The following is a 60,948-nucleotide window of genomic DNA, read 5'->3' on the forward strand; positions in this document are numbered from 1 at the left end:
CTTACATCATTTACAGATTCTATTATACACATTCATAGCAATTACAGTCAGGTTCGCAAACAATAAATGTTTTTTATATACTTCATTGTTTTTGAGTTGTTACTTTGTTTTCAAAGTTATATGCTTGTATCTGAAGATAAATGTATATAGGAGAACTGGTGCTGCCAAGCGTAGGACAAATAACCTCAGATGCAACAAATGTTAACAACTTGACAAAGGAGTTTTTCCTTAAATAAAGTAAAGGGAATTTATTTAAAAGGTTTACTGAATTTATTTTTGGGGCGAACTTAAAGTAAAAGTGTTCCACATGAAAAAATATATTGAAATGTTGATATCGTATGGGTTAGACCTCTATACTACTATTTTTTAGCCAGTCTGGGAAATTGTCTTCAGATAGACAGACTGCCACATAGCCTCCTTTCACTTGGGTGACTGGATGGTGTAGGATCAGGTTATATGTGTCCTGTGGGGGCTTCCTTACACTTTGGGTAGTCTGGGGAGTCTATTTGTCTCCACCTGTGTTTGTTTACTGCAGTCCTGCAGTGTCTTGTTCTGGTATGATTTGCAGCTACCCACTGCTTCTTACTATTTGTAGCAAAACCTGGGAGGCGCAAAGTTGGGTCAATGCATCCCGTCCAGATACATGAGAGCAACCTTGTCACATCATAAACCTTCTCGCTACCAATCTCAGTTTCTTCAGCTATACAACCACATCTCCCTTGCTGGTAAATGGTTTCGCCATATCACTGCTGATTCATATCTTTGCTATAATAATGACTAAAATTACTTGAAAGATTCTCTATAGTCTTTTTTCCAGGAATTAATCCCTAGTTTAGTCATGTAAATTCTTGTGAGGTGAGAACAAACATCAAATTTGTGTTCATGTTTCTCTCGCGATGAAAGGTTCACTTATTCTCTTCCACCATTCGATCACTTCTTCCTCAGTCAGCCATGATATTTTTCTTTTTGTCCTCTTCCCAAGTGACAACAACCTCATGTGCGTGATATAATCTCACTATCATGAAACAAAATATATCTTTTTATACTGCTTGAACTACGATAGGGCCTTAATTTGCATTTATCATTTTATTTTTCGTATCAAACAGGTTTCATGCTTCTCTACTTATTGCTGTTTATGTATCAATGACAAGAAATGATATAGAATCCTGTTTTAATGTTGTATGTAATATAGCAAAGTTAAAGAGAAAAAAGTAGGGTTTTACTGGTTAGGGTATCCATATATATGAATGATGAAAACGTCTGACAAAAATCGTTTTATGTGTAAGTATGTTGCATGAATACTTATGTATCTACATTTTCGATGAGTAAGCTAAATGATTTATTTAAATTATGGTCTTATATTTTCAAAAACTTAAATTAAAAGTATGAAAAGTTATAATACGATGTGTAATAAGAATTTTTGTGTTGGTTAAATGTATTCAAAATCATCACTGGGAATGTTATTACTGTGCTCGAAATATACAAACGGTTATTCTAAAGATCGACTGGTACTAATGTTTATGTGTATGTCAAATTGTTGATTGCCGTCTATTCCATCATTCTGTTAAACTTGGCATTAATGGGGAGCGTTTGTTAAATAAAGTTTTTAGTGTAACATAATATGTACAAAATGAGTGCATTTAAGAATGCAAATAATTTCTTTTTGACTAGGAACCTCCCGTCTGCCACAACCCTTTCCTTTTTCTGAGCTTTAACTTGTCCGTTTTTCTTTCACAGATGCAATATGAATTTAGGGGTGTCAGTTTCAAAATATTATCCTCTGTATTTAAAATCTGTCAACCTTTGGTTTGGACTTTCATATATTTTGCCTTTTTTTTTTTTACATAGGCATCACCACTTATCAAGGCCAATAGACCACTCGAGGATAAGGGTTAAAGAGTGTACAGTAGAAATTGGACAATATAGTAATCGTTAGTAATGGAAATTCGGTATTCTTTGGAAATTCTGACTCAACTTTTGAAGATTTTGAATCTCACTAAACTTGAAACATGTGCTTATGCAGAATACAACCGTGCTGATATAATTATAACGTTATTATTTGGAAACCTATTCTTAAATGTGGATATGTATGGCTATGGAAAAAATATCCGATGATTTCAGGTTCTGTGGGAGGACTTTAATGAAAGTAAATTATTTGCTACTACCTATGTGGGATTAATTATTTGAGCAAGCGAGTTAAAAAGGGTAAATTGTAAGATTTATTAAATGGTGATGAAATGTGTGCATTCCTGCATGAAAGCATTCTGCAGTATTTTGCTGAAAATGGTAAGTGCAAAAGATTTATATAAGAATTGCTCAGTTGTTTTCCTAGAGTGTCAAAAGTGGCACAACAAAAATCTACTTCATTTTATTAATATGATTCCACCTCGACCTAGATTTGACTGTATTGCATGCAGCCAAAATCTATATATTTAAGGACTTTTTAATTTCCAGTGAGTGGCTCAATTGTTTTTACCTCTACAGATTTAGTTGGTAATAGCATGCATAGTTTCTTGATTCTCCATTCCCTTACACAAACAGTCACCTTCCTGCCTCTCAGAGCATAATGATCAGGCCTTACTCATCAACTCATTTCTGACAACAATGCCTGAGACTTGTGTCACAGATTCTCATAACCTAATTAAAAGTGCTGACGACCTATTAATAATGGTTGAGATCACAATAAACCCCCAACAAAAACTCTGTTACTCAAAACAACCAGATACTATCAAGGTGCTGATTGGGAATCCCTCAGAGATCTCATCAGGGATGCATCTTAAAATAAAATTTTCTCTTTTCTTGCTGGATATTGTGCAGAGGAGGCAACTAAATGGGCCAAAGCTGGTAGCAAAGTATTTATCTCCAAATTGTTGGAAATTCCATAGCAAGCTTCACTCCCTCAATGCAGCTGCTATTGTGCAGAGACACCAAACATTCTACGATTTCAATTGGCACAAGTCAGATAAACATAAGCAAAGATGTGTAGCCTTAAATTATTGTAAAAGTATAGCTGCAGCTAAGAGTAGATATACTTAGATAACTAAAAATCGCAGCACATCAAATATTAAGAACTTCCAATTTCTGGAAAACTTGCTCCATGACAATGGATAAGGCAGAACGGCTTTTTCAGTGGGTTCTCCTGATCTCCACTCTGGACTCTACAAACCACTTCCTCCCTAATTTTCCACTACAGATGGGAACAGCCTCTTCCACCTCTTCCCATATCCTAGCTATCATTAAAAATTTCGACATTTCCAAAACCTGTGGCAAGATCTTATCCCTATCATAGTATACCTATTTACAATGCCTCCCCATGGGACAGAGTTAGACACCAGGGTCGTTTTTTAACGTGGAGAAAAGGTACAAAAATAAAAAAATTGTCTCAGTCATAAAGAAATGTTCTGCTGAGTTGGCCATGAAAAATCTCAAAAACATTGATTTTACTTCCTCTCTCTCTCTCTCAATGTTCACATAGACAACATGTAATCCAGATGACGTCATCTTTTTGTTACTTTATGCATTGCATTACGTCATAAAGAATCTTCTACTTGTTTTAGTAAATAATGTCATATATTCATCTCTATTCGTGGCCTTCGGGACAAGATCAAAGTGTAGTATCTGTTCCGGCAGATACTGCAAGCTATGACTAGCTAGGACTAGCAAAGACCAGATGTGGGGGCAACCCCACATGTCTGACCTTTAACCAGCTCCCATTTCCCACCTCTTGGGAGCTGGTCCCCTTTTTCCCTTCCCCCTCCCTTCACTCCTCACATTAAAAATTGGCCTTGTGCCTAATTTGCTCGGTGGGGGAGCAAATAAATACAATCTGTTCCGGCAGATGCTGCACTTAAGATAATTTGTACCAGTCAATGGAGGGGAAACCCTCTATACTGGGACAATTATTATTTTTGGTAACCAGAGTGCCCCTTTTTGCCTACTTTTAGGGGAGCTGGTTTTTACCTCACATTAAAAACGGCCTTGTGCCTAATTTGCTCAGTGGGGGAGCAAATAAATACCATCTGTTCCGGCAGATACTACACTTAAGATAATTTGTACCAGTCAATGGAGGGGAAACCCTCTATACTGGGACAATTATTATTTTTGGTAACCAGAGTGCCCCCTTTTTGACTACTTTTAGGGGAGCTGGTTTTTACCTCACATTAAAAACGGCCTTGTGCCTAATTTGCTCTGTGGGGGAGCAAATAAACACCATCTGTTCCGGCAGATACTGCAAGCTATGACTAGCTATGACTAGCAAAGACCAGATGTGGGGGCAACCCCACATGTCTGACATTTAACCAGCTCCCATTTCCCACCTCTCGGGAGCTGGTCCCCTTTTCCCCTTCCCCCTCCCTTCACTCCTCACATTAAAAATCGGCCTTGTGCCTAATTTGCTCGGTGGGGGAGCAAATAAATACCATCTGTTCCGGCAGATACTGCAAGCAAAGACCATATGTGTGGGCAACCTCACATATAAGACCTTGGTCAATGTAGGGGCAACCCTTCATACCAATTGTCATTATCCAACTCCCCTACTCCCCGGGGAGTTGGTCCCCATTTCCCCTTCACTCCTCACATTAAAAATCGGCCTTGTGCCTAATTTGCTTGGTGGGGGAGCAAATAAATACCATCTGTTCTTCAGATGCTGCATTTCTATTTCTTGTTCTCTTTCGGTGGAGGAGAAATCCTTCACGACTGAGACAATTTTTATTTTTGTACCTTTTCTCCACGTTAAAAAACGACCCTGGTGTCTAACTCTGTCCCGTGGGGAGGCATAGTAAATAGGTATTCATCTAGATTAGTGGTTCTCAACCTTTTTTTACTCATCGACCCCTTTTCCCTTTTTATCTTGGTGGACCCCTTCATAACTATTGGTCATAAGACAATCTTCTATTTTTCACTCATATAAATTTTGAGGTTTTAATAATCAAAGTGATATAATGGACTGATCAACACCCCTCAAATGAATGGACTGTTACATCTATAAAAAGACAAGCAAACTCTCCTCACGTGGGAGACAGAATTTAGTACTAAGCTGTCAATGGACGCTTAGAAATGTGTGTACCTTTTTACCTAAATAAACCCTTTCTGTACAACCCCAGTAATGACTTGTTATTCATATAATCTACAATATAACAACTGGCGATGAAGAATTCGAACGAAACTCACTAAAAAACAAAGCGAAGGAAAAAGCACACAAGAAGATTAACGAGCAGAAAACAAAAGAAATCCAAAGAAGGAAGAAGAAAAAAAAAACTTCGACAGAGCCAACATTTAAAAAGTAAGTGTTTCAGTCTGTTACGGTCCTAAAAAAAAAAAAAAGAAGAGAAATTGACATTTTGAAGCGAACATTTTTTTGAAAAGAACATTTAAAAAAAAAAAAAGAAGTGTCCATTTCAAGTTTTATTCGGCTGGAAGTGTTTTTTTTTTTCTCTTCGGAAGGAAATTGTGCTTTTAATTCATTGAATTTATAGGACATTTGAGTGAATCTTTTGTTTAATTGTGTGGTTTTGTAAAAAAAAAAAAAAATTTTTTTTTAACATGGAGCAATTAGCGGAATTCACTAGAACTATGCAATCGGCATTGTTTGCACAACAAAAGCAAATGGAATTACTTCAGCAACAACAATTGAAGCAAAGCGAAATACTACAGAGTATTTTAATGCAGCAGAAAGACTGTCGTTTCACTCCTGAAGGAATAGCAAATTCTTTATCCGAATTTGTATACGAGCCAACAAATGGGTTAACTTTTCCGGCATATGTTCAGAGATACGAAAATATTTTTGCTAAGAGATGTCAGTCTTGGACAGACGAAGAGAAGATTATCCTTCTTCAAAAACTTGGATCTCAGGAAAATACAAAGTATACGAATTTTATCCTGCCAAAGAAACCTGAAGAGATTTCTTTTAGTGAAACAATAAAAATATTGTCAAACATTTTCAGTGAACGAGATAGTCTATTCTATACACGTTATAAATGTTTAAATATCACGAAGCAGGAGGACGAAGATTTTATTACTTATGCAGGGAAAGTGAATGCTCATTGTGAATCCTTTAAATTAAAAGACCTCAAAGAGGATATGTTTAAAAGTCTAATCTTTGTGCAAGGTTTAACAGCCTCTAAAGATAAGTATATTCGTTCAAGGATATTATCCATTATGAACCAAGACACAGAAATAACGTTACAAAAAGTTACGGAAGAGTGTCAGAAACTTAAATTTAAAGCAGGACAATACAAGCATCGAAGGAAAAAATTTTGAAGAAAAAAATATGGAAAAAAAAAATGGAAAGGATGATGAAATGTGCACACGAAAAATCCTGTAAGACATGTGGGGGAAAAAACCAGTTCACTAAAGATTGTTACTTTAAATACAAAATATGTAACAAATGTAATAAAAAAGGCCATGAATCAACGGTATGCAGGAAAGGAAAATACCGAAAAGCAGAAATAAAGACCATTGGTTCTAAAAATGAGTCTAGGTGTGATAAAAGAAAATATATTGAAATTAAAATTAATGGCCGTAATGTGAACTGTCTTCTAGATACGGGAAGCGACATAAGTATAATTGACGAAGTAACTTGGAAGAAAATTGGGTTTCCAAAGTTACAAAATACAAAAAAAATTGCCAGAAGTGTGTCTGGAAATAAACTAAAATTTAAGGGTGAATTTTTTACCAATGTGTCTCTAAAGGAGAATGCTGTGAAAACCAAGTTATATGTCGTACCGGGGAAAAATTCTAATTTGTCCGGTATAGACTTAATGATTCTTTTTAATTTATGGGGAAAACCCATAAGCTCATTTTGCAATAAAGTAAGTCTGGCGGGTTTAGAAAATTCTAAACTACCAGGAAAGTTTATTGACGAATTAAAAAAAGACTTTAAAGAGGTATTCTCTGAAGGTTTGGGTTGCTGTACGAAAACGGAGGTGAAATTTGAACTAAAGGACGAAGCTAAACCAGTTTTCAAACCCAAAAGAAAGGTTCCATATTCAGCATTAGAAACTATAGAGAAAGAATTAAAGAGACTTCAAGATATTGGAGTAATAGAAAAAGTGGACTACTCTGAATGGGCTTCACCCACGGTTTACGTTAAGAAGAAAAATAATAAAATCAGGGTATGCGCAGATTTTCGACAGGTCTAAATGATTGTCTCAAGGAGCATAACTACCCGTTTCCTACTCCAGAGGAAATTTTTTCGAAGTTAAGCGGAGGAAAAATTTTTACAAAAATTGATTTGTCTGAAGCGTATTGGCAAGTAAAAGTCCAGGAAGATTGTTCTAAGTACCTGACATTAAATACCCATAAGGGACTATTTTCACTAAAACGTTTGCCTTTTGGTTTAAAAGTAGCCCCAAATTTGTTCCAGCAAATTATGGATACAATGCTTGCAGGTTTGGATTTTGCTATGGCTTATCTAGATCTTATAAGAAGTAAAAATGTGGAAGAGCATAAGATCCACATTGGCAAAGTATTCGAGAGAATATCAAACTATGGATTGAAAGTGGCTCTCGAAAAATGTAATTTTGGGATGGACAAAATTGAATATTTGGGACAAGTGATTGATCGAAATGGTAGAAAACCTAATCCTAATAGGACTGAAGCAATCAAAAACATGCCTAGACCAGAAAATATAGTGCAGCTACAGTCATTTTTGGGACTAGCAAATTATTATAATTCTTATATCCCAAATATGCATGAACTAAGAGCACCTTTAAACGAATTATTGAAAAAGAATAAAAAATGGCTCTGGACAAAAGAATGTGATGAAGCATTCCTAAAGATTAAAAAATGTCTGTTATCGGATTTAGCACTAGCTTACTACGATCCGAAAAAAGAATTAATTGTAGCAGCAGATGCGAGCAAATACGGTTTAGGTGCTGTGCTACTACACAGACTCAAAGATGGATCGACTAAACCAATTATTCATGCCTCAAGGGTTTTGCTACCCGCAGAAAAAAATTATAGTCAGATAGAAAAAGAAGTTCTGGCAATTGTATACGCCATGAGGAAATTTCATAGGTTCATCCATGGAAGATTTTTTATCTTGGAAACGGACCACAAACCTTTGTTATCGATTTTTGGTTCCAAAAAAGGAGTTCCTACTCATATGGCTAATAGGTTACAAAGATGGAGCATGATTCTGTTAAACTACAATTTTAAAATGAAACACCTAGCATCCAGCAAAATTGCACACGCAGATGGTTTGTCCAGGTTGATCCCAAATAAAACTGAATTACTTGAAGAAACTGTTATAGCTGCACTAAAAGAAGAAAATGAACTAACAGATATATTAATAAATACTGTTAGGGAACTTCCGGTAACACTTGAGGAAATAAAGAAAGCAGCAAGAACAGATGAAAACAAGTGGGACAAAAAGAAAAGAAGAGGAAAGGATTAACAGTTTTTCCATTTTCAAAGTGCGATGAAATTCTAATGTACGCAGATAGAGTGGTAATACCTCAAGTATTACAGAAGAGAATTTTAAAAGAATTCCACATGGGACATCCTGGAATCTTCAGAATGAAAGCACTAATGAGAGAATATACGTACTGGCCTGGAATGGATCAGGACATAGAAAAAATGATAAAATTATGTAAGGGTTGCCAACTAGCAGCAAAAGCGCCGCCCACTAAGACGCAACCTTGGCCTAAAACAGATATACCATGGACGCGGATCCATATAGATTACGCAGGACCTCTAAAAGAATATTATTACCTGGTAATAGTAGATAGCATGTCGAAATGGCCAGAAATTTTAAAATGCAAACATCGTACAGCGGCAAACACAATAAAGGCGTTGGCGAGGTATTTGGGCGTTTTGGCGTACCAAAAACAATTGTTAGTGATAATAGCACCATGTTCAAAGGTCAAGAATTTAAGATCTACTGTGAGTCACCGGCCATAGAGCATATCACAACACCAACTTTTAGCCCTCGATCTAATGGACAAGCTGAAAGATTTGTCGATACTTTTAAACGAGCTTTAAAAAAGAACGATAACATCGACACTGAAGAAAAAAGTCTTCAGAAATTTTTAGCAGTGTACAGCATAACGCCTAATCCGAATGCAAATTTATCCCCAGCGGAAATAATGTTTGCCAGAAAAGTACGCTCTGTGTTCGACCGCTCTGTGTTCGACGAGTAAAAAAGTAACAAAAAAGTGTAAAAGATAATGTACGATACAAGATATATAAGGACGGGGATAAAGTTTTTTTCAACAATTATCGGGCAGGGAAGAGTTTTTGGGAAGAAGGCATAATCTCAAAAAGAATTGGAAGAATGGTCTACATTATAAAAGGTCAGACATCTTCCCACAAAAAACATATAAACCAACTCAGACCCCGATATATTGAAATAGTTAAAAACAATGAAGTACCGATGGAAGTACTGTATGACATTTTTCACATAGAGCCTCCAAAAAAGGAAGCACCAGTAACTGAAAATACAAGTCACTCTCCAAAATCAAAAAATTCGCAAACGCAAATTTTAAGAAGTGAAAGAAAAAGAAAAAGAACTGAATTATTTGGACAAAGTCAAAAAAGAAAAAAATGGTGAAGCGAAATTCTAGGGAAGAATTTAGCTTGGGAGGAAGGTGATATAATGGACTGATCCAACACCCCTCAAATGAATGGACTGTTACGTCTATAAAAAGACAAGCAAACTCTCCTCACATGGGAGACAGAATTTAGTACTAAGCTGTCAATGGACGCTTAGAAATGTGTGTACCTTTTTACCTAAATAAACCCTTTCTGTACAACCCCAGTAATGACTTGTTATTCATATAATCTACGATATAACACAAAGAAATATTATATAATTAAGCTTTATTTTTAAATGAAAACTAATTTAATGCAAATAAAATATTCTATAACAATTATAATAAGTTTTGTTATGTTTTGCCTGTAGACCCCCAGAAATATTCCATCGGCCCCTAGGGTCAATGTGGACCCTGGTTGAGAACCCCTGATCTAGATAAAGGATCTCTTCCCTTAACAAATCTCTTATTTAATGAAAAATGTCACTTTAAAGAAGTTCTGGTTTTCTTGGGTAAAATAAGTCAATTAAAAGAATCACAAAATATAATAAAACCAGAAGCGCCTTTTGCCAGACCACTTTTTCAAGGAAATATGTCTGAAAGAAAGAAAAAGAAAAAACTGTAGAAATACTACTAAGCTAAAAGGATAGGAATGAAAAAAAACCCAAAGAAACAAAAAAACTTAACCAGAATGAAGTACAGAATATTTGCAAAACACCCTCATCAAAAGTACCAGAACAATTCTGTTCGTATTGTCTAAAATTTTTTAAATTATCAAAAGTTCTAAAAATTGTTTCATCTTTTTATTTAAAAAAAAATATCTGTTTATATTGTTTTATTCATTTCCTGCGAGTTTTTTGCACAACGTCAACGGAATAAAAAAATATCACTAAAAATGAATTAAAATTAATATTAATGCCTTTTAGCGATACATTTTCAATAAAGAAAGATTATTAAATAGGTCGATATCAAAAGAAATTTAGAATATTGTTTAAAATAAAAGAAAAAAATTCTATTTATATTTAATTTTGAAAAATAAGTTCAGCTTATTTGGAAACTGAACGATATGGTCACTGTTTCCATGGATAAAAAGCGATGAATCGATATTTGTGTCCCTTTTGTTTTTGGTTTGGGTTGTTTTGGGTTCGAGGTTAATTGCCACCTAAACTCCAATCCTGCCTAAAAAAAAAGGTTGTTAAATGTGCACTCGCGTACCAAACTGCCTTGTCATAGTGTAGTAATATCGCATATGGTCGAAGCGCATACGTCACGCGCGAGTGTCGACCGCATGCACGCGCTTGCGCGTACAATAGTTTAATATTGGGAAAACTACTTGTTTTTCGTCTAATTTTAAATTTTCGTCAATACTATACTGTGAGAAGGCAGTTTGGTACACGAGTGCACACTGCACATTTAACAGCCTTCATTTATGCTCGTGTATAGCGTAAACGAAGGCTAGGTCGTGAAATGGAAAATAGTCCCAGAGTTCAGGGATTAATACCATGCAAAAGAAATAAAACAAAAAACTTTTTAGCCAATAAACACACAAAAAATCCCCCTCTCAGGTGTCCAGAAAGTGGGTGCTCATTTTAAGTTAAATTTACATGGAAAAGTGATCACCCACTTTTCGAAAAAGTAATTTCTTCATATCATGAAAACTTTTTTCTTTTTTTTTTTTTTTTTGCGACGGAAACGGTTTGCTGATTCGTTTTTAGCACACCGAAGTCTACAAAAAATATTGTTATATACGAACGTGAGACGGGACCTAAAGTAAAATAATACCGAAATGAGCGTACTTTTGTTATGGTAACTCATTAAAAAATAAACTTAAAAAAAAAAAAAAAAAAAAAAAATATGTTAATCGGATCATTTTTATTAAGGGGAAATAAATTATTGTTCACCGCTTCGAACTCTTCTGTGTCTAAAAAAGAAAACAAAAATATTTTCCAACATGGCGGAAGGAGAAGTGTGTTTATCAAATACTTTGAATCTTCTATCAAACCTTTCACAGAATCTTGAACATTTTCTGGAGTAAGTGGATAACATTGAAATTAATCTATTTATTATTATTATTTTTTTTTTTACCGCATTGCATTTTTTTTAACAGCTCTGTTTGTTTAGATTTTATATGTTCTTTCTTCAGACCACGTGTTCGGTTTTGAGATTTTAAGTTTTATGTATTTTATTATTGATTGCAAAGTAAATTGTTTTAAACTAAATAAACACCATAAAATAAGTTAAAACACGCGCACGCGCACACACGCGCACACACGGGATTTGTACAGGTTAATTAACGCATCAAAAAAATGAAAATATTGAAAAAAAAAGAAAAAAAAATGGTAAATATATTGTACGTATTCATTTCTTACAAAAAAAATTGATTAATTTTTACGTGCCCCAGTGTATTATAAACACCTTAACTTTCTCATGTTAAGAGCGGATTTCGGAATAAACACCCCCAACCTCGAAAGCCGTTCTTATCATGGGGAGGTTGGGGGTGTTTATTCCGAAAGCTATTCTCAATATGGGGTGGTGGTGGGGATGTTTATAATGCGCTGCTGCTGGGGCACGTCGTAAAAATTACCGGTACTTATGTATTTTTGGTACCGCGCTGAAATAACGTTATTTCGAAAGCCATTCGTAACATGAGTGAGGGGAGGGTGTTTTGTAACTATTCTGTGCTTCCACAATTGGGGGGGGGGAAGGAGGTTTGTATTACTGTACACATAGATCCGAAAAAGTTGTCAAAAAATAAATATATAACAAATAAATGTTATCAAAGGCAAGATAAGTTACTTTTCTGCCAAACTGGATATATTTTTTGTGTTTTTATTCAATGTAACATATTTATTCAGCTCGAAAAACATAGTGTTTACCGATGTATTCGAAAATTCAAGATGGCGTCTCACACCCTCTTTAACACCGTAAGTATGGAAAAAGGTGTTATAAATAAAAAACTATACAAAATAGTAACATATATTGAGCGAGTTTTTAACAGTATTTTATCCGGTTTTTTATTTATAACATCTTTTCCCACACTTACCGTGTTAAAGAGAGAATAAGACGCCATCTTGAATGTTCAAATACATCGCTAAACACTATGGTTTTCGAGCTGAATAAACATGTTACATTGAATAAAAACACGAAAAATATATCCAGTATGGTAGAAAAGTAACATCTTGCCTTTGATAACATGTATTTGTTATATATTTGTTTTTTGACAACTTTTTCGAATCTATGTGTACAGTAATACAAACCCATCACTTAATTTGATCAAGTATTTTTTTTTTGTTTTTTTTTACAGAGGAAAATCAAATTTGGCACTTCTGCATGTCAGTGACATATTAGCAACAGGAGTTATCGACCCCGTTCTTCGAAAGAGAACTGGCGTCTAGCGGCTATTATGTGAACCTCAAATATAAACAAGTGTTTACGATAACGCAAAAAAATATAACAAAATAAATAACACAAAAATACGAAAATCGAAACATTTATTGAATAAAAATTTTTTATCAAAATATAATTTTAATGCATTAATATAATTTTTTTTCAATGAGGGATTTAATGTATCGAAATATAATTTTAGTTTGTCAATGTAGCAAAATAGAATTTTAAAAACCTGAAACATTTATAGAGGTCTATAGATACTGTGAAAAAAATTAAGTTTCCCTTAAAATCCAATGACTGCTCAGTCGAGAAAAGGAAGCAATGTGCCCCTACCTTAAGTTGCAGAAGAATTGCCCCCCCCCTTCTGCGACGTGACAGTCTGTTAACAATCTCTTGCCAGCAAAGCTAAGGTAGTCAAAGAGTAGCTTTCCAGCACCAGCCACAAATGCATCTAAAAAAAAAACCTTAACCACTGGAGAAAATCTCCTTTTAAATAACTAAAAGGTCATGTGATTAACTGTCACCTGACCTGGGGGAAAAAAAACTTTAAAAAGGCAGAGAAGGCAAGGCAATCTCTTTTGGTTAGTAAGAAATGTGCACACCGCTCTCCCTCTCTTGAGCAATCATTGACCCCCTCCCCTCTTTTTTTTCACACATTCCCCAGGAAAGAAAACAAAAAATATAAGGCATGCACTTACTCGAAGTTAACCTGTTAATATAATTTTGGGGTTATTTTTATTTTTTATTTTTTTTGTTGGTTACTAATTATTCAGGGAGGAGGCTAGGTCTACCTCGCCGCCGTCTCTGGGGTGCACAATTTGGACAATACTATTTCTGTCTGGCAGGAGGTGGAGACTCGATTCCCACACACTGGAAGTGACACCAGTCATTACATCCGTCGTAACAAATCATGTCCTGATCATCCTGTGGAGAATCGCATATAGGACAAAGCCAAATTACTCCATTGGCAGGTGTTGATTGAGGAGGAATAGCATTAATCCCATCCTCAGGCCTATCAACAGATGCCGGTATGGATCCATCTTGATCCTCTCCACTTAAGGATAATTCAAGGGGGAATAGGTTTTTTAACGAGTGGATATGCACCGCATCCTCCCCACCTCTTTTACCCTTGCTGACCTGACTACCCCATCCTCTCCGTAAAACATCTCCAAAATGATCCCAAGAACCCAAAACGGCCTAGGCTAATGTGGACTCCTCACCAATACCACATCCCCAACCTTTAATCTGTTTTGGAAGGGCACTTTAGAATGTCTCTAGGGTTTCTTCCGGAAGCTCAACAGGTACTCATTATACCATAGAGTGCGGAAATTCTTCAGGCACTGGTCCTGAACCTGCATGGTCCTGAGCAGCCTTTCTCGGCTGGGTGGGGGGTGGGAGGCAAAATCCTCATCATTCAGATCTAAAAGCAAACCAGGACTCTTATTAGGCCGCAAAAATATGTTAGCTCTGTCTCTGTAGATTCTCGATATGTTAGAGGGCGGTTATTGATAGCTCTTTGGATATCCGATATGATGGTAAGTAAATGAAGAGAACCTTTCCAGCGGCAGAACAGTAGGTGTTTCCTCTCCATGGAGGATCGCAGCATTCCAAGACGCACAAGCTATACCTTGGCTGCGTTGAGGCATAGCAAGTCTTGAGTAGCCCACAGAGTGGTGCTGCCTCTCAACCAACCTGGACCAAAGCACTAGAACTGGAAGCAGGTTTTGAACCTTTCCAGCGTCATTCCCCTAATGATCAAATCGGCGGGATTCTCTGCCATACCAAAATGAGGGATACAAGCTGAGAGTGGCTTCTAATTCAACGCTCATCTGCTGGATATCCTTCAGCCTATTTCGAGCAAACAGGTTCTTGCTCGTGATGGTCCCTGAGATAAGCCAAGAGAGGACCACTTGAGAATCTGTAGTCACATGAATCTCAGAGCGAGTGAATCTTCCAAAGTTTTTTAGAATTGTAGGCAGACACTTCATGGCCAGGAACACAGCCATGAGCTCCTGTGTAGGAAGTGTTTTCCTTTTCAAAGGAGCCATCTTAGCTTTGGCAAATAGCAAACAAGATCAACACTTCTGAATCACATATGCCACGAACCCATAGGCTTCCGAGGAGGCATCACAAAACAGGAAGAGTTCGCCAGGTTCACTCTCACTGAGTGTCTTACGGGGAAAGGAAATGGTCTCCAATCCAGAGAGATCTCTGGTCCCCCCCCCCTTGCCAATCTTTTACAAAAAACACTCGTCTAGCTGAATCCACTGTCAAAAACTTTCCCCACTATTTATCTATGCCCAAATCAAAACGTAGATTCCATGAACAAAGCTTCTTTCTTAGAACTGCACGCCTGTGGAACTCTGTTCCGTCTGCCTGCTTCCCTCCTGACTACAACTTGGATGTTTTCAAGTCCAACGTAAACAAATTCCTGATGAACCGCCCCCTTAAATAGACACTTTAAATATCCACACTAACGTACTATACTTACAATTACCCGACAGATAAGTCTGGCCACTGCCAGTGTCCAACAAACAGTTGGCGGAAACCTGGTCACCATCCTTGCCAAAGGTAATACACAAAACAGGGGGAAGGCATGAGAAGTTTCCACCTGGAGTGCAACAAGTGGAGTTAGCCTGAAGTGAAGAATCCCTTCAAGAGGGACCAGACCTTGGTCTAGATGAAACATCCCCCAATGACCCCCAACTAGTATTAAGGGTGGAGCCAGGGACCTCGTCTCCCTTGATAAGAAGACATTTAACCGCCTCCCTAGTATCTCGCAAAATGGACGACAAGGTGAGGATTCTCTTCCCAGAAATTTGAATTGGCTCCCCTCGGGCCTCTCTGGGAAATTTGGAAACAAGAATCTTTGCCATAAGTCGAGCCCCCGAAGAATGGTCCTCAGAGAAAGAACAGCGGAATTAACCTTCCAGCTCCACCAGAAGAGAGGCTGCTTTAGTAATGAAGTTAGTCAGAGTGGTATAACCTCTATCTCATTTATAGGTGAAGTCCAAAATGTCTTGGAATATTTGGTCTGTTATCTCATCCTCATCGAGGTATTTGCTCTTCAGAACAGACAGAGCCACCTCATAATTTCTGTTGCAAATAGTCATATGATTGATGAGCAACAAAGGTTGACCGGACAGCGAACATTTAAGGAAATTCAGTCTTTCGGCATCGTTAGCCATGCCGGCCACACAATTTTCAAATCTTAAAAGGAAATTCCTGAAACTCATGGGGTTGGATTGCATCTCCAACCCATCAAAGGTAGGCCCAGTAATCTGAAGCTGAGGCGGCTTCACAATAAAAGAAAACACACCTCTTTCAATTCCAGGGGAACATGGAGCAGAACTTATGGTCTCAGAGGTAGTAGGGAGGAACTTTAATTCCAGCTGCTCGTTCCCTTCTGAATCTCAGGGTATGTGCCAGAGATTCTTTCTCAATTTGAACCCAGTTCTCCTCCTCCTCAGATAACAGCTGAATCTTGCTAACACATATGTCAACTTCAGTCAAATGTTCGGTAACAGATTTCTGCAATGCAGCAAACGATTTACTAGAAAGTTCATCTTCCATGTGAGCCATCTCCAGAATAGTTCTGATTTTGGTCCATAGAAGAGAAATTCTTTTCTGTAAATCTGCCTTGCTTCTATCCATGTTAGTAAAGGTTTCTTCCGCAAAATGTGAAAAAAATTAATTTTCCCTTAAAATCCAATGACTGCTTAGTCAAGAAAAGGAAGCAATGTGCATCTACCTTAAGTTGCGGAAGAATTGCCCCCCTTCTGCGACGTGACAGTCTGTTAACAATCTCTTGCCAGCAAAGCTCCGGCACCAGCCACAAATGCATCTAAAAATAAAAGTTAAACCACTGGAGAGAATCTCCTTTTAATAACCAAAAGGTCATGTGATTAATTTTCACCCGACCTGGGGGAAAAAAACTTTAAAAAAGCAGAAAAGGCAAGGCAATCTCTTTTGGTTAGTAAGGAATGTGCACACCGCTCTCCCTCTCTTGAGCAATCATTAACCCCCCCTTTTTTTTTTCACAGTACCTCCAACGCGCAAACTGCTAATATTTTTAAAAAGTTTTTACAACATACAAAAATAATGAAAATGCGAGACAAAAATCGTGTTTACATTATCGACGCTTTAAAATAGGCACCGGCAAAACTGGGGGGTGGGGGGCTAGCAGTATCAGAATTTTGGGGACATTCGCAGGCGAAGTCACCATTTTGAATATACACCTATCTTTCTATCAGATTTTAATAATAGTAAAACGTAATTTAAACCCGTAAATTTTATTTCAATAAAACGAGCAAAGACCAAATTTTAATATCATAAAAGCTTTAATAGAGAAATAAACAATTTTATTTATTTTTCCGTCGATTTCTTCACTTAACATTCGAACAATAACATTACTTGAATCTTACGATAATTATTTTAACGGCAAAATAAAGAACTTACCTGGTTAATGAGTAAGATATGCTTTCTTTTAATCTTCCTGTATGAGAATTTATTCATATTTATGTATTATAATCCATGTATTTTTAAATGGAAGGATTTTTCCAACACACGGCGACGACGGCGTGTCTTTAAAGCAAGTTGTAACGACACCGGAAGTGAAAAATTATCTCTTATGTACGGAGGCCTATAAGTGTAAAAAAAAACCACTAATTCAGAAACCTTAATAATCTCGATATTGGATTATATTCCTTCAAATTTTCCACTTTTAAAGGTTTTCGGAGGCGCTGAAAACATAAATAACCATTTATATATACGGCAAACGAAACTAGTAGTTTCCAAGATAAAAAATTTTACAAATGGTCACAAAGTGGGGGGTCACTTTTCTATAATGATGTGACGTCAAATGGGCACCCACTTTATGGCCACATTGCAATGAACAGATTGACGGTAGCAGTACGTTTTTGCCTGACTTAAGGGAGATAACTTGTCCGGTTTTTTTTATTTTTGTGCCTTGACGCTATCGTAGACAAAATCTGATAGTTTTCATTTTTTCATTAACACGAATTACTATATGACGCAGATGTTCAATGGTATTTTTCTTTTTTTAATATCTTAAAGAAATACCTGAATATTTTTTTTATTATACTATAAATCTGCATTATCCGAATTCGTCTTTTTTTTTTATATATCGAAAAAAAGGAAACCAGGAATTAAATATGATTATATAAACTGATCGACTATTAATTACTGGAACATTCTAAACAAAAATTAAGCTTCCACGTAAAAAAAAAAAAACAAAAAAAAAACACATGGTTATCGAAAAAAGGAGGATTTAAATTTTGGACTTTACCGGTAAATTACCAGATAAGTGATATTTTTTGTTGTTTTAAATTTGAGTATTTTATTTATTCATGTTTTATCTTCAATTTGTGATATATAAAACGTTTCAAGCAAAATTAATTATTAAATTTCTCATAGACATTCCAAAATGGGGGGGGGGTGAATTTATAAAACAACGTTTGTCTAAAATATTATATTTAGTTTATCGGAAAGAGCATAAAATTTTACATTCACCCTGAAAAAAACGTAACAATTGAACGAATAGGAAAATTTTGATAGATTTTTAAAGTTTAAAAATTGAAAAATATTCATCTCATAAAAATCAATTGATTTCATTACGTAACAAAATGGCTCCCTAGAGCGCACGCACGCACTTTGTAAACAATGTTTTTTAAACAATGAAAAATAATATTTCTATTATTTTTTAAACAACTTAAATAGTTTATTTTGGAAGCATATTCTATAAAGAAAATAAATAACCCACTTTAGAAAGAGAAATTACGAGTTTTCTATATTTTAATCGCAGTTTTCTGTTAGGGGTGTCAAAAATTCCCCCAAAATTCTGATACTGCTAGTGAGGGGCAGGTAAGTACTTTTTGACGGACCGTCTTTTTAAAAATCTACCAAAAATCGGGTAATTATCCAATCAATATGAAATTTTCAGCGATTATTAAGAGAAGAATGAACTTTATAACAGTGCACTTATTTTTCATAAACAATATTCATATATATATTTTTTTTTGCTTACAACCCCCCCCCCCTTGTTTTGAGGGGGTTCCAAATATGCTTAAAATAATCATCTGAAACTGAACAAAACATATGTTGTTGTAAGGGACGGGATTATAGATTAAAAAAAAAAAAAAACTTGTTTGCATACCTTATTTTGATGTCTGAATATCAAAACTTCGATTGTGTTTAATTATCCCGCATTTGAGTTTTAAAGTGTGAAATTCGCTGAATATGTTAAGTAAAATAATTAATTTAAGTTGAGCAAAACAAAAAAAATTTTTTTTTAATATTTATACGAAAAAAGCCATTTTAAAATCTTTGATAAATAAATTAACAATTTCTTTTTAGCAAGCCGAATAATGCATGCCCAGGGCATGCTTTGAAGAATCGATTAAAAAAAAAAAAAAAAAAATTTGATAAATATTGTGCCCTTTGTGTTAAAAATATCATTATTTTTTCGATCAAGTTTGGAAACGTTTGCCACTTTTCGACTACGGTGGACCAAATGCAATGAAATTATTTTTTTTAATCTGCTTTAAATTGCCCCCCTCTCCATTTTGGAGAGCCTGGCCCCCACACACATACATATTAAAAACCAAACTCATACAAATGGTCACCCATCTGGTACTGGCCAGCCTCAACGTTAATAATACATTGAAATTTTTGTCACTGAAAAATAAGTTGTTGTTTTTTTGGCTTTTTGGTCTTCCATAGTTTGCTTTTTATCAAGCACAAATATAAACAGTAATCAATTCGACTCGAAGTAACTGGTTGCCTATATGAATAAGTGGAATTATTTGAAATCCAGGTACTTATATTATAATATTTTTGCATATTCTCATAGAAAATCACCCTAAATCTTAGTTAGACAAGAAATAAACAAATTAATTCTTTCAAAAACCTTTTTTTTTTTTAACTATTTATATACGTTTTTTGTGCAAAACAAAAAACATCAATTGTTAACTTTTGGTGAAAATGTAAAATTTAATTAAAAATAGTAGAAAAAGTTTTACATTATTCTGCTTTCTATATGATAAAATTCAGGGTTTTATCTTTCTGGAAAAAAAAAAGTTACTCAGAAATAATGGATTTTAATAAATGTAATTTTGTTTTAAAAAACAACAACTTGATTTTTCGGCCATTTTTGGCGGTGCCTACTTTAAAACAACGTTCCTATGTAGTGACGTTTTTTAGGTATTATTTTACTTTAAGGCCCGTCTCATGTTCGTATATAACAAAATATTTTTTTTGTAGATTTCGATGTGCTAAAAACGAATCTGCAAACTGTTTCTTTCGCAAAAATATAGTTTTCATGATATGAAGAAAGTTTTCAAAAAATGGGTGATCACTTTTCCATGTAAATTTAACTTAAAATGAGCACCCATTTTCTGTCCACCTGAAAGAGAGGGCATTTTTTTGTGTTTATTGGCTAAAAAGTTTTTTGTTTTAATTTCTTTTGCATGGTATTAACCTCTGAACTCTGCATGCGGTCGACACTGTGACAAGGCAGTTTGGTACACGAGTGCACATTTAACAGCCTTTGTTTATGCTCGCGCGTAGCATAAACGAAGGCTAGGCTGTGAAATGAAAATAGTCCCAGAGTTCAGGGGTTAATACCATTGCGCGTACAAAAATGGCCAGCCGTGATAACATAGAATTACATGGCTTCATATTTGGAAAACTACTTGTTTTTCGTCTAATTTTAAATTTTCGCCAATACTACACTGTGACAATGTAGTTTGGTACACGAATGCACATTTAACAGCTTTTTCATGCTCGTGCGTAGCGTAAATGAAGGCTGGGCTGTGAAATGGAAAATAGTCCTAGAGTTAAGGGGTTAATACCATACAAACGGTAAATTTGCGATGGAAACGGTTACCATATTCTTTTAAAGCACACCACACCGAAAACTACAAAAAACTATTTTTTTTTCTATACAAATGTGAGACGAACCTTAAAGTAAAATAATACTGATTTCTCTTTATTTTTTAATTTCCTTGTGTCTTTATTGAAAGATAAAAATAAAGAGAAATCAAAAAAACCTTTTAGCTAATAAGTACTCAAAAAAAATGCCCCCCTCTCAGGTGGCCAGAATGTGGGTGCTCATTTTAAGTTAAATTTACATGGAAAAGTAATCACCCACTTTTCGAAAAAGTAATTTCTTCATATCATGAAAAGTATTTTTTTGTGACGGAAACGGTTTGCAGATTCGTTTTTAGCACACCTAAATCTACAGAAACAATATTTTGTTTTATATGTACATGAGACGGGCCTTAATGTAAAATTTTACCATTTTTTAAGCCGTAGACCCACCCATGTTTGAAAAATCTAGCAAAAATCAAATAGTCATATTTTCTTGAAATTTTCGATGTTTGTTCATTTTTAAATAAACTTACATAATAAAAGTAGGTTTTGTGAAATATATTAGAGGAAATATTTTTTTTAGGTGTTCTACCCCCTCCCCTCATATTTCGTGTTACAAAAATTAAACAAAATAAATGTAAGTCGATAAAAAATTGCAACATTTTTTAAGCTGAATAATTAAAAACTATTTATTATCTATCTATCTATCTATCTATCTATCTATATATATATATATATATATATATATATATATATATATATAATCCTGTTATTTTCACTTACCTTAAAGTTGTAAATAAAATTGGACATAAAATTAATATGTTAAAAAAAAAAAACTTTTTCTTGATAATTTTTACCTCAGTAATATAATTGTTTGAATTACAACAAAAAAACAATACTCCAAAATAATTATTTTTCAAAAGCTTTAAATGATATTAATTTCCAATATTACGCAATATGAAGTTTAAACAGATTTTTTTTATATAACAGGTTTCCAATAAAAAAATATATTCATATAATAAAATATATGACTCTTGAAATATAATCAAATTTTGCACCTTTTTTCCATAAAAGTATGGATGCCTGTAAGCAGCAATATTTTTAGATACATGTATCAACAGAACAGGTTAAAATTAATTTAATGTGTAGTTCATTATTAAAAATCTATTTGTTTTACAAAAGGTAAATCTTATATTGTTTTTATCTATTTTTTTTTTTATTGTACATTTTATTTATTCATAAATTTCTGCTTAATGATCTTCTATAGAAATTGATCTAGACTACAGTAAACACACAAAATGATGACGTCACTAGTTATTGTGTACAATGATGACGTTCTACACAACAGTTTGGGGTATGCCTAGAGGTCTAAGAATAATTTTTTTTATTTACAGAAAGATTGTTTTTTTTTTTTCACAGTAAGATTGTATAAACATATATCAAAATTTAAAAGCAATGAAATGTTTATAGAGGTTTAAGAATAATTTGTTCTTGTTTTTTTTTTCACAGTAAATTTGTATAAACATATATAAAAATAGAATTTTTGTTTGCCAGTGTAGCAAATTATAATTTTAATATAGAAATGACTCATGTCACTTTTCTTTTCAATGAGTGATTCATAACTGAAAATAAAATAAATATGATAAAAACATGAAACATTTATAGTTTGTTTTTAGAATTATTTTTTTTTTATGGTGAGGTTGTATAAAAATGTAGCAATATATAATTTAAAAAGCATGAAATATTTATAAATGTTTAAGAATAAGTTTTTTTTTGTGCAGAAAGATTGTATAAAAATGTAGCAAAATATAATTTTAGTTTGCACATACTTTTAGAAAAGGAAGAGTTATCGACCCCTGTTCTTTGGCTGACAAGTGACATCTGTCGGCGGTTTTTGAAACTAAAATACACACATTCGCCTCATGTCACTGACATGCAGAGGTGCCTCAAATCTTAATGAGATCAATCATATCATCGCCATTTGCCTATTTCTGAGGATGAGGAGGGATACCTTTAAACGAAAGTGATTTAACAAAGGACAAAATAAAAAAAGGGAGTGAAAAAGGACAGAGAAACTTTGTAAAATAAGTAAAAAAAAAAAAAAAAAAAAAATATTTATCTAGCTATTTTTTCTGCACATGTTTCAAAATAATGTTAAATTTTGACAAACTTTAAACAGTGATTGGAGTTATCTCCCCTGTTGCCCCTCTCTTCATCCGTGATAAACAAGATGGCCATGACTCAATCGATCTCATTAAAGTTTGATTTTCCTATGTAAAAAAAAAAGAAAACAAAAAACTGCTTGATCAAATTGATTTTTTTTTGTATGAAAACTTTATTCCATAACGAGTACGTACAATATAACTTTTTTTTCAATATTTTCATTTTTTAATGTTTTGATTAAACTGTACAAGTAAAAAAAAAATCATCCAAGTAAATAGAAAAGTAATTTATCTTGCCTTTGGTAACACCTGTTTCTTATATAAATCGTTGGAGAGGCAACTGATCAATTTTTTTAAAATAAGTCCTTATCAGCAAAATTTGTATTAATTGTCATGTTTAGAATTGTAATATATCAACAAATTAAGAAAATTCATCAAATAGAAAGTTATTTATAGTTAAAAGTGATTTTTACAGAAAATTGGGTAAAATTGCATTTTTCATAGATGCTTTAGAATAGACTATGAAGCTTGCAGAAACAGGGGACATAACTCAGAAAGCATATTTTAGATTAGATTGTTATGGCATCCATCATGTGTAGCATTTATCGGTGCTTGATAAGAGTCGACAGATCGATTTTTTTTTTTTTTTTTTTTTTTAATATGTTGTTTTAAGCAAAATCAATATTATGTACTTGTCATGTCAGAAATAGTAATATATCCAAAAATTACGAAAATTCATCAAGTAGAAAGTTATTTATAGTTAAAAATAATTTTTACGGAAAATTTGGTAAAATTGCATTTTCCTTAGATGCTATAAAATAGACTGAAAAAGGGGTATCACTTAGAACAAATATTTTAGATTACTTGTTCATGGCGGCAATATTTGTTGTCTATAGCGATAGATTTTTTTTTTTTTTTTTTTCTAAAACAATGTCAGTTCTACTGAATGTATTTTCATAATTTTTGGATATATTACTATTTTTAGCATGACAATTAAGTACGTAATATTGTTTTTTGCTTAAAACGACATATTAAAAAAATTGATGTCATCTCTATCTTAACAAGTTTGAGATCACCAGTTTTAGGGAGGTGGTCATTAGCTTTTAGGGATGTGTTCACACTGGTTTTGAGGTTATACTTTAAGGTAATTTGTAATGAGAGAGAAGTATTTTTGGTATGAGCTGAATTCATAGAAATATTTTTGGTGAAAAAGATTTGTAGGTTTTATAATCGAATGTGAGAAAAACGAGACACATGTTATTGGGTAAACAAAACAAAATGATGAGTTTTGAAGGCATATATATTCATAAAAGAAATAATTTATATATGTTTAAAATGGAATGTTTACAGCGATAGAAAAACAGAATTTTGGTCAATATTTTTAGAGTTCTTGTAAAAACAAAGGGTTTCATTAGTTGAAACATTGAAGAAATCTGGATCGATTAATTAAGGGCCGTGAGTTTCAGGTGTCAGGAAAATCGTATTCAAAACTTCACTGCTTAATAAAATAAATTATAATTCGATGAAAGTTGTTTATAAAAGTTAATGTTCTTCGTTTATCATATTAGAAAATAGTTCAGTGATAAAGTTTGGGAATATTTCAATGAATAAGGTTTAACAGATTGACAGACGATAATCTTGATGAGTTGTGTGTTTGTTAATGTGTGTGTGTGTGTGTGTGTGTGTGTGTGTGTGTGTGTGAGTGTGTGTGTGTGTGAGAGAGAGAGAGAGAGACAAAAGGGAAATATTGCAAAAATTAGCGCCTAGTGGGGTATCCAGCAACACAGATTCAGGCTGACTGGGTTCCACTGATTTATTGAAAGAAAATGTGTCCATTTTAAAGGGTTTAGGTAGCTCCAGGAAAGTTTTCTGATTGGTCCAGAATATAATTATTTGCTTTTAATTAGGATAGTGTATGTGCAGACAATATGTGTACAAATGCGCTTATGCATTTTGATTTTGTATGCCAATGCGTAAACATCAACTACACAAGCCACCCTATATCAAAAGACTTTTTTTTACTAAAAACACAAGTTGTTCTACAACGAAATGAATTTTCATAATTTCTGTATATATTACTATTTTCGACATGACAATTCAGTAAGTAATATTGTTTTTGCTTGACATATTTAAAGAAATCGGTCTATCACTTCTATTTGTATAAGTAATTAATCTTTTTTGACTATTTTTCTGTTTTGTTTTCTATACTGCAAAATGCTTGATTGCAATTATGTTATAGATTTTGAATTTAATCAAATGTATCAACATTTTCGAACAAAAACATATTTATTATTTGAATGTGTGCGCGAAAACAAACATGATAATGTAACATCCTTGGTCTGATTTTAAGGGCACAGCATTAATTTTGACTCCAGCACACAGACATAGGGTTATGCATGCACCTGTACGATATGATATCTCTCGGATGACGCCGCCTGTGTGCACCGACTTAGAGAAGAGTAAGCGACTTTATTATTAAGGGTGGCCATGACTGGTTTCCCATCAAGCTCATCACCTGACTCCAGTTGGGTTTAGGCAAATTTAATTGTTTATTAGATTTTCCCAGATCTCTGATTAGGACAATTAAAAGCATGCACAAATACGAGACAAAAATTCAACATGGAATAATAAGAGGCAGGAGGCAGCAATATAGTTCATATATATTTTTTTTCTGTGGGATTTTATTTTTTTTATCAACAAAAACAATAATCAAGAAATGAAAGCAGCAACAAATTAAACGATGATGGAGGAAAAGGGCAGTCCCCGTTAGCCCCAGAAAAAGGGGGTGATTAGTTCTGAGATGGAATCAACAGTTTGTTGAAAGGTACATTTGCGACAATAAACACAGTCGATCCAAATGTCGGGTTGCAAACAATATAAATGTCTTTTTGTGGGGGAGAGATGAAGAGAAATCTCACAAACGTGAATTTGATGCAAATCCAATTTTATAATCCTTTAATGAATCGTGCAGGAAAGAAATGTCCCTTTTTTTTTTTGTTATTCCACCATACAGACAATCGCATGTGATTTTAAAGTGCCATTCTCTTCAATGCCTCTGATTTTACCCGCTAAAAGCGGCCAACTCGAAGTCAAGAAAAATGCACAGCCATTGCTTCCAATAGCAAACTCAGACTCCCTTTCTCTCGGCTACCCCTGATGCTCGCCTAAATGCCATGACGACCCCATGTCATAGCATTCAGCCTTGCATCAATTTTAAAAATAGCCTGTCACCAACCGATGTCACTGACACCTCATGATGCCGCAATCGTCTGATTTGTTTCCACCCTGCCATGGACTTACATCCACTGCTTACTTATGTCCACAATTGGGTCTTTTCTTTCTCTTTTTTTCTTCCTCCAGCGTTTCCCAGGCATAGGACCGTGACAGTAACCAGTGAAAACATTACATAATATATTGGATAATAAAAGTCTTAATATTATTGCTTTTAGATTGATAACTGAAAAATCCTTTATATAAGAGGGCATGTGCATGTTCTCGCCAAGTGGTTCCAATATAGGGTATCGATTTACTAGAATGTTGTATTAGAAACTGAGTACCCCTTATAAATATTTAAATATCAAATTTTTTACTTTTTTATATTTAATGTAGATTAGTGCCTAATCGATAATAATCCACAGGAAAAAAAAAAAAAAATACAGAGAGTGTGCATTGTACAAGTCCACCTTATTTTTTATTTTTCAATGTTTGTTTTTTTTTTGGGGGGGGGGGGGTTGGAGGTCGATGAATCGATTTTTTTTTTATGCTTGTGAAGAATGGTGAATTTTGAAAGTCAAGTCAAGCTCTATTGTTTGTTTTGATTCTTTTTTGATCAGTGATGTAATTCTGACAAGTATTTTTAAAACATTCTGCAAATCTTCATACAACAAAAGAAAAACTAAACATTTATACTTTCAATTTTCATCTCAACCTTGAAATTATCACAACAATTATAGTTGCTGTTTCTGAATTTTTGAGATAATGATTGATAATGTGAATTATTTGGACTACTGTTTCTATCTTTAGTGTTATTTGGACATTTTTTTCTCCCCGTGTGATGTCTTTGTTGAACTCTGGAATCTTGGGATTTTTACCCAATCATCCTACCTCTATGGATTAAATAAAGGGTTCCGTTCAAATTCTGTGGAGATTCTGAAGTTTCACAGAAACAATAATCAAAGGACTCAAGATGGGAACAGTAGTCTGAAAATCCAAAAAATACAATCACAATTGCATTTTTAATCGCTAACCTACATCTTGTTACTAAGTAATTATTTACTGAGAATCTAGAAATATTAAGAGAATATTTTGAGGTAAAAATTCAATGTAATAAAAAAAAATATCTTGAAATTTGTAAAAAATAAAAAAAATAATCAGTTGAATTTAAATTTCAGAGTGAACAAAAAGAATGCTGACTGCCTGATAAAAGCCACAAAAGATGTTTATGATTTCACATACAAGCAGCTCCCTGTCCGAAATGGCCTTTCAGAATTAGTGATTGAGAATTTTGACAATGAACAAATCTGGCAAGAACTTGAAATATACAACACAGGTGTGATTGGTCAACTTGTGCAAGATTTGTCACATTTGTTAGCAGGAAAAGAAAGGATCTCTTTCAAAACGACTGCAACAGGTACGGAAGAAGAAGCTGTAGCTGATGATGATGATGATGAGGAGGAGGAGGAAGCTGAGGAAGAGTCAGATAGAGAAAGTGATGAGGAACTGAATAAAATCAAATCCAGACTCAAAATGTTTGACAAGATTGTTCAGAAGCAAAATCTTTCTTCTGATCTCGATAGTGATTCTGACAGCAATCCAAATGATTTAGCCGAAGAATTCCATGATAATGACGATCTTCCTTCTGAAGAGAAGAAGGGAAGGCATGATGAGGAAGCAAATGATGAGAAAAGGCCAGCAAAAAAAAAACCTGCCAAACCAACAATTGTTGATGATAAATTTTTTAAACTTTCTGAAATGGACACATTCTTAAAGCAACAAGATGCGTTAGAGTTTAAAAAATCAAAAAATCAACTTGAAAGTGATGAAGATGAAGACATTGATATTTTCCAAGACATTGGATCTGATGAAGAGGTAAGTTTTTTTTCGTTTTTTTTTTAAATTTCTGTCAAAGATTTTCTGGGCTTAGAAAATCAAATAGTTTTGGCAAAAAGTAAAATTAGTTTTATTTTTCAAAAACATGGAAGTAATTTTTGTTTTTTAATAAGTTTTATTTTACGACATTTTATTGTTGAAGCAAAAGCCACTAAAAATGTTGCAAAATTTTTTTTTTTTTTTTTAAATTTCAAACAACTTTTTTTCTATGATTCTTAGTTATGTCAGTTTTACGACTCCATTTGAAAATGTTATTTATATAGTTGAGCAGGTTTTAGGTAATTTTGTTTTAAAATATTGCAGTAAAAAAATTTTTTAATTAGGGTCGAAATAAAATTATAAATTAAAATAAGAAATACCCAAAAAAGCATAAACTAAAAAAGGAAACCCGAATTCCATCTGTTTAAAAAAAAAAACCCTGAGAAACAGACAGACAACACCCGTACCCTCTTCCTGTAGAGACTATGCAACACCTGTATTTTTACTGAATCAATATTTTTTTGTTTTATCTATATAAATAAAACAGATGTGTGTATGTCTCTGTGTGAAAATATTTAACTGATAAACTTTTAAACTACTGATCACATAACACTGAAATTAACAGGAAGTAGTAATCATACACCAAATAACATGTAAATTTTTGTTTAGATGGATGAATAATGCATACAGAAATATGTTGATAAGTTGAAATGCAAAAGGTTCATTTCAACTTGCTGACATATTGCTATTCCTTTTGTGCATACGCAAATTCATCCATATCTTGAAATGGTTTAATTTTAAATCTTTCTTATCTAACTGTCGATAGTTCAAATAATAGGGAATGTGTCTGTAGTGCTAAATGTTTTGGTTTCGATTCTAGCTGATGGCACCCAAGTCATTTTTTAAAAAAATTTAGTTAGTACTATATATTAGGTACAATATAATATTTAATAGACAGTTGTCTCTGTAATAATAAATACAAAATCTGCATGAATTAAAATATATTTAAGCATATTTTACGATCGGGTGATAATTGTCATTAGTTCTATAAAACAATTTTGAATCTAAAATAGTTGATTGAAAAACTTTAACGGTTTTCATATTTTCATTAAACGAAAACTTAATTATTTGCATGACTCAATTTCCTTAGATATTTATGTGAAAAATATGGTAAGAATACTCTAGTTTCATATATTTTACAGCAATTTCAAAAATAATTCTAATTCTGTTTCTAATAGAGTAATAAACGAATTATCTAATTGGATAAAACCAGCACAGAAAATATTAAAAAATAAACTGCCGTAATTCATAAGGAATGAAAAAATAATGAATTTACAAGGACATTTTAAGGGGGGGAGATGTATCTAATGAAATATTTAAAAGAATTTCATTTGTGTATTTCCTATTATATATTCTACTACCATGGTTACTTGGCGATACCCAGGAGTATGGATAACAAAATAGAAGAGTGCAAGCATAACTCGCTTACTTCACCCAAGCAGCAGTTGTACTTTTCTTTTCGTCTTCTTCCTAACTGACAACAAACTTGCATGAACAAAATAATGTCTCCCCAAAATGAAAAAAAAAATCATCTTTTAATGTTGCCACCTTGAACCCCAACAGTACTTTAATTTGTATTCATTTTCTTATTTTCATCTTATCTGAAAGGTTCCAGGTTCAAGTGCCAGTGCTTCTCTACAGTTGGTACACACTAACCGTGGGTGCTTATTGCCATGACTCTCTACACCATTATCAAATAAGAGTTTAAAAAACATGTTTACCATTTTTCTTTTAAAACCTTGCTCTCTCTCTCTCTATATATATATATATATATATATAAATTTCTCTTTCTCTCTAACAACTGTATAATTGAGCCTAATTTCAGTGTTTTTAAAACCACTACCGATAAGCATTTTTAAAAAAAGTTATTTTTGATTATTGTCTGCTAATGTACTTTCTAACTTCTGGTGTAGTGCTACCGGAAGTGATGACAAGGAATATCAGTTCCTTTACTTTTATTGTTCTTCAGTATTTCTACTGTGAAGTGATTTATTGAAATAAAATATAGGAAAAGGACATTATTGAAAAGTATACAATAAAAATTTAACAAAATTATACAGATAAAAATAACACAATTAGTCTTTATTTGTATTTTTTGCTTGAAATTTTATTAGAAATATATGGTTATGAAATTTTAACGATAAGTTCTTTTTTTTTATTGAATTTTAAAAATGTTTTTATTTGAATTTATGTAATAAATACGTGTTAATAAAAGTATAAAAATATCGGAAAAATCTAATAAAAAAAGAGTACATGCACAGGGGAGATATAGGCATGAGAGAAAAAAAGCAAAGAAACTGATTTACTTTGTTATCACTTCCGGTAGTGCTACGTTGAAAGTAGGAAGTACGTTAGCTGATTATAACCTCATTTTTTACTCCCCATACTAACTTCATCTCTGTTAATCTCAAGCGAATTTATATTGCAATAATTTTATCATAACCAGATTAAGGCTTACATTGGCTTGGATTCGTATTATTCAAACTACTGTCTTCATCTTGGGTGTTATTCCTTACTACCAGTGGCGTAGTGGATAAACTACTTAGTAAAATTCAGTTGTAAGTTAACCTCTTTTTAAGGTTCAAGGTTCAATCCTCAGTGTGGGCGACATTCAAAATACAATTGCAAATTACTTACGACTTCTGGTAGAACAAGAACATGCTACCTCTGTGATTTGAATAGAAAGTTCTGTTTGAAATTCTGTGCAGATTCCTCAGTTTGACAGAAAGACAGAAAGATTCCGGAGTTCAAAAATATACACCTAAACTGAAATATTGTGAAAATAACACTCAAGATGAGAACAGTAGTTTGGAGAATCCAAATAAAAGGAAATAGCAATCCTCATTTCAAAAATTCAGAAATTGCCTCTGATTTTGTAAGTTTTGTAAGTAATTTTTAACCAGATGGGCACACGTACAAACACTATTAAGAGTTTTGTTTTTACAAAATAGCATTTTTTAATAATTGAGTGTACATGTGTGGGTATATATATATATATATCTTCTATGTATCTGTCTATTTTCTGTTCTATTTCTCTATATGATAAAGTAAAATCAGTCCAATTCTTGAATCTTTCTGATTAATAGCCTTTTTTATGAAATCCATATTTTATTCTGATTTGTCAGTTTATTTTGTTGCACATTTGCCTATATTCTTATGAAGAAAACAATGTATTTCAATTCAATTTTTTCAAAAAAATATTTTTTCTGACTCTTAAGATTTTTAAAATAAAGGCATTTTTCAACAATGACAGCAGTAGCAACAACAAATCCTAATGAAACTGTTTTGAATTACAAAATATGTAGCCAACCTAAATAGTTCAGTTGTTAAAGCATCCTGTTTTCAATTGCAAATCTTGGTATCTGAGACAAAAAAAAACAACTTTTTTTGTTGGAAATCTATTTATTATTCATTAATCAAAAATTTATTAGCATAAAGTGCTAAAACAAATGCATTTCTGCTTTTGTAAACAAATCAGTTAGTTTGATATTTTGTCATTATTCAAATAATAAGACTGAATTTATCCAAACTTAATGATTAAATAATATTTAAATTTCAAAAATCCATGTGTATGATGAAACATATAATAGCTTTTAAAGTTTTGTTTGTGCTTGTGCATTATAAGTGGATACCCAAGAAATGCATTTTAAATAAAAACACTATTACATAATTGTGTGTCCTGTCAAAATTAGAAAAAATTCTAAAAATTCTGAAAAATGATTGAGTAGAAAAATAATTGCAAGATTTATCAAAAAATGCAGTTTTACTGGTTGAGTCTGTTCTGTATGACAAACTGTTTTTGTTTGTTTTCCCTTGTTTTGTAAACTTTCACTATTTCAAATTAGAATATAGATCTTAGATCAATAACAACAGTGTTTTTTTTTTTTGTAAGAAATCGTTCTAGCACATCTACTTGATCATTTTTTGGAATTTTTACTAATTTCGACATGACATGGTAATTACGTACTTGTGTTTTTACTTAAAATTTAATATTTTGATTTTATTTTTTTTAAATATCCACTTATAGTGTGCACAAATTCCATTTTGTTTATTAAAAGACACTTTATTTTTCAATTTAATTACTGTTTACTTTGTTTTTATAAGAGAAAACTTTTTTTTTGTAAATAAATCTTGTTCTTTGAAAGTGGAAAAGAAAGTTTAGGAGAGATGTTGGTACTTGTGCAGATTTTGAACTGGACATATCTAAGCGTCCACCTGGCTTTGTCCAAAACACCAATCAACCAATCACTATGCACTGTAGTGAGCAAACAACTTTCGGATAAATATTGGAAGAGAAAAAAAAAAGAAATTCATTTCTACGATTTCCATTTATTTTATAATTTTAAGATTTAATCATTGGCGATGTTCGGTATAATCTGGTGGCCAAGCAGATGCTTAGATACATTCAGTTCAAAATCTGTACAAGTACTGAGATGCTTTTTACTGTTTGCTGTATGAACTATATTTTATTTCTGTAAATAGTAGTATCATCTTTTAACCAGCTTGTTTAGTTTATCTTTTTTCAATGAAAATATTTATTATATACAATTAATCGTGCTTGTCAAAAATTCATCTGTATTAAAATAAAACAAAAATAAAGAAAAATCTTTATGATGTACATACCTGTGATGGAAAGAAAATATATTTCAAAGATCACATAAATTGATCAAGTAGTTTTATTTCTAAATAAAAAAATCAAATTTTATGGCTAACCTAAGAGTTACTGTCTCGCAGCAACATTTTGAAAATAGGCGAGAGAACAAGAGTGAGAACTCCAAATAATTCAAACTTTTGAAATTTTAGAAAGCGATTCTTAAACTAGGAGGGAAGGGTGACATTGAAAAAAAACTCAAATTCGCTTAAAAATGATTTTCTTTATAAAAATAAAATCACTTGATCAATTTGTCTGATTTTTGGAATACAATATTTTCTTTCGATCATTAGTACGAACATCGTACAGATTTTTCTTTAGTTTTGTTTTTAAATATAGAAGGAATTTTGGACCGTGTGGAATTATAGATTAGAATAGGAGATACCGAAGAGGCATAATAAATGAATAAAAATATTCCAGATTTTTGTCGTACGAAAAGTATGGACATTGACAAAATAACCCAACATGACTCTTTTAGTTTTGGCTTTTTTTTTCTTACACGTTGACTTTCTTCATTGCAGCAAAACGTTTCTCAACTAAAATTTAAAGATTTTTTCCGTGGACCAGAAGATGAACTGCCATCGAAACGTGTTAGATTCTCTGCTGATCTTGAAGAAGAAAATCAAAGGTAAGAACCGGAACTACATTTTTGTTTTTCAATGAGTTGCTTTATTGTTTTTGTATAACTGCCATGAATTTTCATTGGTAAAATCAGGAATTAACTAACAAATCAGAATGCTTGTTGGAAAAATTAATTATTTCATTTTTTTAAAAAGTTTTGGATTATTCAAAGCCTGAATAAGATACGAGAGGCGTTCCAAAAGTAAAGCCTCCTATTTTTTTTTTTATTCTGCCTGAATGGATCAGACAGAATTGCAAATTACATTGTTATGGCAACTGAACTTATGCATTCATGAGCTGAAAGTTTCATCTCTCTGTTGCAGATATTGACAGTGTGAGATCGCAACCTCTGTCATGAATGTGTGTCAGAAATAAAGATGCGCCATTGAATTCCTGGCAAAAGTTCATTGACAATGGTGATGACTATGTAGAAAAATAAATTCTGAAGCACATAAGATCGCTCATTTTAACAGTGCCATTCCCATCTTCATACTGGAGCACATAAGATCGCTTGTTTTAATGGTACCATTCCCATCTTCATAGTTGGCAAATATCATATTCCAAAAATCAGACAACTTGATCAAGTGATTTTATTTTTATAAAGAAAATCATTTTTAAGCGAATTTGAATTTTTTCAATGTCTCCCACCCACCCCCCTCCTATTTTAAGAATCACTTTCTAAAATTTCAAAAGTTCGAATCATTTGGAGTTCTCTCTCTTGTTCTCTCGGCCTATTTTCAAAATGGTGCTGAGAGACGCTACTTTTTTAGTTAAAAAATAGGAGGCTTTACTTTCAAAATGATCCTCATACTATTGATATGGCTATACACAGACTCATAGGAGGAATGGTGCACCCTCTCCTAGTGATGTTACTTTAAGTAACAGCACTTAGCTGGATACTCCACCAGACTAGATGAATTTTGGTCATGCAATCTAATAAGATCAGTGGACCAAAAGAAAGATATACAATAACATAGTTAATGAATCAATTGCGGAAAGAAAATATTCTTTACTTCTTTAACATTTGAGAAGTAGAGGAGAATCTTAATGGAACACTCAGACGTGTATCTCATATAGAAATCAAGTGTTGGCTCCATAAAGGTATTCCTTCGTTTCTGGGAAGTAAAATGAAAACAAGTAAATTTATTTTGTTTAAATTTATACAGGTTTTATGTTTATTATGATACTTCAACAAATATGCAATAAATTCTTAAAAACTGTCTACAACTTTTAAATTAAAAAAAAATGAAATTATTGTCACTGTTATAAGTTCTTAATAAGTACATATATTTTTTTAAAAGCCTCAAATCAAATAAAAAAAAAAAATTAAACGTTTTTGCATTTATATATGCAAAAAAAAAAAAAATAACCTATCTTCTTGAAAGTTTTTAATCTAAGTATTTTATGACACTATCGTTTTCCGGCGAGTGTTATTTGGTTGAGGAAACCAGCTCCCTGGTGTTAGACGTGATATCAAATGATAGGCACATGGAAACATCAAGAGGTGGATATGTCGTCGGCTATAACCGGCTAGCATAGGTCGCTTCTCTAGTTTTCATTGCGTTGTTACAGGCAGCATTTTCATCCTCCGCATTAATGGCAGAGACCGCATACTGAAATTTAACGTTTATACAAAAATAATGAACAAATGCATTTTTATAAAAATATATAATTTATCTTACATTTAACACTGGCGGAGCATATTTTATAAAAAAATTATAAAGACCAGTTAAAACCAGATGCATGCAGCTAAACTGCTATGTCATATCTGTCGACCCTAAAATTCAAGCTGCAACTGTTTAAAACAATACAATTCTCTCTTTCTTCATTGAAAGAGAGAAAAAGGTAGTGGAAGAGTGAAATAGATATATTTTATCTTTTTCAAATTATAATGTCAACATTCATTGTGCACTGAATTCATAAACAGCTGTCAATCTTCGTGTGCTCACTGAAGTGTGTGTATGTTTGCCTTCACACAAGTATGGAACAAGTTAGGCACAAGATTTATTAATGTAGAAGCTCCCAGCTTCCCAAAAAAGGGGCGCTCTTCATTGTGCCACAATTTATAAACATCTTGTTTACTCAATTTTAATGTAAAATAGTCATTTTAGGCCAATTTCACTTTTCTTGGGCGGGCGGGGGTAACTCAAATAAGAATGAGGTTCATTTTTTAATATGACCCCTTCCTTGTCCTTCACCGTTCAATTTACAAATCATAATATGGCCTTATTTCCATTTAAATTATTAATGAAGTAAATGTATAGATAGCCATCAAAATATTATACAGTATGTTTTTTACAAAAATTTAATACTTGATAATTTTCTGAAAAATTATTTTTTCAAATCAATAATAAAATGGTGTGGTGGTCCTAGCATCATACTAATTCATCCTTACACTAAACAAATAAATAGAATTTGTTATATATATATGGAAGAGAGAGAGATTGACCAACTGACTAATCAATTGATTGAGATTGTCGGACTGACTTCCTCATCTTGGTTGTTATTGTCACAACGTTTCGGCCGTTTTGCCCTCCGGCCTTCGTCAGGTGAACGGTTTGTTAGGTGCTGAGTTCAATCCTGAACGAAGGCAGTGAAAAAGTAACATTGAAAAACAGAGAATCAGCAACTATGTCCCAAAGCCTAGCTGGAGTCCGAACACGGTACCCCCGTAATAATAATAAAGGGTTGGGTTCGAGACTCCTAACAAACCGTTCACCTGACGAAGGCCGGAGGGCAAAACGGCCGAAACGTTGTGACAATAACAACCAAGATGAGGAAGTCAGTCCGACAATCTCAATCAATGAAAACAACTCATCTCAAAAATACAGACAATTACTGACTAATCAATTATCTTAAAAATTATGTTTTACTTTACACATTTATTGCATTAAAAAAAACAAAAAAAAAACAGATGATAACCTTTTTAAAAATATTAATTTGTGGATTTGAAAAATTTTAACTATCAATTAGTTTGCATTTAATACTCTTGATTTGTTTAAATTCTTAGCCATTCTGAAGATGAAGACACTAATTCCACTAGTAAGAAAAAATCTAGACTATTTGATGATGACAGTAATGAAGAAGAAAGTGAGGGAGAAGAAGTTTCTGATATCATTGGAGGAGAAGCCAATGATAATAAATCAACTTTTGAACTTCGTCAAGAAAGAGTAAGTTGTCTTCCATATTTTTTGTGAAAACTATTATATTCATCATCATATTATTATACACAATGGCTTTGTAATCACTAAGAAATTACTGATCCAGATAATAAACAATTCAGTTTTTAGTTTTCAATATAAAATATACCAATTAAATACAAAAATTTTGTCTACAAATTTTAGGTAAAAGAATTAACTGCTAGGGTGTTCCTCACTCATAAGTATTTAAGGATGCAATTGAGGTCCACTTAAATATTTATAAGGATTTCCTCATTCAGAGATAGTTGATGGAACCTATCCAGGATGTGTGCTGAAGTAGGGCAGGGCAAAACCCTCTTCCCTCCAATAGGGAAATATCCAAGAAAATGCAATTTTTGTTTTTACTTTTATGCATGCTATGAGTCTGATCTTGTGCTATGACAACCTCAAAACGTCATTTCGCAGATGACTTGATATTTTTGCATTGTAATTGGATATAAAAAAAAAATGCATTTTAAATAAAAAAAATCGTTATATAATTATTTGTCATGTCAAAATTAGTAAAGGTTACAAAAATTATAAAAAATTGATCAAGTAGAAAAATAATTACAAGAAAGAAAAAACTAAAATTTATTGAATAATGCAGTTTTAGTAGTTTAGTCTATACTATATGGCAAATTTAACTTTAGTTATTTTAAATTATAAAATGCTAGATCAATAATAACAATTTTTATTTTTATTTGTTTTTTTTTTTGTAAAAAAAAATTCTAGCAGATCTACTTTTTTACTGTTTTTACTTAAAATGCATTTTTATTTATTTATTAGATATCCAATTATAATGTACGAGCACCAATGACATTCATCGTTCAGCTATACACTGACATTACTTAAGTGTACATGCAATCTGATAGCTCTAAAGCTTTTAATTGCCAGTGCAAAAAAAAAAATATAAAATAAAATATAAAACAGAACAATTAACTGAAGACATGGATTTTGACCTCTTGTCAAACCCCAACATATACAACCTTCACAAGTATGTTATAATTGCAGCAGCAGAAGCTGAAAATTGTCAGTCCTGGTCTATGGTGATACAAGGCTTTCAGATTGATAGGAGATGACTCAACTTACCCTGTGTAATGTCTGCAACAAAAACAAGAGGTTATCATTCTAGGGACCAAATATTGGTTTCATATACATTTAAAAATTTTACATTTAGATTTTGTAATTTAAAAATAATTCATATCATTATCATATACAATTCGGTTTAACATCTCTACATATTGGTATGTGTTTAACGCTTCAACAATAATTGTTTTAGTGAAATAAGAAAATTAATAACTGATGTAAATGTTTAATCAAAAGTATCACTGTTTCATTTAATTCTGCAGGATTCAATTAAAACTTTAGTCGTTTAATCAGAAATCACTGCTAATGTGAAAATTGGATGATAGACAAATGATGTTGATGTAGGAATTAGAAAGAGTTGAAAACAAGCAATAAAATAAGGTTATAAAATGTTTAGAATTTTGTGAAAATGGAAAAGAAAAAAAACAATTATGGGAAATTTGAAATAAAAAATCAATACACCTATGTCAGCTTCGTTATGTTAAACAAACTTGTTTTATTTTGATTTACGCTTTCTGTTTAATGGAAGTCTTGTCAGTATATATCAAGAAGTCCTGTCTGATTAATACTTATGTAGTTTCAGTTTAATTTTAAAACTCTACATAAAAAAATATACTAGTCTTTACTTTGAAATGATTTTTTTTTTTTTCAGAGTAGTTTTATTTTTAATAAAATGTTATAATTGAAATAATTTTTTTTTCCAGAATTATTTTATATAATAAAAAATATATTTTAAAAATTTACATAAAAAATAGTTTTTACTTTTAAATGTTGTTTTAATATTTTGTAATAAAAATATATATTTTTTAGTCTTTACATTAAAATGACTTTCTGGTGTTTACATAGAAATATTTTTATATTACACATAATTAAAAACAAAACAACGTATCCAATAAAGAATATTCCTAAAAAAAATTCAATTCACCTGTATCCGTTCAAAATAAAGATTTAAAAAATATATTTTGATTATAACATATTTTATTAAAAATAAAACTATTCCGAAAAAATAATTTCAAAGTAACAACTATTTTTTTTCCTCGGTATGCACAGGCAAGACTTCCGTTAAACAGAAAGCGAAAGTCAAAATTAAATAAATTTATTTAACTGTCAGTTTTGTTTGCATAATTTTCTTGGATTAAGAATGTCTAATAAAGTCTTGTTTGCTTAAAAATTTTCCAAATAGCTTCACAAAACATGAATAAGAAAAAATAGGAAGAAGGTGCTGATTTTCTTATAACCCGTGTAGATTCAATGTAGCAGGAATTGCATTTGATGTTTTTCTATATTAACTTTTCAGCTGCAAAAAAAGATTTCCCAACTTGAAAAGGCTAGTGTTGCTGATAAATCGTGGCAACTGGGAGGTGAAATCGCTGCTGGTGCTCGACCAGAAAATAGTTTATTGGAAGAGCATGTTCAATTTGACAGCACTTTAAAATTAGGTAAGACACTCCTTTTTTTTTTTTCTTCCCCCCCCCCCTCATTCTCTCTTATTCTGGATTACTTCCCAACTTTTGAATACAATAATTACTTTTTTATCGACTGTTAAAATAACTTCAGTTGCTGATTTTTTCCTTTCCAAAAGACAAATTCGTTCTCGCAACAGTTGCTTCCTGATAGTGGTTAAACAAAATGCCTGTTGACCTCATTTCCTTCTTCCACTTTTCACACCGTTGTATCCATTTTCCCCCATCACATGACCTATAAACATGTGACTCAGGTTTGGTATAAAAGCTCAGTTAATCTTCATGGCGCCTCTCTTTCAGATCCCATTTGAAGGTAATTTCGTTATTGTTGTCGTTTTAACATACAGCCACACAAGGCACAAACACGTGGGCGCTTGCTTCTTTGATGACTATCACATTGGCATTAAAAAGCATTTATATGTTGTAAAACAAATAAAAGAAAACCTACTCTCTTTCTCTCTCTTATATTCTTTCTACAATTTTCTTTCTTTCCTAGTGTCAACCAATGGATTTTATCAATAAATTTGGTCAGGCTTACTTGAAACTATGTTTTGATTTATTAGTAGGAATCTGTCTTTCTGTTAAATATCCAGGCCATGTATACTGAGGAATCATTTTTGATAAGAATAGGTGCACATGACAATGGTATGCAAGAAACAACATAAAATAGTTATTGGATGTACCAAAAAGTAATTTGAATAAAAATAATGAACCTGTTACCAGGCACCTGCATGGAAAGAAACAACAAACATGATCGATTGTCAAAAAAGTTAAATATTGGATATTTGAAAAAAGTATGCACAAGTATAATCAAGTCATACTAAAGTCAGGTCAATCCATTGAAATGATCATCACTAAATAAAACACCCTTGGGGTGTGGCTACACTGATAAAGCGTCCCAAGTGGGCATTTCTGGTGGTCACAAATGGTTATATGATAATAATCCAAAATAGATGTCAGTTGGTTGACAATTTGGACCTGAAAAGAATCAACCTATCAAATTCCTGTGTGTGCATCTCCCTTCTTACAACCAGTCATCCATGATCATTACCGACAATAAAGATATATTGTTATATTTTCATATATCTCAGTATGATATCATTCTTTTAGGCACAGCAGAAATACAACATTTGAATATGGTCAGTTTGCTAAGCATACCTAAATGGAAAGAGAATGTTAAAAGATTTATAAACCAAGATAAATATACAAACAAATTTTGTAAATGCAAATGTTTTGAATTTATAGTTTCCTAGCCTTATAAAAACATGATTATCAATCAATATCAAAGTAAAGAAAACGATGTACTTAATGATGTATATAACAAATACTAACCTGTTTTTGTCATTTAGTTTATTCTTTTCATTTTAATTATTATATCTATAATTTTTGGCTGATCTTACCTCAAGTTTTCTTTGGGTACATTTTATCAAACTATGGAACTCGGACAGGATTTCAAACTGGATCTTCGATTTAATCTATGGAGGTAGATTGTTCTAATTCCATCAGTTGACCAGATATATTGTCTTAATTTATACTATTCTCAGTTATCATTGCCTTTGCCTGTAGTAAGAATTGAACCATCAACCTTTAGGAGACTATCACTAAGAACAGCATTGCTGTGTTGCCAAGTGTCCGTACCTTATTTATTTATTTTTTTAATCTTACTCATCCCACACAAGGCATATTGCCACTTGGACATAAGGGCTACTATGTGCGACCCTGTGTGCCAACATGGCATTATGTAGGGAGTTGAACAGCAAGATGTCTGTTTGCATTATACTTAAATTTCTGCATGTTGATACAGTCAACGATGCAGTGAAGAGGGGGAGAATGCCAAAGTTTTGATTTTTGTTTGTGTTAAGATTTTATGTAATTTGATTGAAATGTTCAAGAAGAATGGCAAAAATCTGAAACTTTATTTATTTATTTTTTTTTTGTAGCTCCTGAAATTACAGAGGAAACCACGAAAACATTGGAAGATATAATTATCCAAAGAATAAAAGACCAGGTATGTGGATGTGAGCTTTCATGGCTTTACATACCAGTTTTTTCAATTTTCTTAGTTTGTTCAAGCTGGGGATCGGGCATCCTACCAGATGCCAGACCTTCATCTGCTATCTCATACAATGAGTCCAGTTTCCCCTATAATTACTGGAATAATAGAGATATTCCTAAGATTCCGATTTCTTTTCATGTCGTACATAAGACCTTAATATTTTGTTATCTTTTCTCTCTCAGCTCTGTTTAACCCGGCATCATTGCAGACACTAACTTCTACTAAGGTTGCTTCTTTCTCCTTCTTGTCCCATATCACTAGGTCAAGTATGTTTTTAAGGTACATAACTGTAAGGATTGCATAGTCATAGTGGATGGTGTATGACTGATTTCCAACAGTTCTTTCTAGTATATGTTCCCAGGACTTGCGGCTGCATTTGATATTCAACTTTTTACAGATCATCCAGTGGAAATATTTGCACACTCCATTGTGTTGCATCATATAGTAGTCATTTCCCAGCAAAACCTTACAGCTGGATGTCAGGTGGCTCACACTCTCTACTTCTGTATGGCAGAATCTGCACTTGTTGTCATTGCGGAGACCACTCATTGATCATCAAACCTTGATCTTGGCAGCCATTATAATCCTCTCCTAATCATAGTGGAACCATCCTCTTTTTAGCTAGTCTATGTAGCTTTTCTTATCTATATAGTCATGTTGATATACCATTTTAGCTTTGGATTCTGGGAGCTCATCAGATATTGCCCAGTACTCATGATAGTGGCACAATGCTGATGGTCAATCTCTGAGAGACCCATACCTCCCACTCCTCTGGGAAGATACAGCCTTAGCAGACATTGATTTCTGTATGTTATTCTGTACAATGTTAACATTTTCTGTGTTTTAGTCTCTAATTTGTTTATATCTTTTTGTGGCCAGTCAACAATGCCAAAGTTATGTTTGGAGATTTTTGTGAAGAGAAAAATTTTTGTTTTCTCGAATTTCATTAACAATGAAAATCAGTAAAATTTCTTACGTTTTTTTTTTTTCTTTCTTTTCTTTTTAATCTGAATTTTCGTTTTTATTCCAAAGAAAACACCCCTTTTTCTTTCAGATGAATTTTAAATATGCCCCCAATTTTTTTTTTTTTTTAAATTAAAAATAGCATCTACTTACCAAACAAATTTCAAGTCACGTTTTAAAATATGTTCAGTGACCCCATAAAACAATCAAAGCAATTGTTCTGACTTAAGATAGTCAAAAATGTCGATTTTCTAAGCCAACAAAAATGGCTACATCTTTAAAAAAAAATATGTGTTTTAAAGTTGTATCGTTTATAAATGTGCATTTTTTTTTTATTCTATTTCTTCCAGGCTTGGGACGATGTGGAAAGGAAAATAAAGCCAGCAGATGTTTCGTACGAATATAAAAAGCCAACTATGCTCGATCAGGAAAAGAGCAAAATGAGTTTGGGTGAAATCTATGAGAAAGAATATCAGAAACAACAGGAAGGAGAAGAGGTAAATGTAAAAATCACACATATGATCACACACACATATGATCACACACACACATTTTCTTTTCTTTCTGACAACGTTCAGGTTATTTTATGATCAATATTTAAGAGAGAACTGTTTTGAGCTTTTTTCTACGCGTTTTCTACATGTGAATTGAAATTCACTTGTCTTTAGGGAAAATGGTTTTCTTTGCTGTTGTCCCACCCTCAAATTAATTAATTACATAATTAAAAGCAATTTTCTTCTAAATTCAAAGTGCAACTATAAACATAAACAGAATATTTTCTTAGCACAGACAAAGACCAAAGATTCTACTCTCTTAGAAATATGTGGTCAAATTGACCAGAAGTTGAATTAAATCAATAATAATAATAAAAATACTTGTTACATTTTTGCTTTCAATTTTTATCTTGTTTTAAATGATAATGATGCTTGTATGAAATTTAGTTAGTTGTTATTTTATCAGTGAAGGTTCCAATAGTTTGGTGTTAAGAACAACTTTTATTGGTTTAATACGTGCTTCCCAATAAGGGCAGAGTTATACATAAAGGCAGTTTTTGATATAGGAAAATCCAGCTCCCTAAATGTGGAGCACTATGTATTGGGACGAAAATAAAAATTGCTTCAGTCGAAAAGGACTTCTCTCTCACTGATCAAGGACAGAACAGATACTACAATCTGATCCCAACTTAAGGGCCCGAAAAAGCCTATTTGTATTGTCATTACTTTTTTCTTTGAAATAAGGGTATTTTAGGAATCCACTATGTGTCAGAATCCCAAATCAAAATTATCTTTGAAACAGTAGACAAATATATTGATTAAACAATGGTCTTAAGAAAATAGTTGTTCTTGTATGCAACAATATATTTTAGATGCTAGTTTATATAGAAATATATTTTTAGTGACTATTAAATTCCTACAAATTGGGTTAATAAGTATAATCGATTTAGTTTAATAACTCTATTTGTTATACAATGGAAAGTCATAATTTTGTCAGTGGTTGCCCAGTTAAAGGTCAGAAACAATACAAGATATGACGTTTCTTATCACAAGGACCCATAATGCATTGGTTAGAGTACTGGGGAAAATCAGTTGTAAAAGTTGATGTGTTTGAATAATTGTACACAGAGTAATTATTTTAATAAATGACGTGTGCATTGACATAAGTAGCTACTAAATTCTGAGAAATTAATTATTTATGTAGAGCTTATTACTCCATATAGAACTCTCTAAACTGACAACTTGTAAATATTTGTTCATAAAACACTTGCTTATTCAAATTGACAGAGTAGTTTGGTAGAAACCATTTTGTACACATACAGACAAGATCACATATATACATATATATATATATATATATATATATATATATATATATGCACACACCATATGTACTCGGCATTGCCCAGGTGCTGGATTAAACATTTACATCTGTATACATAATTAGTTGACTCCCGGGACAGTTTAATAATAAACAGAAATATCATAAGTATTAAACATAGTGTTAAATGTCTTTAAAAAAAAAAATCAATGAAGTAAAAAAGACAGAAAGAAACTGGGACATGAGTATTATATTTTTTTTAAACAGCTCACTTTTTGTTAGTAAAAATAAAAATACTCGAGCTGAGATCGAAACCAAAACCTAAAGACAGTGAGTCAAGTACAATAAACATTAGGCCTGCTTGCTATGATCTTTAAAAAGTGTTTATAAACCTACTTATTCTTAACATATGTAATTTATCATGTGAACGATTTGCGTATGCACGGTTGTGAAACGGTTGACAAACAGATAAAAATCCGATGATCCCCAAGTACCAATTTTTCAATTTTTCCCCCTTAGCAGCCGTTTTCCGGATGAAAACCAATTACACATGTCTGAATACCCTATATACCAAATTTCAAGTTTGTAGATCAAAAATTCATTGAGTATATAGGTTGAGAGTTGTCCACACACACACACACACACACACACACACACACACACACACACACACATTCTCACTTTTTAAGTGGCTTTATCTGTTTGTCTATCTGCTTAAAGAACAGTTTCTATCAAACTATTCTGTTAGTTTTGGTTTACAGATTTAAAACTTGATATGTCAGGAATTTGGGCCTGTGGAACAAATTTGATTTGGTTTTTAGCTAGTAAAAATAACTGCTGAGGGGTAAATTGAAAATTGGAACTTGGCAGGCATAAGTTTACTTAAATACTTCTTTACACATACACAAATATACATTTATATGTTAAAATTGATTAATTTTTTAAGTTTTGATATCTATCTCTCGTTAGCTCAAATAGTAACAAATAACACTGAAGTGTTTTAGTTTTGATTCTTGCTGACGGCATCGATATTTTTAATTTTTGAAATCCCTATTATATTTTTGTACAATATAATAATTAATAGAGAATAAGCTCTATAATAATAAATACAAAATTTGCATGAATTGCATTTAAGTATATTTTACAACTGGGCAGCATACTAGTTAACCCTATACTTGCTAATTGAATTGTCTATAAGAATTTCAACACTTACTCCATTCCCCCCACCACCATCACCAATTTATTGCACAGGTTTTTTTCCCTCTTCCTTTCACATACTTTTTTATTATTTCTCTTTATTTCTTTCCAATTCTTTTTCATCCTGACACACAATTTTCTGTTTATAATAAACCCATATTCCTTCTTAACCCATCAATTTCTTTTTTCTAATTTTTTTCTTTCCTCAGAGACACTGACCACATTTAATTTGACCTACCCACAATTCATCTGAGCTACTCTTTCCTTTTCTCCCTCTAGCTCTTTGAATTTAAATACATTGAACACTGATGTTATTGTTTTTTCCTTTCCCTTTGCAAAACTCAAATCATGTTCTGTAAAATCAAAAAAATGAGAACAAACATTTTCCTCTACAAAACAATCAAACCAAACACTATGAATAAGTATTTGAAGATATAAAGAACTTGATATTTCCAATCATGAATAAGCTTCCAATAACCCAGAGGCAACATATTGGTTGTTTCCACCTAGCTTGTTGTGACTTTTCTTTTTTTACAAAGGAATCACCCCTTATCAAGGCCCAGAGGCCACTCCAGGATAAGGGTTAAAAGGTGTACAGTATTCAAAAGGACAATGGTCCTTGTTTATTCCTCGTTTCATTTCATTTTTCTTATAGATTCCTTTACATTCATATCCTTATTCTCTATCTACTAGCAGGGAGATCTAACATTACCCAGGATTGAATGGGGATCAATGAATGTTTCACACTCCTATATTTTTATTGTCATCGAAATTGGTGAAATCATCTATTTTTCAATCAAATCGATTGATTGCCTGCTCTAGTTGGGGACGCATTGCGGTGTACCAGGAAAAATGGCTGAATTAAAGCTTAAAGTGCTCTAAACAGAAACATTCATTTCAAACACACTCCTATTATATTATATCAAAGAACCTACAGTTGATTTTATATGTTGGACCTTTTTGGCTTGTGTTATAATAAAACTTCTCAAATGCACTTGTGATATTAGGCTGTATAAGGTGTTAACTGTGGTTAAAATCACCTGTTCCTTCTTTCATCAGATTATTTCGATTATCGATTATCATCGAAGATATTCCGATGCCAGGCACATAAAGTACCTTTGTGTGAAATTTCATAAAAATCGACCCAGCCATTTTTGAGTCCATAGGGAATAAACTGACATACACACAAAGTTCCTTTTATATATAATAGTAGATAAGGAACTTTGTTTGTGGGTGAGTTCATTCCCTACAAACTCGGAACGGCTGAGTTGATATTTTTTAAATTTCATACAGAGGTACTTGATGTGTCTGGGAGTATTTTTAGGTAGCTTTTGTATCAGAAGGCAATCGAAAAAGGGCGTCCGATTTTGACTAAAGTTAACACTTTTATACAATCTAACATCACATGTACATTTGAGAAGTGTTATCAACGCACAACCAGTAAGGCTCGGCCTATAAAATCAACTGTAAACTGGGTACGTTCAAAATGAATGTTTATGTTTAGAACAAAATTGAACCATTTTAAACTGCAATTCAAGCCATTATGTAAAAATAATTTCATAAAATCAACAATTGGTTCTTTGCTAAGACAGAGGTGCGTTTGAAATTTATGTTTCTGTTAAGAGCAGTATTGAACCATGATGTTTGAATTTTGCATTTTAAACTTTAATTCAAGCCATTATATATAAAAATTTTATATCAACAGCAGATTCTCTACAGTGCAATGTAGACTACAATGTATTGTGGACTAAGTCACTGCGCAGAGGCATGTGAAGCTTTCTCCCAATACACTGCGGGAGGAGACTCTAGCTAGAGCATGCAATCAATAGATTCAACTAAAAAAAAAAAATGGACGATTTCACTGATTTCAATGACAATAAAAGGGTGGAACATTTGTTGATCTTCATTCAATTTCAGACAACATTCTGTCTCTTTGCTAGTATCATATACAAATCCTCGGATGAACTACTTTACTAAAAAAAAAAAAAAAAAAAAAATGAAAGGTGATTTAATTGAAATTTTAAAAAATAACTAATGGCATTAAAAACTAGATTCAGTAACTAATTGAATTTTTTTCTAATAGAGTAATATATTTTTTTAAACAAGTTGACATATTTAAGCGAGTGGTAATCAGTGTTTGTTCCATCAATGAGGACTTAGTTGAAATCATGTATTCATAGATGGTTAGCCTTTGATGGTGGAATTGGAATTAATTAATCATTTCATATGGCCTTGCTCAGGACCACTGTGCATGGACTGCCACAGTTCAGAATGCAATATGCAGACATAAGAAGGGTGAATGCCAGTGCAATAAAAAATAATGGCATTTGCTTCGTGTATAGACAGTAAAGGTTCACTCAGCAATTGATGGGGGGGGGCAACAGTAGGCAGTTTGAGTGGAGAGAGAGAAAAAAATAAATAAAAGTGGTAGTAGGCAGGCAGGCTCGAACCTGTAATGTGAAAGAGGAAAAAAAACATGACGTGTTTGTCAATGTCTCTATCATCTGACCGGAAGTTCAGAATGTTGAAATTAAGCGAAGTCAATTCAATTAATACGATGACTTGCAGAAATGGCAACGTAAAAAAAAAACGACCCTCCTTGTAGAAAATTGCCTAGTTGAGGGTGAAGGGATTAATGATTTTGGCCAATTTTTTTATATTTGTCATCCGAAGGGTCGAGCTTTAATATGATACTGATCTCGTGAGGAGCTGTCGCCTCTGTCAAAAATTTTTGTGAGACATACAAACATATACACACACATACATACACATTTTGCCCTTTATGTATATTAGATGTGTGATTTTGCAGACTATCCGAAAAGTTTAACAATTTTAAAAGTAAGTAAATAAAAAAAATGCTAGCTTAGTTTATTAGTTTAAGGATGGAAACTGTTTGTGGAAAACAGAAAAAAGGGGCTTGCCTTTTTTCTGTTGTTCTTGGCATTTGGGCCGGGATCAGGGTGTAGTGTCTGTTCTGCAGATGCTGTACTTAGGATGATTTGTACCAGTCAATGGAGGGAGATTCTCTATACTGGGACAATTATTATGTTTGGTAACCAGAGTGCCCCCTTTTTGCCTACTTTTAGGGGAGCTGGTTTTTACCCCACATTAAAAACGGCCTTGTACCTAATTTGTTTTGATGGGGAAACAAATGAATACAATAAAAACTAAAAGGCAGTGAACTAGCATTTATGAAATGTTCACGACTTCCGCTCATTCAAACACTCTAGATTGTCTAATGTATTTGCCTGAAATCAGCGTTTATAGTTCTTAGTTCCCATCATTCTCATAACAATTGTTGGGTGGCCTGGAGGTCAAGGCTTAGCAAATGGAGCAAAAGGTGACTTCATGGCTGAGTTTGAATCTCATGACCGGCAAGAATTGTCACTTCTTACACTGATGATTACATAAGCACGAAACACAAGTGCTTGTAGGTATAAAGAATAATTATTGTTTAAGTATATATATATAATTATGTATGCACACATATACTAAATGCTAAAGTTTTTTCTATTTATCCAAACTATATATCAAAACATCTTATTTAATTCACTTATACATGAAAAAGATTTTCAAATATTATATATATATATATATATAATATATATATATATATTCACTGTCATACTCCCAAAACATGTGCATCTAGATACTTCATTTGCATAATAATTTTATAAACAGTCTTGAATAAATTAATATTCTGTATGATTCATTTCTAATTTTAGTCTTCAATTTTCTCATATATATGCAATCTTTTAGTTCATACTAATATTATAATTAGTAATAGTAATAATATTAACGATTTAGTGAAAAACATTTAACATTCAAAATAATTATTTTAGAATTTGAATAATTTCCGGTCATGTTTACAAATGCATATGTTTACATAAACCCATAACTTAGATTACTTTCACATAATTTATTCTAAAAAGTAAACTCTACATTGAATGCAACAGTAAAATTTTTCTTTTAATAATTAAATATATATAAAATTTATATATTTAAAAATTTATTATATTTAAAACTGAATTTGTTGTTGTCATCGTCATTGACAACGATGAATATTATTACTTTTATTATAATAAACAACCCCCCTCATCTTTTTAAATTACCAAAAAATAAATTTTTTCTATCTTCTAAATGTGAGAGGTTTTCTTTTTCCATTTATCCAAGCTATATTTATATCAAAACACATCTTATTTTTAAATATAATCTCAAACAAAACGCTTCTCTTTTAATAATTAAATATATAGCTGATTTTTAAAACTAAATTTGTTTTTCTTTGTTGTTGTTAATGATGATGATGGTAACAACCATTATATTTGCCAGAAAAAAAAACAATGCCCCCTTCTCTCAGCTTTTTAAATTACAAAAAAAACAAAAACAAAGAGATTCATATATATATATATATATATATATATATATATATATATATAATTTTTGATCATCATTAACTTTTTATATATATTTTTTGTTTTTAATAATAAAAGCAAAAAGCACAAATTATTAAATTACTTAGGAATATAATAAAAATTTTATTTGGACAATTGATATTCCACTTTTGTTAAGAATAACTAACACAAAAAAGTATTGGAAAAAGCAAAATAAATAGTCAACAAGTAACTTTTACCAAAAGCAATAAAATTTTTCTACTAATTTGCATATTTTTCTGTTTTATGGTATTTTTGAACATTTTTTATTTCTATTAAATGTTTGGTAAAATATATTATGTTAGACTGAAAAAACAAAGATGACTGACAGTTGTTCATTGACCATCTATAAACTGATGACATTTTTTTTGTATTTCTTTACATTAGGTAGAAAAGTAAATTTTAAAGTGTTTAAATCAGTTATTTTTAAGTAATCATTTGATTCTTTTTTACTTTTTAAATTGGCAGGCAAATAGGAAAGTAACTTTTGTTACTTTTGGTAACAGTTATTTGTTGATTATTTATTTTATTTTTTATTTACTCCAATTTTTCTGTTGATTATTCTTGACAATTGCCTGCTTCATTCATTTTTATGCTTACATAAAATCAAAGCTCAATATTGGAATATATCGCATAACATTATGACAATCATCCTTTTGTTGTTTTTCTCAAAATTACCAAAATGTGAAAAGAATTTTTTTTTTTTATGTAAAGAAGGCTACAGCTACATTAATTGATGTCTACAGAACAGGTAGATTTTTTAGTGTAAGTGTGTGTGTGTGTGTGTGTGTATATATAAAGAAGGATTGAAAACTGTATGAAAATTGCATGTATTTGTTTGAAATGCGTCCAATGAGATGAAATAAAAATACTATGTTGTTGAATCATAAAATATAGTGTAGATGTTTATTTTCTGTGGTGAAGAAAATTTTTGGGATGTCGTTATCTAAATTAAAATTTTCGTATTTTTGGTGTGTGTGTGTAATCTGTAAATCACTTTTATTATTTTTGTTTTTTGGTGTATTTTTTTTTTGTTCTTTTTTTACATGGTGGATAAAAATTTTTGAATTATCTGTCCTTAAATTTGAATATTTTCATTGTATGTGTGTTTATGTGTGTTTGATTAGTTCATTTTATTTTGTTTTCCTTGGAATACTTTCATTCCATGAGTGTTTATGTGTGTTTAATTAGTAGGACTATGACAAGAGAATATTCTTTTCATTATTTTGACTCTCGAGTATATGTCAGTTAATATCTTATATGTTTTTAGATAGAGTGATGTGGTTCTCAATTGATTAACTGTGTCAAGACAATAAGAATATTCTCTTGTCGTAGCCCTATTGATTAGTTCATTTTATTTTGTTTTCCTTGCAGTATTCTATATTTTAATGATTTTTATGTGGGGTGGGATGAAAAATGAATTGTAAGCTCTCAAAATTCCAGTATATAAGTTTAAGACTATAGTGAGTATTTAATTTATGGATCCATTTCATTTCATTCTTTTTCTGTGATCTTTATGTGGAGCTAAGATTTATGTGTAGTAGTATGCATTTTATGATGTAGTAGGTTAATAGTTCTGTGCCGCTAGTGAATGAGTGAAATTGTGTCTAACCAATTTTTGTGGTTAATGAATCTGAATGCTTGTCTCTCACATCTGTTCTCATCCACACACCTAAAAATCTCTACATTATGCTCATATCTTTAATTTAATATCCTGTTAACCAAAAGTTTTATTAAAAGTAATAATAATCAATTTTCTTTAAATTCAATGTAGTAATATTAGTTATTTATTTCTTATAGCAATAATCAGACCTTTTCAAATTAAACATAATAATAATGCCACATATATATAATCATCCACAGACTGTTTGCTGTATCACAGCTCTACAATGCAGTTAGACAAGCAACTGCTTTAAGCGAAACCCAATTGTCAAGATAACAGTTGACGCTTATAACTCCTAGGCTATTTAGCTGCTGCTGCTGCTAAGGTAGGTAAAATCACAATGATAAACATTGTCAAACGTTGGAAGCTCCGTTTACACAAAGAGAATTGCATTACATGCTAGTGTCGGTTTGTTATTTCACTTACCAGTATGCTCAACCCAAGAAAGGTAGCATATTTTAGTCATAGACTGTTTCACTGTATCACAGTTCTACACAAAGGAAAAAAAGAGTATAAGTTACAATTACTAATTTCAATTCCTTAATCTTGATTTTTCTTTTCTTGTTTTTGTATGTCATATTTTTCTTTTTCTTACCAACACAGGAACAAGACAAAAATAAAATGGAACCTGAACATGAAGAAATAAAGGAACTTATGAATTCCTTATTTATGAAATTGGATGCATTGTCGAATTTCCATTTTACACCAAAAATCGTAAGTTTTTGTTTTTTTATTTAGTCTGCCATTTTGTCTTTTCATTGATTTTTTATTTTTTTTTTATTTTTATTTATTTTTTTTTTATTGAAAAAGCAAGAAGTAATTGACAAGTAAACAAAAAAGTTTTCTTTCCTCTTTTTCTGCTCTTAATCAATAATCTCCCAAATCATATTCTATAATCGTTTGTCAACATCTATGGCAACACTTCAAATGCTAAGATCAGGATCTTTGTAATTCTCTCTCGTCCAACCTGGAACATGTACAATGGGGTAAAAAATGGCAAGGTAGTTATTTTTAATGCATTCAAAACCAAACTTCTATCTTTACACCATCAATGCTTATATTCCCACTTAGCCCCAGTTGAAATGAACGGCTCCCATCTTGAGAAACAAACTTCTGGGACTGGCTGTTACCCCGGATTTGAAATGAAAGACCTACATTAGCTCCATTGCCAAAATAACTGGAAAAATGATTGGATCATTCTACTGCTTCAGAAAGTATCTCACTCCGAACACAATCCTCTAACTGTACACGGGTCAAATACATCCTATCATGGAGTGATGTTGCCAAATTTAAAGAGGAGCTCTTAAGAGTACCTTTTCCTTCCTTAACATGGTACAAAACCGTTTTCAAAATTTAGTGGATGAGGACCTTTTTGCCTCCCTACTTCCTCTTTCTCACAGAAGAGATATTGTGAGTCTGTCTCTGCTCTATCATTACTTCTATGGTAGATGCTTGACTGAGCTCCAATCTATGGTCAAATAAAACATTTGCAACAAATACTCGTCTAGCAACAATGGTCAACAACTTCCCTCACTCTCTGTGTCTAAAATTAAACAAAAATTTCATGTTTCTTTCCTAGAACTGGCCATCTGTGGAACACAATAGCATGGGGCTGCTTCCCAGCTGACTATAGTATGATCAATTTCAAATCTAATACGAATAAGTTCCTGTTGAGCCGTCCTCTAAAATAATCTAGCCCTACTCAAAATCCACAATTACTGATCATGTTGTATAACACTTAACTCTTATCCTAGAGTGGCTTCTGGGCCTTGATAAATAATAAGTAAATTTTTTTTAAAAAGTGACAGTTTTTTTAATGTTTTTTTTAAGCTTGTAAAGTTATTTTATTTGGATTATTTGAGCTACTATTTTTATTTTAGTTGTTATTCTTACAATCTTACCCCCAATCTTCAAGTGCAGCTTTTTGAATTTGGAATTTTCTAGTTAGATTGTACAAATCATTTATTTAATCTACAAGAGGATATTGTTCTCGTTTTGTCAACCATGACTCTGTTGTTAATTCATGTTATTCTTATTTATTATCACCTGTAGTAAGGATTAAACCATCTGTAAGACCATATGCTGCCTCTTGACAAAAGCCGACTGCAACGCTTCTGTGCAATGGTTTTCTTCTCCATCATCATCTTGTTCTTGTTTTAGCCATGTTGTCTTGGTGGTCGCAGAGGGTGCAAGCACTGGTTTAGAAATATACAAAAAGATTAAATAAAACACAGACTGACAAGAGAAAACACAAAACTTGATACATTGTGCATGGATCAATTGTCCTCTAGGTGTGCTGTGTGATACTGTTGTGGAAAAGAACCCCCTCATATTATAGTTAACTTTCAGTGTATCCGCTGAGACTAACTGAAATAATTGTTTTGTTGATCAGCTCATCTAATCTATTAATGCTTTATCCTATCTGCCATAATCAGTTTCCATCCACAAACTATCACCAACTGCTGCAAAAAATTTGTCAACTCCATAAACTAACCCTTGACCGATATATTAACTTAGGACTGGAAATCCTAACCATCTTGTCTTTGTCTAAACACTTCTAGGCCATTCTATTTTTGATTACTTTTGTGTACCTTCATGAATCATTTCCTCCCATTGTTCTGGCTCTTTCTATTTCCAATAACTCTTCCCTTCTTGGTAAATCACCTCCCAACCTTCCCTTGGGCCCTGGGGTCCATAGTGTCGCACATCAACCAATAGGAGACTGCTTGAGGCTCTCATAAAATTGTCCACATGTATTCAATGGCCTTTAACTATGTTTAAAAATCTGTTTTAAGTGACATTCTTATTATTCTAAAGTTAATAAATTGAGGGGTTTTTTTTATGCATCTTTGAATGATTTTTGCCTGTCAGTTGGAACTTTCGTACCTAAATTTTAAATAGAATTTTCATTGATCTGTCTGTTAGTCAGACTGAGAGCTTGTCATATCTATGAAAGTTTATTTGAAGCAAAAGTTTTACAGAAGATGCTCTTCCTTCTACCTTTTTCATGATCAACATTGTGCATCACCAAGCAAGGTCAACAACTCAAACTCTACAAAGTCAGTCAGCTTTTATGGCAGCCGACACCTCTCAAATCTAAACTTTACATAAAGCATCTGTATGCATTTCACAGAGATATACCTTACTAGAGCATATCTAACATACACTCTCTAAGTAAACTGCTAGTTGGTTCAGGAAGGCTCTTCACCTATCTCCCACATAAGAATCCAGTGGGTGGGTGATACTCGCTCTACACAACATAATATAATTTTCATTGGTCTGTTAAACTTTAATTGAAAATATCATTTTTATCTCTATATGAGCAGAGGAAATCTATATATTAACATTGTAGTACCTTTAATATATGTATGTGTGTTATGGTTTCCAGATTATAAATTATTCCATCGGGAGATCCTATTTATTAAAGAGAAGGATAAAAGCTGATAACAGATTACAAACATTAAATTAGTATATAGATACGTTAATGTAATGTTCGTAATATGTTATCACCTTCTTTTTGATAAATAGGATTTCCCGATCACTGAAGATGCAATGTAAAAAAAAAAAAAAAAATTATTTTTAAATGATGTCGCTTTTGGGCCATACATGAAACTAAAATATACCTTCTTGGACTTCTAGCTAGGAATCAAGGGTAGTTTATGTTCTGCCTAAAGATGGTATAATATCATGGAGTTTGCATTCATGCATAGCCTCCATACAATAGAAATATGTCACAGACTCCTATAAGAATATTGGAGATAAACCGTAATAATCAGATATATCCTGACACTATATTAACTAGATAAATACTTTTACAGTTTTAACAAAATGGCTACAATAATTTTTTGGGGTTTCCATTCACTCTTAATGTCCACAGAATGCTCAGCAGCAATATATTACATATGAAAAATGCTGTGGTGGAATTTCCACAGATCCTGCTAGTATATCTTAAGAATATCTATCTTTGTATTTATTTTAATCTTTTTTATTTATATGTATGATGTTGATTTATATGTATGATGTTAGAAAAACATTTGAAATTGTCAAATCTTAAAAGAGATTTTTGTTAAATTTTTTTTTTTTTATTATTCCAGTCGCTTCCTGATGTGAAAATTGTTGCCAATTTGCCTTCAATCACAATGGAAGAAGTTGCCCCTGTAGCTGTCAGTGAAAATCAATTGGCTGCCCCCAAAGAATTGCTGGTCAGTATTAGTATTTCTTACAAGGCAATATTTTTTTCTGTCACTTTTTCCTTTTTAATGTAGAAGATTGTTTTTTTCATAAATTGTCTTTTCCAAAATATAGTAGAGCTTTTCTAGTGTTAAACACTTCATGTAAAATTACAGCAAAATTACCATGGCAAAGGCAGTTGTAAATTCATATTTATATATGGTCTGTTTTTATACATTAACATTCATTGCGTTTTTATCTTTAAAAGGTTGATCCATTAAAAAATAGAAAGTATATGCAAAAACATATTTCCTCATATATATATATATATATATGCTATTGTCCCCAGACAAAGAAAAGGAAATAACCCCAACTCGCTTTTTGTTTTGTACATTTATTTCCTCGTCGTTATGGCTGTGACGTCTCGTGTGATCTACAATGTTCTCCATGTCTTTCATGAGATCTCGTCTCTCTCTCCTGATCATTCTCTTTTTTTATATATATATAGTCTTTTTTTCTTTCCTATTGACATCACTTTGCATGCATTTACACCCACACTGTTACACACACACACACACACACACACACACATATATATATATATATATATATATATATATATATAAAATCTCATTTCCATTAAATAATTTTCAAATCTTTGTGTTCTATATACAGGAGCCACAGAGAAATTGTCTAAAAGGTAAAACTGAACGTAGTGTTTCCGATCGAAACAAGGAAAGGAAATTAAAGAAGAAATTAAAGAAATTAACCTGGAAAGAGAAACAGAAAAAGCAAAAATATATGGAAATGTTGGATCCAGATTCGGTGAAAACATCAAAAAAGAAAGCTTTGAGAAAACTTGAGAAACAAAATAGCAAAAAAGTGACTGTAATCAAGGTAAGCATGTTTTTCTTTTCATCCATCTCTTTTTTTCTCTCTCTCTTTCTCTCTCTCAACACCCTCCTTTTTTTTCTCTCTATTCCAAACAAGACATATTACCACGTAGACATGAGGTGACTGTCAGTCAGGGGTCAATCTATCTGTATCTTTTTTTTTTTTTTTTTTTTTTTTTTTTTTTACACAGGCATCACCACATTATCAAGGCCAAGAGGCCAGTCAAAGATAAGGGTTAAAGAGTGTACAGTAGAAATTGGACAATATAGTAATCATTAGTAATGAAAATTCAGTAAATTTGATAACTTATATGGAACGGCTCATCAAGAACTTATTTATGTTAGACTTGAACACAACCATATTGTAGTCAGCCAGAAAGCAGGAAAACGGAAGACAATTCCACAGGCGTGCAGTTCTAAGAAAGAAGCTTTGTTCATGGAATGTACGTTTAGGCTTAGGCACAGATAAAGAGTGGGGGGAATTATTGATAGTGTTTTCAGCTAGCCTTTTTCTCTTATTCTCTTTCTCCCTCTCTCTTCCTCTTCCTTCCTTGCCCTTTCTCTTTAAAATGAAACAAAAATATTTAAATATTTTCATCATTTATAAATGTTGTATTTTAAAATTACTTTCTGAATTTTAAAGGACTTTAATTCATTCAATACTTTAAACTGATTTTCCACTTGGTGTTTTTTTATTATTATTCATTAGCAAGTGTTCACTTGTTTGAAAGCTTTTCTCAAATTCTCTCATTTTAAACATTGTTTGAGTATGTTTTACAATCCAGAGATTCAGAAAAAGTGCTCAAAAAATCAAAGAGATAACAAATAACTCTTATCAAAGGTAAGATAAGTTACTCTTCTACCTAGTTGAATAAGTTTTTAGTTTTAATCAATTAAAACGTTTATTCACTTAAAAAAAAAACAGTGTCAAGTGTTACATAAGAACAAGAAAAATGGCCACAAATTGACACCTAAATATTTAAAGTCTTAAAAATGACTTTAAAATAAAAATAAAACAAAATATTGTTAGAAACCCACCTGGTATATGTTACAGTGACATTTATGAAAGCGAATAAATGTTTCAAAATGATTAAAACCACTAAAAACTTCCATAAGGACCCATGGCGCAATTGTTAGAGATTGGGAAAAATTAATTGTAAAAGTGATATTCTCCTGAAGGTTGAAGGTTCAATCCTCAGTGTGGGCGACCAAAATAATACATTTGCGAATTACTTAGGACCTCTATCCAGTTATGACTGATGGAACAAGAGCATGCTACCCCTGTGAAGTAAATAAAGGGTTCTGCTCGAAATTCCATCCAAATTCCCGAGTTTGACAATATACACTTGAAGAAGGTCAGAGGTTATATCGACTGAAACATTGTGAAAATCACACTCAAGATGAGAACAGGAGTTCAATGAATAATAATACAAATAACCAATCCTTATCTCAAAAATTCAGAAACGTCACTAAAAACTTATTCAGCTAAGTAGAAGAGTAACTTTTCTTGCCTTTGATAACATTTATTTGTTATATATTCGATTTTTTTTTGTGGATTGTAAAACATACCTTATTGTTTAATTAAATAAAAAATTTTGTTTGAAAAAAAAATTTTATTTCTTTTTTCTAAACATCCCATAGCTCTAAGAAAAACTTTTATAAAGAAACTGTTTCATTTTCACTATTCACCTTTTTGCAATACAAGGATCTTTGTTCCTGACCTTTTCACTAACAAAGGTTTTGCCATCACAAAGAGAAGTTGGATTACTCTTGGATCAGCAGAGTAAACTTTTTGGAATTACGAATAAGTTGCCTTGTTCCATGAATGTTTGTAATGTTTATCTATGGGTCTCTCTAATTGGTTGTTGGGTAGCTGCTAATTTGGGAAGTGTGGAATGATTACTCCTTTGCTAGCATTACTCCCAATTCCACTCTTCCCTAAAGTGATTGTACTTGTTAGAATCTCATCTATAGATTAAATATAATCTGTAGTAGACACTTCATCTAGTCATATGTACATACATTTGCGTTATTCATAACTCGTTAAAGCAAATCCTTTGAATACATATTTAAAGATATTAAGAACACAAAACCAAATCAATTTTCGTATACCATAAAACACACCATTATATGATCTTGTAGTATAGGGAAAAAAGATTATTTTTCTGTTTTGGAATTCTCTTAGAATGAAGATTGATAATTTGGATTTATATCTTTTTGTTTTTTTGTTTTAATGAAAAATTTACCAATTCTAGTTAGGTTTACTTATATTGTTCACATCGCAATGTTTCAACCATTTTGCCTTTTGTTTTTTTTTTGTTTTGTTTTTTATCAAATAATTTGTGTTGTAGTGATATGACCGAGACAACTAAGATGTTGATTAAAGTGCACGTTATCTTAAGGCTCCTAACATAGCAAGATTGTTTGACTGAAAGTATTGTAAGATTTTAGAAAATGGAACGAAAATTGTACCCCAAGGGTTTCAATAAAGTGTTAGGTTTGGAGGAAGTCAGAGGTTTTGGAAGGACTCGGAATTGGATTTTTTTGTTTTTTGTTTCTTTGTAATCTCCAAAAAAATCAACAGATAACCTAAATATTGGAAAACTTTAAACTGAGAAATCTGAGTCAACTATTTGGGGACTTTAGGAGTTTGTGTTGGATTTATACTATCTGATTTACAACCCTGGTTTGAACTTCCATGAGAGTTCCTGAATTTGATACAAGATGTTTGAAAAGGGTGGGGGCAAAACAGTCAAAAGTTTTAATTTTTTTACGTGTAGTCAAATCATCATTTTGAGAGATTTAGGTTTTTGTTTTTGTAAAGAATATTGTTGGGTCAAAATGATAGCAGATGTTGTTAATTATGCATTAACCAAAAATGTCACCTGACCTTTTGAGCTTCTCATTTCAAAAGTATTTCTTAGTTCTTTTGAAGATGTGCAGACATATTTTTTTCTTAAATTATTTTTTTGTTTGTTTGTTTTTTAGACGAATATGAAGAAAGGACAAATGTCATCTGCGCATTTCTTCAATAAACTGCAAAATGAAGTGACACATGAAGTCAAGAAGAAGAAGAAAAATCTAAACCCACAAAATTCTGATTCCAAATCTTCTGTACAATTAAAACTTTAATTTGTATAAAAAATGAAAACAAATATGTGTTTTGATTCTATGAGCTAGGGAAATTTTTATTTGCATGTAGTAGTTTGTACTGTGTTAAAAAAAATGTTTATTTGCTGTTAAGAAATGCATTTATATGATTTTTCATCAATTTGTTTATTGCACAATCAATCCCACAATGCATTTGCAATTGTCTTATTGGTCTTCATCTTGTGATCTTGCTGTTCTATTATTTATTTATCACAAAGAAAACAAGCGAAAGCATTTGTGTAATGGCAGTCAACACTCAACTTCTGTGATTGATCAGTAACAATACAATATCTAATAACTGAAATAGATTGAGCAATGTTAAATTTTTTTAGTAGTGACACAAGCTGGATTTATTTATTTATTTTTTTTTTAGGTGATTCTGGAAAAATGTCTACATGTTACCTATCTTCCAGAATGGAATAAGTATTTTTTGAAAATAATTAAAGCAAAATACATTTTTTTTTTTTAGGAAATAACATGGAAACATAGTAATAAATAAAAATTAGCTCCTTGGAATAAAATATTGATTTGCCAGCTTAAATGCTTTATAGATCTAATGTTGAGAATCCGATTGACATTTCTTTATGTAGGATGGTACCATCGAACTTTAGGAATTTAACTAATTAACTAACTTTAATCAAAGGAAAAGAAAGAGCATGACTTTTATAAACTGATCAATTCTGTTGTGTTAGCTTCCCCCAATTCTTTTCAGGTACTTATAAAAAGGACCACATGAAGGTTGCCAACATCTATAAGTGAAAGTGGTGCTATAGAACTGACTGAAATCGAACTTGGCACATCTAGGTCATTAGTTTGTGTTGCTATCCACTTCACCGCAGCTGCTACTTAATGTAAATATATGAATTGAATAAAGGCTATTATTATTACTAGCAGTCACAACTGGTGCTGCCCAGGAATGAACGAGGACCTGTGTATACTGTTTCCTAGCTCTGAACCCTATGTTATCATTTTTATTATTTTTTTAATTTTTATAATTTTCAGTTTTCAAATTGTATACAAAAACACTATTTTTGTTAATAGATTTTCAGCATAGATGCAGATCTCTAAATATTATTGTAAAGACCTCAAATACAAAATTAATGACACCATTACAAATCCCATTTATAAACTAGTAAGAAAACCTGATTATTCTCAGGATTTAATGAGAAACTCTGTCCTTTTTTCACTATGAAATTGCATTACTTCCTTTCTTTTTTTACTGTCCACACCTCTAAAACTGAAAAGTCAGAAGAAACTGAAAAGTTTTGGAAAACTTTTTGAATTGGTCTTGCACATGCTATTCAAATTTCACTAAATTTGAATATACATCAATTGATCCAAATCGGAACTATTAATCCAAATCAAAAAATCATAATTTTTGGAGGTATTAGAATCAGGAAAATTTGAACTCAATTTCTGATTCCAAAAATAATTAACATTTTTTTTTTTTTTCTTTTTTTTTTTTTTTTTTTATTGAATTTTCTATTTATGTAC

At 32.1% G+C, this 60,948-nt stretch overlaps 1 protein-coding gene across 1 annotated transcript; it reads left to right on the top strand.

Moving 5' to 3' along the window:
- Positions 1-11,014: 11,014 nt before the first annotated feature.
- On the top strand, positions 11,015-59,459 carry LOC145279728 (U3 small nucleolar ribonucleoprotein MPP10-like). The gene is made up of 11 exons (XM_080131019.1): positions 11,015-11,561; positions 27,361-28,057; positions 33,290-33,396; positions 36,400-36,559; positions 38,952-39,093; positions 41,058-41,125; positions 42,487-42,633; positions 51,845-51,955; positions 55,336-55,443; positions 56,087-56,308; positions 59,293-59,459. Exons 1-11 carry the CDS (start codon positions 11,482-11,484, stop codon positions 59,434-59,436), a joined length of 1,986 nt encoding a protein of 661 aa, XP_079987145.1. The 5' UTR covers positions 11,015-11,481; the 3' UTR covers positions 59,437-59,459.
- The last annotated feature ends 1,489 nt before the right edge of the window (positions 59,460-60,948 follow it).

This window comes from Euprymna scolopes, chromosome 7, assembly GCF_053919585.1.
Source record: "Euprymna scolopes isolate OS-2025 chromosome 7, ASM5391958v1, whole genome shotgun sequence".
NCBI lineage: Eukaryota > Metazoa > Mollusca > Cephalopoda > Sepiida > Sepiolidae > Euprymna > Euprymna scolopes.

Coding starts and splice junctions, on each gene's coding strand:
- LOC145279728 (XM_080131019.1), top strand. CDS start 11,482: ATGGCGGAAGGAGAAGTGTGTTTATCAAATACTTTGAATCTTCTATCA. Junction 36,560..38,951: donor TTGAACTTCGTCAAGAAAGA/GTAAGTTGTCTT, acceptor TTAACTTTTCAG/CTGCAAAAAAAGATTTCCCA. Junction 41,126..42,486: donor TCCAAAGAATAAAAGACCAG/GTATGTGGATGT, acceptor TATTTCTTCCAG/GCTTGGGACGATGTGGAAAG.